General features: G+C 51.5%; 2 protein-coding genes across 2 annotated transcripts; one reads left to right on the top strand and one right to left on the bottom strand.

Annotated features, from left to right (window-relative positions):
• Nucleotides 1-12,732: 12,732 nt before the first annotated feature.
• Nucleotides 12,733-14,808, bottom strand: LOC137467446 (serine/threonine-protein kinase pim-1-like; the record flags this gene model as incomplete). The annotated part of the gene is made up of 5 exons (XM_068178947.1): nt 12,733-12,797; nt 13,039-13,215; nt 13,830-14,196; nt 14,401-14,451; nt 14,701-14,808. Coding segments are annotated over 5 exons (768 nt in total), but the record flags the coding sequence as incomplete, so codon positions are not given.
• A 3,287-nt stretch (nt 14,809-18,095) lies between these two features.
• LOC137467451 (serine/threonine-protein kinase pim-1-like) lies at nt 18,096-57,528 on the top strand (the record flags this gene model as incomplete). Its single annotated transcript, XM_068178950.1, has 4 exons — nt 18,096-18,119; nt 56,699-56,794; nt 56,933-56,983; nt 57,178-57,528. Coding segments are annotated over exons 1-4 (522 nt in total), but the record flags the coding sequence as incomplete, so codon positions are not given.
• Between the last annotated feature and the right edge of the window lie 13,291 nt (nt 57,529-70,819).

Consider the following 70,819-nt stretch of genomic DNA (forward strand, 5'->3'; position numbering starts at 1 on the left):
TAGACAGATCCTATGAAGGGCAATTTCCTCACAAGGAATTGCAAAAACCTAACTGCTATGAATAAATCATCAGAAAAACTAGATATTGGCTGTTCAAAAGGAATCTGAGTCTTCGGATCCTTTACCAAACTAAATGGTAACCACCCCTAAAATATGTGACAACCAATTAAGAAACTAAAGCCTTCACTTTTAGTTATTGTCTATTTAAATCACAATACAAAATCAAAATTCCTGTGCCTAGAGAAGAATAAAACACTATTAAGGTAGTTTTCAAAACTTATATAATACCTTTCATACATTCAACTTAAAATATAACAGTAACTAGTACATACATCATGGAGTCATTGTAAAGAAAATGTGTGCCTACTATTTCTGCTGGGGAAACTGATGCTAAATGTACTCACTAGATATTCTAGGAGGAATTGAAGTGAAAAAAAGAAGTGGAATTAGATAGTAACAGCTAATTATCAGTGTCACTATCTTAAACATGACATGCTTCTTTCTACCCAGTCAAATGGGCTACATGACACAGCAGACTACTTTTAAGAAGCAAGCACAAGTTTGCTGATGAACTTTATAAAGTGCAACAAATATCTTGAAGATAATCAAGCATGAGGAGTTGACCACCTCCACACAGTACTGCAAAGCAAAACAACAATGACTACTGAAAATTCTATTTCCCTTATCTGCCTAGCTGGGGTATGTGACTTGCATTAATGGCACGGGGAATAATGTACTTGCACTCAGACCCTGGACTGACTGATGTCAAATGAAGTTCAACCATTCATATTAATGGGGATCAGCATTTGTCCGAGGGAATGGAAGCCTCTCGGACCTCAGGGTCATGAATTGACAAGCTATCGAACATTTTCTCTCTAGTGCTGACCATCCTCCATCCCCACTGAGCTCAGCTGTCTGGACTCTTAGTCCCGCTCCAGCTGCTTTGTGCTCCTCCTGAGGCACAGAAAGAGCTCATTACAGATTCTTTCTGTGTAATGTGCAATGAGGGCTGAGGTCTCACAACTCCCTTTCTAGGAAATGCAGAATAGTCACATTTCTCCGGACCCCAAGATAAACAGAGACATACATGCAAACTGTGAGTTTTGTTATTCTGGAGATCTGTAATTGACTAAGCCAGATGGTGACAGAAGTGCCATTAATGCCAAAAAAAAAAAAACCAAAGCAAAAAAAATAAACAAAAAAAAAAAAAACCAAAACAAAAAAAACCCAAACCCAAACCACTGAAAATATCTCCTCAAAAGAACAAAGATGACTAATAACTTGTACCAAGAAAATGACTGTTGAATTGCTATTGTCTCACACCACTAATACACTGGCAGGATGCAAAAAGCAGTTTTTCTTACAGATAGATTTTCTGGAAAAATACCTTCTCGCAGAACTTATTCCTGAATGGTTTCAGGATATCTATAAACTCATGGGTTGTAGTCAATCTAATGATCAGCAAGCAGTAACTTCAGACAGCTGATAAAAGTCTGTAGCTGATATTACCCAGTAAAACATTAAAACATGCAAAAGAAACCACTGCAGCAGAGTTTTGGTCTTCTTAATATCAAGTAGAGCAATTCTGGGAGTAAGGACAGTTATAATTTTCACCATCATCATTAATCCTAATAAAATTAAGAAGGGCAATAGTAACAATGATAACCGTAACTTTTTTCCTAAACATTTTTGGCAACAAAAAGTCTGCCAGATGCAAATTTAAATTTTATGGATGATAAGAAAGTCAGCTGTTTCTAGTGACTTTTACAAGTTATAACCCAGCTCTGGTAGTCAGGACATGCAGAGTGAGTGAATTCAAAAAGCCCACTCAAGCCCTGGCATCTCTGTTTCTTTAGAGGCACCTCAACCACACTCTTGTTTTTCAGAGGAGTTTGTGCAGACATTAAAAACCATAAAGCAATAAAAAGAAAAGAATTCAGCATGCAAGGCCAACCCCAATGAAGGATGAGACAAATGAAAAAAACAAGATTAAAGTAAGTGCATAAAAAATTTCAGTATCATGAGACACTAAACTGACCCATGAACTATAACTTGACCATGTCTCCTTTAATTGTTCCACATAAGGATCTGCTTTCTGAAAAAGAAGAATATCTTTAGCAGACATAGTGCTACAGCCGTTTTTTCCTTTATCAATAGTATATGCGTACTGTAGTGCAAGTTACGGAACTTAAGTTCTACCACAGAAAGAAGCATGTAGGATGTAGGAGACAGACAGCTAGACCAGAAAATGCCTTCTATATGTACCTGGTGAACTACCAGTAGAAGTCACCACAAAACAATGACGATCTATTCCTGACGGTAATATAAGGTGAAATATAAAAGCTAAAAAGGCAAGACTGCAAACTTAGGCAGTCAGTAACTGAGAAAGTATTCACATTTGATATTCTTTCAGCATTAAAGTGGTCTCTCATTTTTCTTTCCTTAGCAATATGGATCACAAAACATATTACTAATTTTCTACATTTAAGCAGTTCTGGGTTTTCTCCACCTTCAACATTAATTTCCTGTTCCAGAAAAATCCTCTCACACAACAACTTGTTACTTAAATAAGAATATAAAAATGTTTGTAATGGCAAAACTAAAGGCTCATCCAGTCTAGTGGTCTCTTTTCAACAGCAAGAAGAATAAATATAGAACATTTATATACGATATTTCCCTACCCTTAGTGCCCCCCCTCCTCTCCATCTATTTTCAGCTCAGGAGATTTCCTGAGCCTATTGTGGCCTGTCTATTTTGCAACCCCCAAGTAGATATCACTTTCAAGTACTTGTCCAGCATCCCTCTGAGCCCTTGTAAAATTCTTGCATCTGCAACACCATCTGGCAAACAAGTTTATATGTCTGCTACCCAGGGTGTGAAGAACCACTTCCAATACCAATAGTGCAATGTGATAATGTATTAATTTCCCCTCATACACCACCACCTTCATAACATTAGCCAGAAAGTAGCTCCCATTGGGCAATAAAAAAAGGAAAATTCGGATTTAGTTTGATGCTCATCCAACTGTTTCAACATTAGCTGCATGACACATGCTACCTCATTATTTATTTTGTATAATTGTCTCACGGAGTGAGTGGGAAATTAAGTGAAAATTGGTCAAGAGAAAGTTAAGAAGGTGATAGTAGTCATCAGTTCTAATGAGTGTTTGCTGCCAAAGAGAAATATCTTGCTATGGTCACTGCACAAGACGAGATATTTCACAACTAAATCTTTGGTGAGAATCCAGGATCAGCTTTGAACAAACTAAGTTCAATTCAACAGAGTAAGCATTTGCCAAGGCTGGCAAACATGGGCCAAAATCAGAGCTGAGATCAGTGAAAGACAAACCCTTCAGTTTCACAGCCATCAGTGGCTCAGGATTGGTAGCAGAAGGGTTCCCACACATGAACTGGTGAGTACCTGCAGGCAGGTAGGATGGAAAAGGCATCCCAGCACCCAGCAGCTGGGGAGATCTGTCACATCTCTCCTTGACAAGGCCCTTTGCCTCTCTCACGCTGCAGTAAAATTCACTTTTAGTTTACTGAAATGACCAGGATTTCTCATATTCACAACTTTTACTCTAATAAAGGCAGCATGGAGGTGAAGCGTTTTACTTTTGCACCAGTTGATAATGTATCTTTAAAATCTGCTTTCAAAATTACTGAATAATTTAAGAAATGTGCTTTAAGATTTATGTTATAAACTGACTATGAGGAAGTAAGAGTTATAAGCTCTCTTAATCTTCAGGTTTCAAGGTGTGAGTGATGTAAGAAACATCATCTTGCAATACAGAACAGTAAAATTGTGAAGATTTATGCCTTCCGTTGAAACATCTGGTCTTACCCGCCCTTGGTGCCAGAATGGCAGACTGGATGAGCTGCTTGTTTATTCCAGCCAGGCATTTCCCTGACTCCTGGACTTTATGTTAAGGCATGATGAACATCTTACTCCCACTGGAGAATTTTTGCTCTCATGAAGTCAATAGGTCAGAACTTTTGAAATTTACAGCTCGTGAAAGGGATTCCTCCTTTGAGTTTGTTAGATTCTAGTGCATCAGTAGACAAATATAAATACTTAAAACAATTGTACTTTATGTACTCCATACTTGTGCTTCATACAGGCATAGGCATTAATTTAAAGGCCTGTCAGAATACAGCTTCATTAGCAACAGAGTGAATCATGAGGGGTAGGAAATATCCAAAAGGATTGCATCTCACAGAACTACAACAGTAAGCCCTATCAAAAAGTTCCTTTTGTTTTACAACCACAATAAACTTTTCAATTCAGTATTATAAACTGTAATTATCCTGGAGGATCAAACTAGTTGTATTTACTTACTTAGAATTCAGAATAATTTCATTCTTTTTACTACATCTATCAAAAGTCAAATTTTGAGTTAGCAGTGGATCACGATAATGTAAAGGCATTTCTGTTACTGCCTAATGAGTTTCAGAATTGTTTCAAAAAATACACACATTCAAAAGTTCCATAACTTCATCAAAAACTCACATTGAAGCAATGATGAAAAGCATTCAATTTTCCGAAAAAAAGTCTCCACTAGGTTTTAAAACAGAAAAGTTATACTGCCTTTTTCAATTACAGCTACTTGTAAGATTTTCCAGAGGTAGCTACAGTTTGGCTTTGACCCTACTATTGCAAAGTGCCAGAAATACCAAATTATAGCAGGGAAAATGTTGTGTCTGCACACATGTATGTGTTTGTCTACAGTCTGCATGAGCAACTGAAAAACATCCAACATAGACACACAGCAAATCGCGTAATTAAAACTTACTGTTATGCAGAAGAAAATGATCATTTAAGTAGAAAATAATGGAAGGACAGCAGAGATTTCTCAGTACTAAACCATAATGCTTCATTTAATGAGTAATCCCTGGAGCATATCGATGTTTACCTCGCTCTGGGCAAGCTCAAGTGCACAGACAGACAATTACAATGCTTCAGCTGATGTATGATACCTTGTTAGGCTGCTGTAATGCAGTGACATTCTTTCATGGCCTTACAGAGTGCATTTCTGTATTTGCTTCCATGTCAATACAACCTTTGTCTTTGCAAGATTAAATGGCTGCATGTTCAAAGTTAGAATGCCTGAATCTGAATACACAAAGCCCTGGAAACTTAAAAGCTGGAAACCCTGTCTGCAATCTCTCTGACTTTGGCAGGTACATTGTCTGCATCCACTCTGCCTTCAGAAAAATAAAATATTAGTAAATTTTTTAAAAAGGACAAGATTTTGCAATAGGAAAATCACAATACAATTTGGTTGCATTGCATCTTACATGAATAATTGCTGGACAGCAGACTTATTTACAGCATCCATTGAATACAATTTTTAAAAAATTAATATGTAGATACAGGCTGGAGATTAAGAGTAAATGCTGGCCAATGGCTTCAGAAAGACTCCAGGTTTTGCCTTGGGAGAATGGCAAAAGGAGAAAATATATTGCTAAAGCCTCTCTTCCCACCTCTTTTATACTGCTGCCTCTTGTCAGAATGTAGGATGCAAAGTTCTGAGACTGGTATTTGGCAAAAGCACAGCTTAAATTATTAAAAAAAAAAAAAGAGGGAAAAGAAAATCTAATGAAACTGCTTTGGTCAATCACACAGAGCTATTGAACACCTCCTTAATGTTGTTAGTCTTCACTTCTCCATGAATTTTGTGAAAGCTGAAGGCAGTACTTCAAACTATTAATCTTCTATGCTTTTAGACTCTATATACAAATCTTATTTTTCTAGTCCATATTACCGGACAAGGAAAGTTAAAATACAGAGATTATAAACTCTACTGCTTGGTCATATGGGGAACTCTAGAACCTCAGAAATGCCCACACTTCTGTATTTCTTTCTATGTATTTGATCCAAAATTCTGGCTATCAATGTGAAAGGAATTTTAAAGTTCTTCTATTAATAACAATCTAAAGATAGAAAAGATTCACGATTCACAAAAAAGTAACCCACGCACACTCAGATACACACACAGTATAGATGGCTGTGCTTTGTTCCACAAGAAACTCTTGTGATTCACAGCACCTGAGTATGAGTTTCCAGGTTTCCATGAACTTACTTCTTAAATATTAAAAACATAATGCATTTAAGAAATTTCTTCCTTTTTTTTTTTTTTTTTTTTTTTAATGAAGCCAAATGTAGCAATCAATGGTCATCTATGTTCTGGTTGGTATATTTCACACAAGAGACCCTTGATAATAAACCATGGCTGAAATATCAAAATTCCTTCAAATACTTACCTCTGTTAATGGTAACTACAGCTGCACTCAAAATCTGCTGCCCTTGATATCACTTACATTCCCACAGGAATATAAATCTCCATGTTTCAAAAAAGGTATTCATCTCAGGGCTCTGGAGAAACACACAGCTTTTTTGTTTGATGCTGCCTGATAGTATTATTGGGTTAACATGATGAAATAGACTCTTTTTTTTCCATGAAGCTTATCTAGTCTCACATTATTAATCTGAAAACAGGCCAAAAGAAAAAACAGGAAGAGAGATACAAAAAATTCAGAGCTCAAATATGGTCATTTGGGCCACTGCAGATCTTCAATAGAAGCAATTTAGGACGAGACATGGGAATACAGAAAAAGAAACACAATGAAGAGAGACTACTGAAGGCTGTTTCCTATCTGTTAGAAATCAAAGAGGATCAGAGCAAAAATGAAATTGTCTTGTAGCTGAGGTAATAATGCACCTAATGATCTTGAAATGAAATGTTTAAAAAGCTGCATTTCTACCTTTCATTTTAAAAGATGTGCATTTTAATCCCATGAGTAATCCAACAATGATAATTGCAAAACTGTAACATATAATTAAATTCAAACCCAAGATCTATTCCACCCTTGAATCGAAATTATTCCTTTCATCATAGTAAAGGCCTGTTGTTTTTAAAACCTAGTGTCTATATTTATTTCATTTAATTCATAAGCCCCTAGTTATTACTGTAATTTTACTCATACGCTGGTTATCTAATGTGTAATGCTATAGCTGTTTGAAGTGTATTTTCCAAAACCAGAACAGAACTAAGACCCAGAGACACATCACTACCTCTTGCAGAAATGTCACTCATGCTATGAATAAAGCATAAGCTTAGAAAAACATCATTACCCACCAAACAAATAGCATTTACTCAACCAAACCCATGTGTCTGGAGCTGCGCTCCCGAGCTAATTGGAGGCAGATTCTTGTGCCATGCCACAGGACGCAACAGCTGAGAAACCCCTCGAGCTGGTCATGGAGAGCTCAGCACGCTGTGCAAGGGGAATTGCCAAACTCTGGGACAGGAGGCAGGGCCAGAAATCCCAGAAAGCAGGGTGTGGATATTCTCAGTTCAGTCAGAGAGAAAAAGAGAAGGTTTTCTAACCAGGCGAGAGCCTGGGAGACAGCTGGGAAAGAATGTAAATAATTCTCTAATCTATCTTGTTGTTCACATTGTTTATAGATAGGTTCTGCCACCGTGCGTCATTCACTGCACACCAGTGGTGTGAGATGTTTTTACTCTAAGACCAATGAAATCAGTCCGCACGATGTTCTCTATAAATGGAGCGGTGCATTTGAAATAGATCGGAGTTCATTCTCTTTGCCTTTGATTTGGAGTCATTTTCGTTCCCGTCCTGCTCTACAGTGACAAGTGAGCAGATGCAAAGATAACCTTTGGTTGGAAGGTTCATCCAGAGGCCACCTTTGGCTCAGGGCCTCACTCAGGGCTGTTGTCCAGGCCTTGGCACTTCAGGGACGTGGTTTAGTGCTGGGCTCGACACTGCTGGGTGACCGGCTGGACTGGGTGAGCTCAGAGGTCTTTTCCAACAGAAAGGATTCTGTGATTCCATGATTCCATCTGCTGCATTCAGCCAGGTCCATGTTAGCAGCATTCATTTGCTCACAAAGTCTCCTCAGGCCCAGCTCTTGAGGCCTGAGGCTTCAGCTCCTTCAGCTCCTGGCGCTCAGCTGCTCGTGCTGAACGAGACACTCGGAGAGAAGAGCACAGTCCATCCAATTCCTTCTGGGACACGGAGAGGGGAGGCTGTGCAAATAGGAGCAGTGTTTGGTGTGGCCTCCTCTCTGCCCTGCACGCCTTTCAGTGCTTTGAAGCAGCCAAGAGCTTTCTCCAAGAGTGCAATGGAGCAGCTGTTCCTGCTGCCGGGTCTGGCTCTCTCCAGTCTCTGACCTTGCCTGCTTTTGTCCCTCTTGCTGTGCCCTCTGCTCCCCCAGGGCTCGGTGGCTGCTGCCCAGGACTGTGGGACTGGCACAGATCCCGTGGTGGAGACCCTCCTTTCTGTGCCCTTGGAGCTGCCTGGGCACAGCAGCCTTTTCCATCTGGAAGCTCCCCATGGACAGGGAGTCCCCAGCCCCACTCCTTGCACAAGCTCCAGGAGCCCAGGGCTGCCATCTCAAGTCCCTGCTGGCCCTGGGGGCTCCCAGGTGGGCACAAGTGGGGCAGCACAGCCAGCAGGGAGCCTGTGAGTCTCTTCCAGTCCTGTCTGCTCTGAGTTTGGGCCTTGGAGCCTCAGGTGGCCAAAGGCAGCTGCTGCTGGTCCCTGTGTGTGCCCGTGTTCAGCGGTGCTGCTCCATCAGTCTGTGCCCAGCCACGGGGAAAAGCCTCAGCCCTGCAGGGCCAGGAGCTGCCGGGCTCTGCCTGAGCAGCTCAGCCAGAGGGAAGGGAGCTGCTCCCCACGGGAACCAGGAGCAAAGGGCTGGAGCACCTCGCTCTGGGGCAGAGCCCAACTTCTGTGAGGGAGTAACAGAGTTATTCACGTGCACTGGTGTGTCAGCACTGCAGGTGCTGTGCCTGCAAACACATTCGGGATGTGCAAAAGAATTCTGCAACTCTTGGCTGGATCAGGATGTCAGCAGTGCTGAACTCCAGCTTAGTCCAAAGCAAACACTTGACACCTCTTCTCATATCTGCTAGATTTTTTACCGCAGGGTATCCAGAGAAAATTAAACAGAGGAGTAAATATTTTCATTGTTTATCAGAAATGTATCTTATTTTGCTGTAAATCTTATTTTTGCTGAAAAATCTGATTTTTGCTGAAAAATCTTACCTATTTTACATGATGTGTTATCTACTTAAAAAGAAATAGAAAAAAATTTTAAAAATGAGAAAAATATGAAAGAGAAAACAAAAAGAAACAAATGTGTAATGAAATCTTCTGTAACTTTGTATTTAAGAGGTAACTGATCTTTTTAAAAGGAGAACTCATTTACTTTGTGCCTGTTCTGATGGCCTGGATCCATCTTACTGACTGACCCCAGCATTCTTTTTTTAAAGACACTGGGTTTTGTTTCCAATATTAAGATTTATTTTTTTAAATTGTTGTTGCAGCAATAGGAGGATGAGAGATGGATTGTGCACGACTGTGTCTTGAGAACAAAAACATTGCAGTTTGAAACTTGGACCTAAAGTAATTAAAATGAAACTTAGAAATCCCAGTGCATTGTGTGACAGCAGCTTTTCCTATAGGATGTGCAGCATCACAAAGACTTCATCAGTGGGGTTGGGAGTGCTTGGAGCTTTGTCCTGTGCCACTCTGGGATGCCATGAACCAGGACTTCACCTGCCACCAGCCCAGGTCACTCTCTGCCACCGCAGCTCCTTGGACCTTGTGTCCCCAAAGCAGACACAAAGTGTTTCTGCTGCTCCCCCTTTGCACAAACCCACAGAGAGCTGGGATTTTTCCAAGTCTCGTCTCTCCATTGGGCCATATTCCCAAAGAACCAGCAGCACATCCTGATGAATACGGCAAGTTACGTGGATGGTTGTCAGCTCCACTTCCTGCCTAGAAATCCTGAAACTGCTTCTAAATGCTGCTCCTTCAGCTCCTGGACACCTTCTCACACAGAGCTGGGAAAAAAAATCCCCTGGCCACCAGATAAAAGGTGAGTTATGCCAAAGTTAGAGTACTGTGGGAAATCTCTGTCCCTCCCTGTCCTTTAAATGTATCTGTACATGGGGGTGTGCCTGGATGTGTCTTGTGCACAAAGGAAGGAGTGTGCAAGCAACGGACTGACACTTTCAGTGTCCATGCTATTCCATACCCATGGGTACAGAGACATTATGGAAACCCTGGCACAGACAGGGCCTTCTGTCCATGGGTAGAGACATCCTAGAGCCCCTGGCACACACAGAGCCTTCTGTCCATGGGTACAGAGACATCCAAGAGCCCCTGGCACACACAGAGCCTTCTGTCCATGGGTACAGAGACATCCAAGAGCCCCTGGCACACACAGGCCTGGCACACACAAGCCTGGCAACACAGGTTGCTTTCCCCACAGGCTGCAGGAGATGAGAACACAACATTTGCCAACACTGACTGAAAGCCACAGCTCCGGGTGCTCCCCGTGAACCCCAGCTCTGGGACCACTGTCTGCCATAAGCTTCAGGGGGTGCAGTGGGAGCCCGGCTGGGCTCTGCCCTGGGGCCATCCTGCAGGGACAGCTGCAAACAGGGAGCATTCCCTTGCCACAAAGAGCCAAGCCATGGCTGCAGGGCAGCTGCTCCAGCCCGGAGTGCACTGCTGAGTGCTGTGCTCTGGGGCTGGGGCTCCCCGCACAGGGGACTGGACTGGTGTGCCACAGGAGACAGAGAAGCTGCAGCTTCAGCATAACTGAGGTGGGTGCGTGGGCTGGGCAGAGTGGGGAGGCTCAAGGGGATTCACAGAGCTCATCCTGCTGCAAGGACGAGGAAAAGGGAGTGGGAACTCAGCAGTGAGGAGAGCTGAGGGCTGGAGAGCAGCTCTGAATGACACTAAAATCCCACTGGACCTCTGAGACATTGCTGCTCCTCAGCCAGTGACAGGATGAGTCCCTAAGCCTGGGGCTCGGCCTTCCTCATGGTGAGGGGCACCAAGGAAGGCAACAGTGTGATGGAGACTGCCATGGGCTGGGAACTCACTGGGGGACAAGAGGGAGCAGTTGGGAAGTAAAAGGCAGGTGGGGGAGAGAACAGTTCAGAGAAGGGCTGAGCTACAGCTTGAGCAAGCTGCAAAATGTCATTTGGGGTCATCCCAGATTGATTTCATTTCAGAAGCTATTGAACAAGTTTAATTTTTGGGTGGTGTCATGTTTGCCCTTGAAGGTGTACACTCTGCAAACTTGAGCTGTGTTGCTGAAATGCTCAAGCAGGTCTGTGCTGCAGGTCACCCCATTTCTTCTTTGGCTGATTGCGGCCCGGTGCTGAGCTCCAGCAGAGCCCTGGCAGAGCCCAGAGCAGCCTCAGCACCCGCAGAGCCCGGCTGCAAGGAGAGAAACCAGAAAGCGCCCGTCAGCTGAAGGCTCCTGTCCCCTTGTCCCAGCCGCCCGCGGTGCCCAGGCCATGCTGGCCGTGCCCAGAGCTGTGCCCAGAGCTGCCCATCCCTGCTGCCTGTGGAAGCAGAGCAGGAGGGCAGGACATGTGCCCAGCCTGCAGCCAGCCACGGCACATCCAGCCCTCAGCAGCTGCCCAGAGCAGGATGCTCCTGTGCTCGCTGCCATCTCCCCAAAGCTCTGATCCCACCATGCCAAGCAGACCGGACCCACCTCACGCCATCCCCCGCTGGAAGAAAAGCTGGTCCCAAACGATGTCCTCATCCTTCTCCCAGGCACGGCCAATCCATGCCACAGCTGCTCCCAAGCACTTCCCCATCCAGACTGGACCCCACCTCGAACGCTTCCTCTAGAAAAACACACAACAAATTATTGAAAATAGATTACAGACAAAAAGGGGAACAAGAAAAAAGGTCAAAAATCTTATCTCTGTCAGGGGCTTAAGGAAGGCCCAACCCCTGCAGGCCAGGGAAAAACCCACCCACAGGTGAGGGAAGGCCAGGCTTTCTCCCTTCCCCCCTGCACTGCCCTCCAAAATAACGGTGATCCCAAAGCAAACAGGGGCAGTGGAGCAGCCCAAGCCCTTCCTTGCCTGCAAAGCAAAGCAGCCCCTGCACAGGTTCTGGAGTCCCACCTCTGCTCCCACCATGGGGGTTTGTTTGTGTCGGGCTGGCTGCCCCAGCCCCAGCCCCAGCCCGGGGCACGGTGGGTGCTGGGGCTGTTGGCAGGGCCAGGAGCCCACTCCCATTTCATCAGCACCCCAGCCCATCCCCCCAGCCCTGCCAAAAGCAGCCTGGCAGCCGACTGAAGGATCAGCTGCATCCTCCCCAGCAAAGGGGGAACCTTTGGTTCCCGGCCAGGCTGTGCAATGCCCAAATCTGGGAGCATCCCCCTGCGTGTGGACTCACCTGCAAATTCCCTGTGGAGCCTGGCTTTGGAGAAGGCGCCAGAATCAAAGTCCATCATCCTCAGCTGCCGGTGACCAGGTGGAGGAAGAGGTTGTCATTTTTGATGTCGTCCTCACTGTCCCCAGCAGCAGCAGCCCCACCTGGTACAGCTTCTCCAGGGCCGCCTCCTCCTTCCCTGAGGTGAGCCCAGGCTGTCAAGGTTCTGCCCAGGGCCCCAGCTGTCAGGGAACCAGGACAAGCAAAACCAGCTCAGATGGTGGCCACCAGTGCTGGGCAGAGCAGCTCAGCTCCAGCACAAGGGCTGCGTGTTCCCATCTGATGACCCCTGGGCAGTGACACAGGCAGGACAAAACCAGTCTGGTTGGCTTTGCCACTGATTGCCAGGACAAGTGTGGAGCTGTTACCTGCCAGGCCCCTGGATCCAACTGTGCACGTTGATCTCTCCCATCTTCTAGGGCAGAAGACCACCCTGCACCCATGGATCACGGAAAAGCTCTTCTAAGGATGGCCTGTCCAAGGGCTGCATGGACAAACACCTCTTAATGAGATCCTGGCACTCTGGGGAAACAAACCAGAAATCACCAGTCAGTTGGAGAAGTTGCCCCCCTGTTCCCATGCCCAGGCCATGCTGGGTGTGCCCAGAGCTGGGCCTAAACTTCCCCATGGATTCTGTGTTTGGAGGAGAGCAGGAGAGCAGGACATGTGCCACCTCCTCAGCAGCTGCCAGAGAGGGATGCTCACGAGCTGCTGCTGTCTCCCAGCACTGGTATTGCCCCCATGGCCAGAGATGAGGACCCACCTTGAGAGAGCCGTCGTGGGAACAAGATCCGCCCCCAGATGATCTCCTGGCCCCTCCTGAACGGGTGCTTCCCCATGACCAGGTGGTACAGCAGGAGGCCCAGGGACCAGATCGTCGCTGCCTCGCCGTGGTAGCGTTGGTGGTGGATCCACTCTGGTGGGCTGTAGGACAGGGTTCCTGTGGAACACAGACAGAGTTCATCAGGGGGACGCTGCTGCTCCCAGAGCCTGGCCCCAGCACCCCATGGCATGTGGGGGCTGCCCCAGTGGCACACAGGGTGACTGCTGCCCTCTCACCAGCAACTGGGACTTGTGGACAGACTTGGGGCTGGAAAAGAAGCTACTGGTGTTGGAAGAGGGCAGCAGAAATCCTGGGAAGGCCCAACCATGACACACAAAAGCAAAACACACCCAATGGTGGAGAAAGCCCGCTCTACTCCCCGCCTGCACGCCCCCCCAAAAATGTTAACCAGTCAAGGCAAACAATGGGAGCAGAGCAGTCCAAGCCCTTCTCGCCTGCACACCAAACCATCCAGGGCACAGGGTCAGACCCCCCTCTCTGCTACCCCCACTGGGGTTTTTGTCAGGCTGGCTGCCCCAGCTCCAGCCTTAGCCCAGGCCACAGTGGGTGCTGAAGGCTGTCGGCAGGGCTGGAGCTGGCCCCCCTCACACCCCCACCCAAATCAGCTTGGCTCCAGCATTAATCCCATCCTGGCTGCAATAGGGGGAGCCCTGGGGCTGCACCCCGGCTGGGCCATGAGATGCCCAGGAGCATCCCCAGGCAGAGCTCACCTGCAAACTGGGTGTAGGCTGTGTCTTGGAGGAAGGCGCCACAGCCAAAGTCAATCAGTTTCAGCTGCCCGGTGGCCAGGTCGAGCAGGATGTTCTCAGGCTTGATGTCCCTGTGCAGGACCCCGCAGCTGGTGCAGTGCCGCACGGCCTCCAGCACCTGGCGGAACAGCCCCCGCGCCTCCTCCTCCGGCAGGAACCTCCGCTCCGCCAGGAAACCCGACAGCTCCTGGCACCGCTCCGGACGCTCCAGCACCAGCACGACGCTGTCAGGGAGCTCAAGCCACTCCAGGAGCTGAATGACACCAGTGCAGCCAGAGGACACCTTGTCCAGCAGCACGACCTCCAGGGGTGCGCTGGTGCCGTCGGGCTGCGGGAGGAACGCGATGCCGTCAGTGGGGCTGAGGCCGTGCCAGGGCTGGGGAACCCCTCAGCCAGCCCGGGATGCTCTGCATGCCCCGCTCAGCCCATGCCCGCTCTCCCTGCAGGGCTCCTGGCGGCTCCCACCCTGCCGGGCCCCGGCTCCTCGCCACCCGGCACGGCCCGGCTTCTGCCGCTGGCCCCGCTCACTCACCAGCTCGCCCCAGTGCCGGACGCGGTTCCGTGGCACCCTTTTGATGGCCACCTGCAAGCCAAGAGCAGCAGCAGGCTGAGCTCGCCACCCGCCCTGCCCTGCCCCATCCTCCTCCTCCCCCTCCTCCTCCCCCTCCTCCTCCTCCTCCTCCTCCTTCCCCTCCACCCGTCCTCCTCATCCTCCTTCCCTTCCTGCTTCTCCCCCTCATCCTTCCCTCCCCCTCCTCCTCCTCCACCTCCTCCTCCTCCTCCTCCTCCTCCGCCCCCTCCTCCTGCGCCCGCCGCCTGCCCCGCCGCTCACCGGGGCGCCGTCCGAGAGCCGCGTGGCTGCGAAGACGCTGCCGAAGCCGCCGCTGCCCAGCAGCGAACCCAGCCGGTACCGCTCCTGCAGGGCCTCCTCCTGCGCCTTCCCTGCGGGCGGGACGGGGCTGTCAGCGCTCGGCCCGGGGCCAGGAGCGGCCCCCGAGCGCCCCCCGAGCGCCCCGGGCCGGCCCTCCCCAGGCGTTCTGTCCCTGGAACGGGACAGCGGCGGCTCGGGGCCGACGGCCGCGCTGCCGAGCGGCGGAGCTCGGGCCGGGGAAGCCGCAGCGGGGGCGGCGGGAGCGGCCGCGCCGCGTGTGTCCTCCGCGGGGCCCGGGAGGAGCCGGGGCCGGGGCCGGGACTGGAGCCCACGTCGGGGCCGGGGCCGGGCTCGGGCCAGGCGGAGCCAGAGGGCGGCGGTGCCGCCCGAGCCCCAGGCACTGATGCCCGCCCAGCAGCGCCATCGCCAGCACGACCAGAGCCGGGCGGAGGCGAGACCCCGGCGGGACGGCCGGGGACGGGGACGGGAACGGGAACCGGGGCGGGGACGGGGCCGGTGACGGGCTGGGGACATGGCCCAGGCCAGCAGGGGAGAGGGAGACTGGGAGAGGAGGGGACACCGTGAAAGGGAGAGCAGGAGAGGGTGCGGGACAGCGGGAGAGGGAGAGGAGATGCGAGTGGGACTCGATAGAGTATCTGGTTTCTCTGCTGCCGCTGCTGCCGCTGCTGCTGCTGCTGCTGCCGCTACTGCTGCTGCAACTGAAGCTCCGGGGCCGTTTGTCCCCGTGTCCGTTTTTCCGTTGCCCGCTCGCTCCCGCGCCCAGCCCCCCGCTCCCCGGGGGCAGCCCCTGAGCCTGTCCAAACACGGGAACTTTGCCCTGGTCAGCCCAGACCCAGAGTCTGGACTCCTGCACGGGGGAACAGGAATCCCCTTGAGCGCTGCCATGCATTGTCCCCGCTGAGGATCAAACACTATTGGGGCACATTCCCTGAATGCAGAATTTGTACCTGACCCAGGCACTGCATTTACATCTCCAGCAATGATTAAATAAAAAAAAAACCACAAAAAAAAAAAAAAAAAAAAAAAAAAAAAAAAAAAACACCAAAAAAACAAACGGGGAAGTCAAACTGTGTGTAGCTCATGGTATTTTAGATTGTCTGAAATTCGCCAAGTCATAGATCTTAGAGATGAGATCTATTTGGATTAAGGGGATGGAGCAGTAGTGCAAGATGGAAAAGAGGAGCATAAAAATAAACAGAGAAAAACATCTTCAGTTGTTTCTTGCCATTTTCATTTCATTTCTTAAAAGCTGTTTCAGTTTTCCCAGAATCTTCTCCACACTCCTGTTTGCTCTTTCCAGGAACCTTTCCTGGAGAACGAGGTGCAGCTTCTGTCACAAGATGTGCCACCAGCTGCAGCTTCTCTAGGCTTTCCACACCTTGTGTGCAGCTCAACTCTTGCAGCACAGCAGGAGAAATGTTTGAAGAACTTGACAGCTTGTTCTTTCTTTTCCTTGTGGGCTGGGCAGTTGTGCCATTGGTAAGGTTTTCATTGTTACTGTTCTGCCCTAAGAAACCATGACGGGCTACCAGGAATTGTCAGGGAATGCAAGCCTGACTGAATGCAGAGAAAGAATCTGCAGAGCCTGCATCCAGAAATGGAGAGCTGTGTGATAATCATTGCAACATCCCCATGGGCATCTTGAACGTGATCTAGAAGATGAAAATGCTCTGACAGAGGGAGTTTGTTTCTGAGTTCAGTGTAGAGGATTCCACATCTAGTGCATTGGTTCATAAATCAAGAGTTCAATCAGTTCATGGAAAGCACCAGAACAAGCACCAGGACTGGGACACACTGGGAGCCACTGGAAATGTGCTGGGGGTAACTGGGACCACGCTGGGGGCAACTGGGGACAAGGGTGAGTTACTGGGGCCCTGCTGGGAGAGACTGGGATCGTACTGGGAGTGACTGGGACTATTTTAGGGGCAACTGGGAGAACTGGGAACTCACTGGATGGCTCTGGGAACATCGGGGACAGTGCTGGGGGCAAATTGTATCATAATGGGGAAGAACTGGGAGCAACTGGGCTACTGCTGGGAGCAGCCCCAGGCCCCGGGAGCCCTGCACCCCTTTCCCGGCCATGCCGCCTCTCCAGCCCCCAGAGCCCCCTTCTCCTTCACCCAGAGACACCCTGGACCCCTATTCCTGCCTTTCCCAGTGTCCAGACCCTCCTTTACTCAACACCGAGGACACCCGGGACCCCTATTCCCAGCCAGCCCGGGTTTTCCCACCTTTTGCTGGGAATGGGGACACCGGGGACCCTTGGAGTCCCCTTTCCTGACGATAGTGACACAATTAAGCTCGCCCAAACTCCTCCTGGATCTCCCCTAAGCCCCCAGTGGGGATTCCTGGGAGTTCCCCTGTGTTCCCCCTTTCCCAGGACTTTGGGGGTCCCCCCGACCTGTCCGTGCACCCCCAGATTTCTTCCACAGCCCCCTGTGATGGTGGGGGTGGGGGCCGAGTGCTGGTGCCCCCCTGCCTGCAGCAGATCCAGCGGTGAGGGGAGTTTGGGGGGGTCCCTGAGCATTTGGGGTCCCCCGGGTCCCCCAGGATCTCCCAGGACACGCGGACGCTGCCTGTGCGCAGTGAGAAGGTTCATTCCCGGCTTGGGGTCCCAGCTCTGTCACCGGCATTGCCCAGGAAGCCCCAAACCTTCCTGGGAACCCCCAAACCTCCAGGACACCCCAACCTCCCCGGGACCCCAAAACCATCCCTGGGCCCTCCAAAAATTCCTCAAGACCGCAAAAACCCCACACAGACACCCCCCAAACCCTTCCAGGACATCCAAATTCCCACAAGACCTCCCAGCACACCCCAGACCCCCCTGAGAAGGTTCGTACCTGGCAGGGGGTCCCCATCTCTGTCACCGGCAGGTACCCCAAACCAGCCTTGGGTTCCCACTGGGATTGCCCAATCCCCCCCTTTGGGAATCCTGAAAACCCCCCTGGGAACCCCCCAAAAATCCATCGGAACCCGAAAAACCCTGGAGATATACAAAACCCCCCCAGGAATCCATCATGAAATTTATACCCAGCACGGGGTCCCCATCACCATCATCGGCATCACCCGGGTACCCCCAGATACTCTCGGGACTCCCAAACCCTCCTGGGATCCCCAAACCCTCCCAGGTACCCCTAAATCCTCCCAGGACTCCCAACCCTCCCCGGGCTCCGCTGCCGGAATCAGCGGGAGTGGTGTTGGCCTCTTCAGGGGAGTTAGAGTGGGACCCGACCAGAGCGGGGGCCCTTAAACCCCAAAAATCCACCCTGGGGGGCAAAACATCCCCTACAGCGGCTTGGAGTGAGTCCCCCAGAAAAATGTCACTTAAAACCGTCATGATCGCCCCTGAAAAGGGGCTTGTGGGGCTGCGACCCCAGAAGCACCTGAAAATGGGGAGGAAAAAACACCCTTGGAGTAGTGAGGTCCCCCCAAAAATCCCTAAAAAGAGAAAAACTCCTCTTCAGAGGGGCCTGAAGACCCTTCAGGGCCCTCGAGGAGGGACAAGATCCCCTCCTCTGCTGGGGCCTCTCTGAGCCGGGAGCTCTCCCGTTGGCGGCTGCCCTCGGGGGAGCCCCGAACGACGGCGGCTCCTGGGCTGAGCCCCCCTCAGCCGGGGCTGTGGAGGGAACTGGGGGGGCTGGGACGGGGCCTGGGGGTCCTGGGGTGACCTGGGGGAGCCTCAGTGGGTCCCACCTCCCCCTGTGCCCCCTCTCCCACCCCCTTCCCATTGTTCCTCCCAAACCTCTGCTCCCCGCCGCTGGGTTTGGGGATGCTGCTACAAACACTCTGACCCACAGGGTGTCAGGTCGTGTTCTGACTCTGTCAGCAGTTTGGTTTTTTTGTTTGTTTGTATTATTGCAGTTATCTTTTGAATTTTCCTAGTAAAGAACTGTTATCCCTATTCCCATATCTTTGCCTGAGAGCCTTTTGATTTCAAAATTATAATAATTTGGAGGGAGGGGGTTTACATTTTCCATTTCCAGGAAGGCTCCTGCCTTCCTTAGCAGACACCTGTCTTTTCAAACCAAGACAGATTTTGGTGCCCAACCTGCAGCACGAGGGCATCGAGAGGAAAAGGGAATAACAGTTCTTGAGTAATCTAATTTTTGTGTGCTGCTCTGGAAACCTCGTTAAGCGACACCATGTGGTCCAGCTTACCCTGGTTTGGGTAGCAGCACATGGTTGTGGCTGTGCCAGCTCCCCCACCGACCTCCAGCCCTGGGAACTTGGAGCAAGCGGAAACCACAACTTTGCAAATGCTACCTGTGCCTGAAGCAAATGGAAAGAGAACTGGGGTGTGAAAAATAAAGCTTGTTTATTTTCAGAAAAACAGCAATGAAAACACAGAACACATTTACATTGTAAGAATATTTGTAACAACAACTATCTATGGAACGTATATACCTAAGAACATATCCAACAAAAGTCTATGAAACGTATTTACAGAAGACAAAAAGAAGCCCTAAAACCTATAGCCTAAAGACAACAACAAACTCTACAACGTATGTACAAAAGGGTGGCATCTCTGTCCAGGATCTCCATCATCCCTGAGGGAAAGCAAGAGGCACAGTCACTTAAATCAGGCAGAGAGGGCTCTTCCATGTGCCCCCAGGCTGGCCCAGCAAGCGCAGCACAGGCTGGGGATGGCCACCAGAACCCAAGGCACCGGGTCCCACATCCCTGAGCAGGGACCACCCAGCCCAGTCCCAGCCTGGCAGCAGGGGACCCGCTCTGCCTGTGGGGACCACATGCCTGTCCTGCTGCTGGTATTGCTCTTCATCCCAAGATCATGGCCTCTTCCTCATCTTTCTCATCAATGTCCATGTCCTCAAGGTACTCTTCCATTTCCACGTCCATCTCCTCTTCCACATCTACCTCCATCTCTTCCTCTCCAGTCTCTTCTCCATCCACTTCCATCTCCTCCTCTGTATCAATCTCCATGTCCACCTCCATCTCTTCCTCTCCACTCTCTTCTCCATCCACTTCCATCTCCTCCTCTGTATCCATCTGCATGTCCACCTCCATCTCTTCCTCTCCACTCTCTTCTCCATCCACTTCCATCTCCTCCTCTGTATCAATCTCCATGTCCACCTCCATCGCATTGTCTCCACTCTCTTCTCCATCCACTTCCATGTCCTCCTCTCTATCAGCCTGCATGTCCACCTCCATCTCGTCCTCTCTCTCGGTGACAGCCTGCAGAGGTAGCAACACCTCAGAGTGGGGTCCCTGTCCCACCCCATCCCTACAGAACTCCAGCCCAGCCGGGCAGCTGGGGGGGGGTCCACCTCCATGGAATGGCACTGTACCTTCCTCAGGACAAATGTGAGCATCCTGCAGGGACGGATGACAAAATCCAGGCAACAGAGAGCTTTCAGGACTGATGGGAGTATCAGGGCGCAGGTGAGAAGAAGGGTGACAGGGAGCATGGTGAAGGGTGAGCGGGCACGAGGGCTGGCACAGGGTGGGCTGACACAAGGGCCAGTGGTTGTGTTGTGCTCTTTGCTGGACGCTGGAAGTTCCTGCTGGAACATCACACCTGTGACATCACAGTGGATCTAAAGAGCATCTTGTTCCGAGCTGAGCAATCTTCCCCAGCCCATGCTGCTCACAGCCCTGTTGCCAAGGATGGGGCATCCACAGCCTGGGCCAGTGCCTCAGCAGCCTCCGTGTAAAAGAGCAGCTCCCTCAGATCCAACTTCAATCAGCCTCCTGCAGTTGAAAGCCATCCCCCCTTGTCCTGTTGCCACGGGCCCGGCTGAACACTGTCCCCGTCTTTCCTGTGGGACCCTTCCAGTCCTGCAGAGCTGCAGGGAGGCCTCCCCAGTGTCTCCTCTTTCCAGGCTGAGCATCCCCAGCCCCACTTGGACGGCAGTCAGGTAGATCAGGGGGAGTCAAGGCTGAAGTCAAACAGCATCAGGAACTGAGAGGTGGAAGCTTTAGGCCCAGGTTTGCCTCTATAATAACAGTGGAGGGGAAGATGGTGGGACACTGGCTCTGTTCTAACCGGTGAATATTTTCTTTTTTTGTTTTTTTCCTTCTTTTCTGTCATGCTGATGCAGGTGTTGCTGTTTGCAAGGAAGCTTGGCACAATGTCCATTGTCTTCTCCATTTGTGAAACACCGAGCAGAGTCTGGGCAGGCTGATGATGCAGAGCAAAACCTGCAAATACACCGGTGATCCTGAGCCTGGAGGATGCAGCTAAACCCGGCCAAAAATAATTTCTGGAAAGTCAAGCCTGGTTTACATTTTCTTGAGTTTGGCTATTCCTGAACCGGGGAAGGGGGTTTAAGGGGAGGTGATACCACAGGGGTTCCCCTCCCCCGTTTTTGGGGGGTCTCCCATGGTGCCCCCTCCCCAAAAAGCTCCGCGGGCCCCCTGAAGTGGCTCCTGTTCCACCAGCTGGTGCCCCCTGATCCAGGACTGCCCCCGGTGAGTCTGGGGGCTCTGGGGGGATTCTGGGGGGATTTTGGCAGCATTTTTGGGCATTGGGGGACTTTGTTGGTAACTTAGGGGGAATTACTGGATTTTGGAGAGAATTACTGGCTTTGGGGGGTTATGGGACTTTGCAGGGTTTTGTGGAATTGAGGATTTCGATGATTTTTTTAGGGTTTTCTGGGGTTTTTTTGGGGGGGTTTACTGAAATTTTTGGGAGTTTTTTTTAATTTTGGTGGGTTCCACTGGGATTTTGTGGGATTCTTTGGTGTTTTGGAGGTTTTTATTGGGATTTTGGGGGGATTTTGGGGGGTTTTAGTGGAATTTTGGGGGGCTTTGGAGTTGTCCCAGGGTGTGGGGAAGGGCTGAGAGGCACCAACATCTGGTTTAAACCCCTGAAAGTCCCAATAAACCCCATGAAATCGCAATTAAATTTCACAAATTCCCATTAGAACACCCTCGAATCCCAATAAAAGCCCACAAAATCCCAATTAAACCCCACAAATCCCCCCAAAAATGTCTCCAAAACCACATGAAGCCCCACAGAATCCTCAGGAGACCCAAAGAAATCTTGGCAACACCCAAAAAAACCCACAAAACCCCCCGCAAAATCCCCGCTAAAATTCCTAACAAACCCAAATCCCCAAAGAATCCCACTAAATGCCCCCACAATTCCAATAAAATGCCTCCAAATCCCCTAAAAATCCCAATAAAACCCAGAAATAATTCCAGAGGATCCCACAAAATCCCCACAAAATCCCAGTAAAACCTTCCAAAAGTCAAAAGAAAACAGAAAAAATTTCAATTAGCTCCAAATACCCCCAGGAAAACAACTTCCCCCTCAAAGCACCAATAAAACCCCTCAAAACCAAACTCCCCAAAATTCCCCAACTGCCTCCAAACCCAGTAATTCTCCCCAAAAACCCCAACAATTCCCTGTAAACTCCCAACACAATTCCCCAAAGCCCAAAAAAGCCCCAAATGCCCAAACCCCTCCCGAGCCCTCCCTGGTCCCTCCCGGTCCCGCCCAGGCCCGTCCGGGGCCGCGGCCAAAACTGCCCGGAGCGGACGCGGAGGTCCCGGAGCGACCCCGGAGCCGATCCCGGGCTCGGCCTCGGGCTCGGCCCCTTTGGGGGATTTTGGGCCGAAGCGGGCAGGTTTAGGGTGGGCTTCAGATCCCTTGCGGGGATCCCGAGCCTTTTTGGGTGGATTTTCAGCCCCTGTGGCTGATTTGAGGCCGAATCGGGTGGGGTTTAGGGGGGATTTCAGACCCCTTTGGGTGATTTTAGGTCCATATGGGTGAATCTTAATCTTGTGTGCATGATTTTAGGTCCCTTTTTTGTGATTTAGGGTCCATTTAAGTAGTTTTTTTTTGCTTCTTTGGGCAATTTTAGGTCAAACCAAGCCATTAAGGTGATTTTAGGCCAAAGCAGGTACTTTCAGGGTGGATTTTAGCTGCATTTGAGGGATTTAAGGGTGATTTTAAGCCATTTCATGTGTCTTTTAAAACATTTGTGGCAATTTTAGACCCCATTGTTTGGATTTTAGAGCCCTTTGGATACTTTTAATACCATTTGGCTGATGTCAGGCCGAACCATGTGGATGTAGGTTGCATTTGATGCCCTTTTGGGTGATTTTAAACCAAACCGGGCTTTTTTAGGACAGCGCGTCCCCTTGGCCCCGCTCCTTTCCCCTCACGGTTCAGGATCCCGGAGCGGGGGAGGAGGAGGGAGGGAGGAAGAGGCGCAGCGGCAGCAGGGAGCAGCCGGAGGAGAGGAGAGAAGGAATCGCGTGGCCCTGGCGCTGCCTGAGCTCGCAGCACCCCGGGAGCATCGCCCCCATCCTGCAGGTGCCCGGGGAGGGGGAGCTCGGCCCAAATATCCTGGGGCTGCCTGGGTTTGGGGTTTTTTGCAGGGGATATTTGGAGCTGGCAGGGCTCCAGAGATCAGCCGTGGCGGGCCTTAGGGGGACATCATGGGGTCTTGAGTTCGGGAGCGGCTACACCCGGTATGAGACCAGTCACTCCCAGTATGAGCCTGGTTAAGGTCTTTCAGCTCCTGCCAAAGGTCTGACAGCTCCTAGTGAAGGTCTGACAGCTTCTGCTGAAGGTGTGACACTTCCTGGTGAAGGTCTGACAGCTCCTGTGAAGGTGTGACAGCTCCTAGTGAAGGTCTGACAGCTCCTGGTGAAGTTATGAAACCTCCTAGTGAAGGTTGGACAGCTTCTGGTAAAAATCTGACAGCTCCTGCTGGAGGTCTGACAGCTCTTGCTGAAGCTGTGACAGCTCCTTCTGAAGGTGTGACGGCTCATCCTGGTGGTCTGACAGCTCCTGGTGAAGGTCTGACAGCTCCTACTGAAGGTCTGACAGCTCCTGCTGAAGGTCTGACAGCTCTTTCTGAAGGTGTGACAGCTCCTGGTGAAAGACTGAAAGCTCCTCTTGGAGGTCTGGCAGCTTCTGGTGAAGGTGTGACAGCTCCTGGTGAAGGTCTGACAGCTCCTCCTAAATTCTGACCATTCCTGCCAAAGGTCTGACAACTCCTGCTGAAGGTCTGACAGCTCCTACTGAAGGTCTGACAGCTCCTGCTGAATTTGTGACAGCTCCTAGTGAAGGTGTGACAGCTCCTGGTTAAGGTGTGACAGGTCCTGCTGAAAGTGTGACAGCTCCTTCTGAAGGTCTGGCAGCTTCTGGTGAAGGTGTGACAGCTCCTGGTGAAGTTCTGACGGCTCCTGGTGAACATGTGAAAACTCCTGGTGAAGGTCTGACAGCTCCTGGTGAAAGTGTGACATCTCCAGGTGAATGTTTGACAGCTCCTGCTGAAGGTGTGACAGCTCCTGGTGAAAGTGTGACATCTCCAGGTGAATGTTTGACAGCTCCTGCTGAAGGTGTGACAGCTCCTGCTGGAGGTCTGACAGCTCCTTCTGATAATCTGACAGCTCCTGCTGAAGGTGTGACAGCTCCTGGTGAAGGTGGGACAACTCCTAGTGAGGTTGAGACAGCTCCTGCCGAAGTTCTGACAGCTCCTGCTGTCGGTCTGACAGGTCTTGTTTAGGTCTGATAGCTCCTCCTGAAGGTCAGAGAGCTCCTGGTGAAGGTGTGATAGCTTCTGGTGAAGGTCTGACATCTCCTGGTGAAGGTGTGACAGCTCCTGCTGGAGGTGTGACAGGTCTTGGTGAAGGTCTGACAGCTCCTGCTGAAGCTGTGACAGCTCCAGGTGAAGGTGTGACAGCTCCTAGTGAAGGTCTGACAGCTCCTGCTGAAGGTCGGAGAGCTCCTTTGAAGGTTTGACAGCTCCTGGTGAATGTCTGACAGCTTCTGGTGAAGGTCTGACAGCTCTCAGAGCGTCAAATTTACGTGGCTAGAGGGTGGTGTGCAGAAAGGAGACAGAGGAGTCCTGTAAAAGTCCCTTGATTGGCATAAAGGGAGAGCGTGCATCAGGCGTGTGTCCAACGCAGTCTCCCAATCACTTGGATCAAGTAGCCTTCTTTTCTTCTTTCCCAGCTGCATTTTCTTTCATTCCCTTTCCCCCTTGGCTGAGCTACTTGGAAGGTACTCGGGACTTCCCGATCTGCCCATCATGTCCCCCTCATTACGTGCCCTCTATAAAACACACGATCCACGATCATTTCAACTAGCTAAATCAATTGATATTTTTAGTGAGTTTTACTGATTGACATGGACTGCTCCTCAGCCAAGGCCATGCTAAACTCCTGAACTTAGGGAAGAAGAACAAAGACTTTATAGGGTTGTGAGAGACGAGGTGACATTTTGCTGAAGCCAAAAGATTATTCAGCTAAAGAATGAAAGCTGTTGGTTCTATGTGTTGTTGTTTGTGGTTTGGATATGTTCTGGTTGGTTTGTTGGGTGTTGCTGGAGAGGGGCGGGGTTGAAGCCCTGACTAAAAAGGAATTCAGATGATGGGGGAGTAGACAGAAAAGCAGGTGGTCAGGAGAGAATGGAAGTGCCCCAGTACCGAGCCAATGGGAAAGGGGACAGGGACTGCCCCAGCCGGGAAATGCCCGAAAATTTTCCACTTTGTTGGAAGGTGTGTGTGTTCTGCTCTCGGGAGGGACATGCAAATTCAGCTCGGCTGAATCGGTATGAATGAACAGTTGTTGCCCTCATTTTTAAAAGTGTTACGTTTTCTTTTATAGTTCTTTTGAAAGTTTTAAAGTTCTCATAAAACTTCCTTAGCCTTCTGATAATGTTTACATATTTCTACTAAAGTTCTCATGCACTGTTCATGTAAATAACGATTGTTTTACATTCTTCTTTGTGGGAGGAGAAAATTAATAGACTGTTAGTTTGACCAGTGTGGTTACAGAAGTGGCAATTTCATCCTCCAATCTACTGCCACTTTTAGAATTCTACATATTGCAAAGTCAGAAATAAAATTAACTCTTTTTCTCTCTTGAACTCATCAAGCTTCTGTGTACTCCTTTGGTGCCAAATAGCAACAAAGTTTCTTTTTGCTTTGAAGACTTTGTCCCCATTTAATTGTGTCAAAAAGCCTGTTCATTTCTAACAGGATTATAAATATTAAGTTCTTCACCCAGGGCAGATTTAAAGCCCAAACTCCCATGTCACGTCCCCCAGACTTCCGGAACATCGCCAGAGCTCCCCCAAACCCTCCTGTCAGCCCCTGGAAACGCCCCAGAGACCTCCCAACCCCTGTTTCAACCCCGCAGCTGTCTGTAACTCCCCCAAAGACCCCACCCCAGCTGCCCATAACTTCCCCAAAGCCCCCCCAAGCCCCATATCACATTCCCTGACCTCAAACAAACCCTTATTCTCCCCCCTGCCCCCTGCAATTTCACTCACACACGGCCATGGCCTGAGGGGACACGCTGGTGGTCTTCAGGTGGGAGCTGGCCAGGGCATCCTGACCAAAGACCTGCGGAGCTTCAGCCTTTGCAGGGGAGGCTGGCAGCAGCTGCACCCCCAAAACAGCCCCTGCAGCCCCCTCAGCCATGCAGCTGCACTGCTGGATGACTGGCTCTACGTGTCTGGAGGTGCAGGGGGGGCTCGGGGCATCCTAGGGTGGGCTGGTGGGATTTTCAAGAGGCTACAGGGCCAAGGGGCCTGGAGGATCTGGAAGTGCTGGGGGAATTTGGGGAAAGGGGAGGTTGGAGGGTTTTGGGGAGCTGTGTCATGACTGGCTCCATGTGTTTGGAAGTGGGAAGGGGTATCAGGGGGTCCGGGGCAATTTCTCGGGGGGCTTTGCAGGGACTATAGTGGCTGGAGGAGCTTCAGGGCATCTTGGGGGTGTGGGAGCATTTTGGAATGAGAGGGGATACGGGAGGGCTGGGGGGCAACGTGTTCTATGTCTTTAGAAGTGGGGAGGGGACTGGGGGCTGATTTTGGAGCCTCCACTGATTACTGGGTGCCCCCCTCCAGCAAAGGGCCAAGGCTGTTTTCTCCTCCCATCTGGGAGGGGGGGTGAGCTTTGAGGATCCCATCTTCAGTCGGGGGGGTCCCTTTGTCACTGAAACTGTGTGAAAATGAAACATCTCCAACAGCAAATTCAGGGTTAGAGAATCAAAGGCGTTACTTTATACTGGTCAGGACGTGCAACAGAAATCATTGCATCTACACATTGCCCGGGTGTGCAGCCAGCAACACACGGGCAGGAGGACACAGATGGCGCTTCCTGGCTGGGAGAGGACTTGTGGCCATCTCCAGGCACTGGTCTGACAGGGATCCCCGCAGCTCCAGCCCTGCACAGCCACTCTGTCGCCAGCACAAAGGCTTCAGCAGAACCAGCAAAGGCCAAGGGGCTACTTTTCCCTTCCCCACTGCTGGCCTGGGCCGCTTGCTGAGCACAAGGACCCGTTTTCCCCTCTACCCCTGTGCTCTGCAGACCCTGGGCAGCAAATGAAAGATCCTGGGAGTCTGTCTATTACAACATATCCTACATTTATATGCTAAGGAAAAAGGAAAATAAGGAAAGAACAATGTTGAACAAATGAAACATTGCTTCTGGCTCAGGTGGCCCCAGCAGACAGAGCTTCTGGGATCAGCTCTCTGCAGAGCTCCAGCAGTGCAGCCAGCCGAGCCCTGAGAGACGAGGCCGTGTCCTCCATGCCCTGTGGAGCTGATCACGCAGGCTGTCGAAGATGGAAGATCGAGCTCTCTCTACTGCCTGGAGGACGTACAGTGTTTGAATTGCCAGGCTTCCGACGGCGACGCTGATGTCATCTGCCATGCCTTCAAGGGCTGAAAGAGAGAGGAACAGAGCCATGGTCAGTTCCCGGATCTGAGGGGACCCGAGGAGACCCCCGTTCCAGGGCCGTGCCAGCCGGCTCTAGCCATGGCCAGCAGGGAGCAGGGACCAACAGGATCAGCCCGAAGCTGCTGGCCACGAATCCCCCAGGTGGCCCTGACGTCTCTGTGTGCTCTGCCCACACCGCCCCTCGTCCGCACAGGGAGCAGAGCCCTCGGCAGCCGGGGCAGGGCTTGCAGCTCCCCCGCCAGCCCCCGCTGACAGCCCGCTGCCCTCACTCACCCTCACAGATGAGCTGGAGCTCTTCCTTCTTCCCCCTGAGGTGCTGCCCGGCCATCCCTGTGAACACAGAGCCTGTCACGGCCCAGCGGCACAGCTCCCTGCCAGCGGCGCTGCCAGCCCTGTGGCCACACGGCCTCCTGGCCCGGCAGGGCTCAGCCCGGGCCCTTGCCGCACGCTGCCGGCCCAGGGCACGGCTGCGAGAGGGCGGCAGCAGCGCCGAGGCCAGGCGGGGCTCCACGGCGCCGGGCCCGGATGGCGCTGCCGGGGCAGCAGCCGGGGCTGGGGCCGAGCTGCGGCGGGGCGGGGAGGGAAGGGGAGCCCGGGCTCACGGCTCACCGATGAACCTGATGGCCTCCTCTCGCAGGGACTGCTGCGGGCTGTCCAGGTACTGCAGGGCCCGGCGCAGGTGCTCGGCCGCTCGGCTCCTGTCGTCGGCCAGCTGCAGAGAGCGGCAGGAGGGAAGGGTTGGCGCGGGCTCAGCCCCTGTGCCGGGCGCTCCCTGCGCCCAGCCCCGGCCTCCCCTGCCCGCACAGCCCTGAGGCGCGGCCAGCAGCCGCGGGCGCCGGGCTCTGGAGGGGGCAGAGGGGCGGCTGCTGCCCCGGGAGCCGCGGCGCCGCCCCGCCCCGCGGCCCCGCCGGGCCGGGGCTCCATCGGCCCCGGCTCGGGCCCACGGGAGCCTGGAGAAGAGGCCGCGCAGCCTCTGGGTGCAGCAGCGGGCAGGGGCACAGCTGCCAGCCCACACACTGAGCACCGCGCTCAGGGGGCTTCTCCAGCCTGAGGCTGGCACTTCCAGGCCGTCCTTACCAGGCACTCGGTGAACTTCCACAGCTTCTTGTTCTTCACCAGTTTTTGAAGATCCCTCCTCTTCAGGAACTCAGCCACACAAAGCAGCGTTTCCTGAGAAACCTGGAGAGCAGCAGAGATGCGGAGATGGCCCCACAGCCCAGGGCGCAGGACCTGTGTCCCTGTGCCAAGGCCTGGAGGAGGCTGCAGCCCACGAGGCGCTAGGGCAGGAGGCAGCTGAGCCCCCTCCCAGGGGGACAGCAGCAGCCCATGAGTCCTCACCTGTGCCACATGCTGATTCTCATCATGGCAGTGGAAGAAGAGTGGCAGCAGGCTCTGGCACACGTGTGTCTTCAGGGCCTTCTCTTCCTTTTCCAGTGGAAGAGACACCAATGTTTGGAAGAGCAGTATGGAGAGCAGCTGCACATGGCTATTGTCCTGTATGAAAGGAAGAAAAAAAGACCTCAGCATCGGTTGCACGGGGCTCAGCTTGGCTCAGGCCTGCAAATCCACAGGGCACAAAGTGTCCAGGCAGCAGTCAGTGGCCGTGGCTGGGGGCAGCGAGCCTTACGTGGTCAAAGAGTGGCAGGAGCGCCTCAACCAGCTGCAGTGCGATGGGGCTGGGTATCAGCATGGCCTTGTCCCAGAAGATAAAGCTGAGGAGCCTGACTGTCATGCTGACTATCTCTCCATCTGCGTCCCACAGGAGCTCCACAAGACTTTCAGTCAGGCTCCACATTTTTTCACTCTGTGCGGAATACAAGTTTGTGAAACGCCATCCTGCTGCCGCAGGGCCTAGAGGCCAAAGGGCTGTTCCGAAGCACTTGGGCAGTTGAACCAGGAGGCAGGAGAGCTGGGAGCAGCTGCCCCAGCGCCCAAAGCCCAGCCAAGCCCAAGCGACTGCATTCCCAAGCGCAGCCTCAGCCGCTGCCCCCTTCTCACCATCAAGGGATCATCGATGAGCACAAGAAGGGCCCTGAGCGCCAGGCGACGCCTCTCCCTGCACTCGCTCCGCAGGTGCCTTGACAAGATTTGCAGGATTCTCTTAGCACCACGTTCACTCAAGTTCAGACACTCAAGAACCTGAAAGGCACAGGGCAGTGACAGGGGACCTGGCCGGCAAGAGCCCGGAACAGCACAGGGCTGGGCCCAGGCAGCAGCGCAGGGCGCGGGCACCGTCCCAGGCAGCTGCGGCTACGAGAGGGCAGAGAGCTGGGAGGCAGCTGAGCGAGGCAGCGCTGGCCATCAGGCTCACCTCCACAAGGAACGCCAGGGCGGGCAGTTCCCAGCGTGGCTCCTGTGTGCTGAGCAGCCGGAGCAGGTCGCGAGCGATCCTTGAGCACAAGGGGATGGAGACACAGGACATCTCCCTGGCAGGAGAAAAAGAAACCAAGACTTTGGGCCGGGGGACAAACCTCTCCCAGGACTGACTCACAGAGGTCTGGCCTTTCCCCAGCATCCTGTAAGGGCCCTGGGCTATTTGGGAGGTGGCTCCTTGTGGGCACCCTCCTCTCCCAGCCTTTTCCAGTCGGCTTGGCTGTTCCTCGGTGACAAGGCCCTCTGGCCCACGACCACGGGGACTGTGTGGGGCACCCTGGGCACTGAGCACAAATGTCAGAGGCAGTGGGGAGAAGGGGGTCTCACCTGGCCAGCAGACCCACGGCATAGTGGTGGGTGTCAGCACACAGCAGCGTGTCCCAGCCACACTTGCGTTCTATTGCCACCACCACATCCTCGTGCTGCATTTGGCAGAGCAGGGACTTCAGGGTCCGCACTGCAAACCTGCATGCAGAGCAAAGCCCAGGTCACGCTGGGAGCACTGGCTCCTGCCCTGGGCACCTGGCAGGGACAGGAGGACTGGCATGGAGCACCTGCTGGGGTTGGTGGCAAGGCCGTATTGCTGCTGGCATCCCTTCCAGAAGGTATCGACCTCCGCTGGCACATCCAACGTGCTGAAGAACACTTGAAAGAGCAGATGCACAAAGAGGCGGGGGAAATACACGGTCACTACATGTGGGACACAGGGCATCTGGAGGATCTTCCACATCACCACAGTTGCCTGCAAAGGACAGAGCAGCCCGAGACAGTGCTCAGTGCCGAGGTGTCCGTGTGGCAGGGCCCGAGCATGGGAGGGAGAGGCCCGGAGAGACACAGGGGGAGCACCGGGCCTGGTGGCCCTGAAGCTGCCCCGAGGCCAGGTTTCAGCCCAGCGCCTGAGGCAGGGAGATGCAGTGGGGGAAGGAGGATGCAGAGCTGCTGGACAGGTGGCCTTGGGGCCAGCAAAGGCCAGTGTCAGAAACTCACAGCCAGGACAAAGACACCCGTTTTGTCCCCATCAGAGGTGCACGTGCTGTGCTCTGGCCAGCTCCCCAGCACATCGAGGAGTATCAGCTGCACCGGCTCCGCAGTCCTGGGCGAGCACATGATGCTCTTCCACATGGTCAAAGCAGCTCTGTGGGGTCAGAGCTCTGTCTCAGAGGAGTCTGGGACACAGCACCGTGGCCTGGGCGGCAGCGGGGAGCTGAGCTGGCTGCCAGCCCTGCCTCTGCCCACTGCCCCTCGCCAGCAGCACCCAGACAGCCCAGCCCTGTGGGGACAGGTCCCTGAGGGCCAGCGAGGAAGCATGGCAGAAGGCTCGGGGGCTGACGTGCCAGGGCTGGCAAAGGGAGCAGCCAGAGGGCCCTGGAACTCTCTGTTGGTCAGACACCTGGGACAGGCTGTATAGGCTGATGGGCTGGGGAGCCCTGAGCCCTCTGGGCAGGTGGGCCCCATACCTGTCACAGGATGGGGCCACACGCAGGAGCGTCATTACTACGTCAGCAGGCTGCTCTTTGGTGAGATCCAGCAGGGCCCTGTTCAGCCTGTGCTCAGCAAACTGATTGGCCATGAGCCACTGGTGGATGTACCTCACCATGGCAGGCACCTGGAGAAGGCACGGGGAGACTTGGAAAGCTGCCAGAGGGAGGAATGTCCCCAGCTTCCCCAGAGAAGTGCTTCCCTTGCCACCCCACTGCCATGGCCCTCAAAGCCAGGGATGTTCCACAGAATGCTCCAAGCGCGGTGCTCGGCTGAGCAGTGACAGCAGGCCCAGCCCAGGTGGGGATGGCTGCAGGTACCTGCGCTGTTCTGCGGAAGAGGCCACGGGTGCGTTCCTGCTCTTGTGTGCGCTGCACGGCTGCATCTGGCAAAGAGCGAGCGCAGCCTGAGCTGAGGGGCTGCGGGCGAGGCCGGAGAACACAGCCCAGCCCTGCGCTCCCCAGGTAGGAACAGCCCCGGGATGTCCCAAGGGATGGAGCACGGCTCTGGGGTGTCTGTCCTGGCCCCTATTCCGTCCTGTCCATGGGCATGTCCCCAGGGGATGGGATGGGATGGGATGGGATGGGATGGGATGGGATGGGATGGGATGGGATGGGATGGGATGCAATGGGATGCAATGGGATGCAATAGGATGCAATGGGATGGGATGTGGCCAAGCTGGCTGCAGCCACCAGCCCTGCAGCCCAGCAGCCCAGCTCTGCCACTCACCCTCCTGCAGAGGCTTGAACCGCACCACCTCTTCAGTCTCCTGTGCTGGGCCAGCTCCAGGGCCTTCTTCCTCTTCCTCCACCCAGGCCAGCTTGGGCACTCTCGGGGATCTCTGCTCCATGTCAGTGACTGGATTTGTGACGACTCACAGGAGAGATGTCTCAGAAATCTCCGAGTCAGCAAGGCCTGCAGTCGTGCCTGGAAGGCACCTTCAAGAGAGAAGCCTCAGGAAGGCTACAGGACAGCAAGTCCTGCACTCTGGTCTCGAGGGCTCCTTGCCACAAGGACAGGAGACTCCTGTCAAGGATTGTGGTCTGGCCTCGAGGGCACTGGTGGCAGGGATGGGAGATGCCTCTGGGGCACCAAGTCCCACGGTCTGCCCTCGAGGACACCTGCAGAAGAGAAGCCTTGGGAAGGCCACGGGTCACCAAGTCCTGTGGTCTGGCCTCGAGGTCAGCTGCAGGAATAGCACCTCGGAAAAGCTCTGGGTCAGACACGAACAAGTGTGCTGTGCGGGGGCTCCTCACGGCACCGCTCTGTCCCGTCCTGTCCCGTCGCGTGCTCCGAGCACTGTGGTGTGGCCTTGTCACCACCAGCTCCTATGTCACCCCGTGTCACAAAGGGCCCTTGGACACGCTGTCCCGTTCCATGCCACGGTGACCATGCTGCACCATGTCACAAAGGGCCCCTGCACACACTGCCCCCTGCCCTGGGACCACCCCCAGCCCACCCAAAGTGGCTCAGGTTGGAAGGAATCCCTCACCCCAAGTGTCTAAGACACCCCGACAGGATCTTTAGGAACGGCTCAAACCATCAGCAAACGCTGCCCTGCTCTGCGGGCTCAGGGCAGCAGAAGGAGGCCCCAGGGCTGCCGACGCAGCTGCGCTGGGAAGGGCATGGGGCCTTCCACAGAAGCTGGCACGGCCTCCTTGGGACACGTCCTGGCTGGTGGCCATCCTAAGCGTGGCCGTGTGACACAGACGAGGAACGTGTGGGCCAGGGCAGGAATGCTGCTCTGACCCCTTGCGCCCGGGGAGCGCTGACATCAGCAGATGTGGCAGGGTCCCTGCCCAAGCAGACCTGCCACCCCCGAGCCCTGGCAGCACCAGTGCCTGTCTCCTGCCCCAGAGACCTGTGCCCGTGGGGGGCTTCTGTGCCAGAGGGAGCCAAAGCCCACGTGCATTGGGGGCTGCGCTCCTGCCTGCAGGGGCTGTTGGCAGGAGCACCTGGAGCAACTGCTGGCAACACTTGGGTCTCTGTCAGAAGCTCTTACTCCATGCTGAAATTATCTTCTCATTGAAGTTATTGCCTTCAGCACAAAACCACCTCAGCGGCGAAGGCACAGAAGAATCTGGCAAGTAAGAATCCTCAGTTCAGGAATGCTTTACTTCCCATTGCTCGACTCAAGTAGTTCCAAAAAGTTGCAAACTTCCCAAATTAATTGGGATGGCCTGAGGAGGTGAAGATTTGTAATTTTGCTTCCCATCTCAAAGCAGCAACTCATTTGCCTTAACTTCATCCACTGAGGGTCACTTTACAGAACATAACACTACACAAAAAAAGGGCAAAAAACAAGGGCCATGCTTTGGTTTTCTAGGAAGGGATGATAATATCCTAATTCTCTTAAGGAATAAAAGCTCTCAAGAAATGAGAGTCCACTCAGTGGTACAAAAGTAGCCCAAAGAAATGAGTAGATTACAAAAGGGCTAATCCTCCCCCTGGTACAGATTTCTAAGTGGCCAGTAAAGTACAGCTCTCCCCTCTTGTTCCCTGCAGGAGAATCAGGACCATGAAGAGGAAAAGTCACAGATATTCTTTCTGCCCTCCCTAACCAAAGCTGTGCCAAAGCACAGATGCTGCCTTCAAACTGACTCAAATTCCAGCCTAGACCTCTCACCTTCCAGACAACTCCTTCTCCAACACCCCCCCAACACCAACCCCCCCAGACTCCCACACAGAAGCCCTCAACACCCCACCAGGAGCCCCAGCTGTCCCCGTCCCTCCGCAGAGCTTTCCCACCCTCCAGCAGACGCCCTGGTTCCCTGCAGGTGCCGTGGGATGGCACTCAGGAGGATCTGCTCCAAGGCCTTCCCCTGGAGCACGCTCAGGCTGCCAGGCCTATGGATCCTGGATCATCCTTCCCACCGAGCCTTCCCGTGCGCGGCTGTTCCATTTGCACCTTTGCGCTCAGCTCGGACTTCTCCACTTCACCAGGAGTGCTGGGAAAGGATGGAGAGCAGCCGGGCAAGCTCTTTCTCCAGCTCCCTCTTTACCCTTGGGGAGGGAGAACATTCCACAGGAAAGCAACTGGTGCCACAAGGAGCGGGTGGCCTCAGGCACCTTTGGGGATGAAACAAGGCCTTTGTTTGACATAAGTAAGCACAAGCAATGCACATGAGTAAACAAGTAATTAGCACAGACATACCTAAGTACTTAGCACCAGTTAGCATAAGAAGAACCTGGTGGCCTAACTTGACATGAGAGTGACCTGACAAAAAGCTTTAGACACAGTCTACCAGAAGAACTAAGGGCAAGTGTGGAATCAGCCCTGTGCAGGGAAGCTGTGATGAAGACTTTGTGCTGCTTTGGGGCATCGAGACCGCTCCTGGCCAGCGCCTGGAAATCAGCTTCAAGTTTGGGAATCTGACACCATGTATTTCTAACCCCCTGCCTATCAAATCACCACAGCCGTGTAAAGAAGGACGGTATGTTTGATACATTCCTACATCAACCCACTTAAATTTATATGTGGCAGAGAAACATTTTAGTGGGTGCAGACCCCTGCCCTCCCGCCAGGTCAATAAAAGGGCTTTTGGTAGACCATACATTTGGCTGCCGATTTGTTTGAACGAGGGAGACCCCTCAGGACTGCTGTATCCTGAGGGAACACCATTGGCCTTGGCCTGTAGGCACCTGCACAAGCTTAAAATCAGCTGCCTCAGCTTCCAGGACCTCTCTTGGCCAGCATCCTGACGTGGATGCAGGACTGCTGTGAGGCACTGCTGGGACCCAGCGGGACAGGACCGGCTGTCTCGTGTCCACGCAGCACCCCTCACACAGCCAGGGCCATCCCAAAACCAGACAAACACTCACTTGTCAGCAGAGGGGAGCAAGGAGCACTGGGCTCCTCTCAGGGTATCTCAGCTGGGCTGGCTCCACAACATGCCCCCACTCTCAGGCCTGCTGATGCCCAGCTGCCAGAAATGCCTACCTTGTTCTCTCCAGGATGTACAGGGAGAGCCAATGAGCAGGACGCCTTGGGAGGCAAACCTTCCCAGCCTTTTCTGAGGCCAGGGACACACCAAGATCAGCCAAGACTCTCCACGCTGCCTGGCCCACACAGCCCAGCTCTGTGCTGGCTCTGGGCCACAGCAGCTTCCACTAAGCAAGAGGCAAATGCACATTGCCAAGAGTTGAAACACAGCAGACAGGGAAGAGGTAAAAAGTGTGTGTGTAAAGGCCTTTTAATTCACAGCTCTCAGAGAGAGCTCTGGGGCTCACGGCTGGACAGAGATGCTCCTGCTCATGCCTCTGTCCAAAGGGGGAACACACCCTGCTGCAGGTGCTTGGGTTGGTCTCTGCAGGTCCAGGCAGATGCCAAACCCGCTCTTCACAGCCTTCTCCCTTCCCTTGCCACTCTGCCACAGAGAGCCAAAGGGGGACCCTTGCACCTACCTCACTGGGAGCTCCCTGGGAAGCACTTTCCTTGAGAAGCAAGCCCTTTTCCTCCAAAGGCATTTCCCCAAATGAAGCTTTCTTGGGCAACACCAACACACTCTTAAGAAAAGCTGGAAAGGCTTAATGACTTCAGGTCCTTTCAGGACAGGCACTCCAGTTATAGCTCATATTCTCCCAAGTGTGTTTCCAGGTGGAGGTTCAGAGGGGCAGCCCCAGGCCCTCTACAAACACAAGCTGCCTGCTGCCTCTTCACCTGCCTCAACTCCTGCCTGCGGTCATGGCACCAAAACCAGGCTGTTCCAGCCAGAGCCCAGAGCCCTGTTCCCGCAGGAAGCTGTTGCCAGCACCTTCCAGGACTCTCCGCTGTGCATGCAGAGCTTTTCATGCCCGCTCCCAACAGGCTTTGGAAGGCAGAGCACAACCTGGCTGGCTCTGCCACCAGCACAGCCCAAACACTGGTGGAGGAAGAAGTAGCAGGGGTTGTTTTGCGGCCATGCCCAAGAGAAACTGGAAGGGTGCCCTCCCTCTGGTCTCACTTGGTTGGGTTTCTGACTGGCTCTGAGCCTGGGGCTGCCATTGCTCAGTTGTGGGGACCAGAACCACACCCGGGATCCCGGCACTGCCTGACCGTGCTCCGGGCACTCTGTGCAGAGATAAACAGTGTGTATCAAGCTTAAAAGGGGCCTTGACCAAAAGGGCTGCTGGTAAGCTGCTCAGAGACATCTGGTGCACAGCTCAGTCCCTGTGTGAGTAAAGGTTTGGGGCTTGCAAGCAGTCGCCAACCAAGCATGGCCGGAGGGAGGGGGAAGGGTCCATTTGCCAATAGAGCGGCAGGAGGAAGGGATATTTACTGTTCAATTCTGTGACCACTAGTGATCCTGGGGGTGGGTCAAGTGAATCTGGACCTTAATGCTGTGATTCTACTTACTGCTATTGTGCGCTTGTGGTGTCTGGACATTGTGGTTAATGTAGGTGGGTTTTTGTGATTGTGTGAGTGAGTGCCTTTGTGGGCTCAGTTATACAAAGGAGGGGGCGAGTGAGTGAGTGTACCCATGGTGCGGGGCGGGGAGGCTCTGCCCACTAGTGAGGCGGCCAAGTGAGGCCCAGGGTGCCGGCTGGGAGGCTGTGGGGGCAGATAGCGTCCCACGGGGAGGCAGCTGGGGAGAAGCAGAGCAAGCAAAGAAGTGTGGGTGAGGACACGTGGCATGTTTGAATGTGTTTGTGTAGATTGTGCATGTTTTAACTGTGGCTAGACGAACTGAGAGGATTCCACTGCCTCAGTGGTTCGGGTTTGACCCCTGGGAGTTTGTAAATCCAGTGAATCACTGGATAGATAAAGGGGATGAATGGGTTTATTTAGAGGGACTTTATTGGACCTCAGCTAATGGTAACATAAAGGTAATTTACATCGTTTCTCTAGATTGGAAGCAACCCACTGTGGAGAATTTAGAAATTCACGAAGGAGTAAGTGGAATAGCCTGCCTTTGTGGGCAATTCTTGGGAGCCTTGGGCACCTCGAGAGACTGGCACCCTCCATGGGCACTATTGCAGTGCGGAGTTTGTGAGAAGCGTTGGTATTGCTGTTCAGCAGGCGGCGGGGCATATGCTCTGAGTGTGGATGGATGTTTCCTAATTGAGCCCATTTTGAACCTCAGATTTTAAAGCTTGTGTGTGGAAAATCACATCTGGTACCTGTAACCTGGGGTTGCACGTGGGAGGAGAATTGGGAAAGGACTGTGAGGCTTTGTGAAGAGAGTTTTGGGTGGAAGTGAGAAGGAGAAGGAGATAATGGGAACGCACCAGAGCAAAGAAGTTACCCCGAGCTAGCTCTTTAGGGTGTATCTTAACCCACTGGAAAGAAGTCACCAGTAGGGGGGGATTGGAGAACAAGATTTAATCCAACACTGCATGCGGTGGTGGCCATTATACAGGCTGGAAGATTGAGCCAAGTGGCCACCGGCAGGAACTTTAGATTGTAATACCTTGTTGCAGTTAATGCGGTTTTTAAGACAGGAAGGAAGTAGGATGAGGTCTCTTATGCTGATATGTTTCTTGCCTTACGAAATCATCTGGAATGGGAGAGGCACTGTGGGCTCAGGGCTCCCTCAGACCCACTGGTGTTAGCCCTTGAGAAGGAAAACAAAGGAAATAGAGGGCAAATTAAGCAATGTTGCTCAGCGTGCAGCATAGGACAGCCATGTACCAAATCAGATAAGGTCTACCGTGCTGCAGCTCAAGAACAAGATACAATAGATTTGCTGAAAGTGCCTCCTAGGAGACGGGAGGATGAGGATGAGGATGAGGATGAGGATGAGGATGAGGATGAGGATGAGGATGAGGTGGACTTTCCAAAAAAAGAGGATGCAGGCTTGGAAGGGACATCTACTCAAACCCACTCCCCTCCTGGCAGTCCGGTTTTGTCCAGAACCAGGAGACAAGCAGTGTTACAGGCCGCTCTGCGAGAGGCAGTGGGACCAGAAGGAGGGAGACTGATGGTTAAAGTACCATTCTCCACCCCTGATCTAGAGGCGTGGGAAAGGATTGCTAAAAATTACCACAGCAACCTGACACTTATTGCGAAGCATTTACAATATGTTATCAAACAACACAACCCAGATTGGAGAGACACCCAGGTATTACTGGATACTTTCACTGAAACAGAAAAGCAGCTGATCCTGAGAACAGCAGGGGCTTTGGCAGAGGATCACCGTAAAAGCCAGTGATTGGATGTAAGAGAATTTTTCCCTCTCCAAGGGATCCTAAATGGGATCCAAATATATCGGCAGAGTTTCAGAAATTAGCAGATTATCAAGATTGGATAGCACTGGGAGTGGAGAGAGCTATCCCAAACACCAAAAAATGGTCTGTCCTGTATTCTATTAAGCAGGGGCCTTCCGAGACTCCATCTGAGTTTCTAGAGTGTCTAAGTGATGCTATGCATCGCCATGCATCATTAGACCTGGGGTCTGAGATAGGAATTGTGGTACGGAGAATCACAAATGGGACATCTCGCCATGATCAATATGATCAAGTGAAGCCAATTTTATTGTACAGAGGCCTGTATTTAGAATCAGTTCTGCTGTGCAAGAGTCTCTATCTAATACATGATTGGTTAATCCTAGCTGTTTATGCGTCTAAAATTAAATGCTGGTTGGATCACCCGATTCTTCATGCGTCTTGCTTTGGTTGTCTGGCCCACCCTGAGTTCTCTTTTTTATTTTGCTGACAACTTTGCGGATTCCTCTGACTTCTTCTTTTCCTGTCGTCAAGGATTCACTGACCCCGTTTCTAGAACTGGTTCCTTTGTTACCAGAAGGCTGGACTGTGCATCTGCTGAATGTGTCCATTGTCCTGCAAAAAATCCTCAACAGGGGATGTTCTATTAGTTCCAGAAGCAGGGTGAAATCTATTAGGGTGGGATTTACAGGTGCAGTTAGACATTGGAGTACTGCCAGAGGAAGGAAAAATGGTGGTTAAACTTCTCCAATTAACAGAAGAGAATGAGGACAAAATTCATGAGATGGTGCGGGCAAAACCAAAAAATCAAGGTAAATTGAACATGAAACCTGTAGTAATAAAAACAGTTGATGAGAACCATCCAGTTCAGGTATGACAATACCCACTCTCCCTGGAAGGGAGACAAGGACTGCAGCTGGCCACCCAGGACCTACTTGAGTAGGGTGCCTTAGAACCATGTATGTCCCCCATAATACACCTGTTTTACCAGTAAAGAAGTCTGATGGGACTTACAAGCTTGTCCAAGATTTAAGAGAAGTTAACAAAAGAACAGTGAATCAGTACCCAGTAGTGCCTAAGCCCTATACACTACTGAGTAATATCCCCCCAGCACACCAGTGGTTTAGTGTGACAGACCTAAAAGATGCCTTTTGGGCATGTCCACTGGCAGGAGAAAGTAGGGATATGTTTGCCTCTGAATGGGAGGACCCCGATTCAGGGAGAAAGCAACAGCTTCGGTGGACTAGGTTACCACAAGGGTTTTCCAAATCCCCAAACCAAACAATTCTCCATCAAACCTGAGATAAAGATCATCCAGTATGGAGACGATTTGCTTCTCTCAGGACGGGAAGAAAACAAAGTTCGAGAATCCACCATAGCATTGTTAAGTTTTCTGGGGAACCAAGGACTTTGAGTATCAAAAGGGAAACTCCAATTTGTAGAGAGGGAAGTAAAATGCCTAGGACGTGTGATTTGTCAAGGGAGCCAGTGGCTGAACCCTCAGAGAATTGCAGGGATTGCCTCACTCCCACGGCCAAAATCTAAGAGAGAAGTCAGAGGGCTTTTAGGCCTGTTGGGATAGTGTAGGCTATGGATTGAAGGATACATGCAGGCCATCAGGTTCTTGTTTGAAAAGTTAATAGAAGAAGAGATAAGGTGGGAAGAAGACGACAAGCAAATTTTGAAGCTTTAAAGAAAAAATCAGTCAGTGCAGCAGCACTGAGTCTTCCTGCCTTAGACAAACCCTTCTATCTGTTTGTGGATATAGAAAAAGGGGCAGCACATGGAGTGTTAGCCCAGGACCGGGGAGGATCCAGGAAACCAGTGGCCTGTTTATCAAAACTGCAAGACCCTGCCAGCTGGGGGTGGCCAACCTGCATTCAGGCGGTGGCAGCGAGCGCCCTACTCGTAGAAGAAAGCAAAAAATTAACCTCTGGGGGAAAATTGAAAATATATACCACTCACTCAGTAAGGAGTATCCTCAGCTAAAAGGCTGAGAAATGGCTCACTGATTCCCAAGTGCTAAAATATGAAGCCATCCTAATAGACAATGGATAATTAGAGTTAATTGTGAGTAACCAACTGAACCCTGCCCAGTTTTTAGATGGAAATCCAGGTGAGGAATTAATATATAATTGCCTAGAGGTTATAAATTATCAAACTAAAGAGAGGACCTAACACATCAACCATTCCAAGGAGAGAAATGATTGTACATTGATGGATTTCCACAGGTAATCTGGGGACAATGGGTATCAGGATACATTATAGTAGATGAAGAGTTAGTGGCCCTAGAAAAAGGAAAGTTACCTTCCAACTGGTCAGCCCAAGCATGTGAGTTGTATGCCCTAAAGCAAACTCTGGAAATATTAGCACAGAAAAGAGGAACAATATATACAGACTCAAAATATGCTTTTGGAGTAGTGCATACCTATGGGAAAATCTGGGAAGAGTGTGGGCTATTAAATTCAATGGGGAAAGGAACTAAAAACTTATTTTAGAAGTGATAGAAACCTTACAAATACCAGAAGAAGTGGCAGTAGTATATGTTAAAGGACATAAAAAAGGGGTGACTCAAGAAGAACAGTGGAACCATTTAGCAGATTTAGATGCTAAGAATTCAGCCAAATCAGGGTCAGAAAAACTAATGATAGCATTAACCCCTATGGGAGAAATAGAAGAAGTTCCCGTATTCAGTGAGACAGAAGAGAAAGAATTCCTTAGAATAGGAGCTAAGAATGATAACAAAGGGAAGTGGAGATTAGCAGATGGGAGACAAATGTTGAATAAACTCCTTGCCAGGAAAATGTTAGAAGGCATACATGGAACAACACATTGGGGTACACAAGCGCTAAGTGATCAATTTCTAAGGGACTGGGGCTGCATTGGAATTTTTTTGGGATAGCTAAGCAAGTAACTGAAAGGTGTGTGATATGCCAACAAGTGAGTCAGAAAATCATGAGGAAAACACCCAGAGGAGGGCAAGAACTAGCCTTAAGACCCTGTCAAAACATCCAAGTAGACTTTACCGAGCTTCCCCATGTACAACGGTGGAAGTTTTTACTAGTGATAGTAGGCAACTTGACTCACTGGGTAGAGGCGGTACCCACGGTTAAAGCCAATGCCAATGTTGTGAGTAAAACACTTCTAGAATCAATCATTCCCCAATATGGGATGGTGAACAGGATTGATTCAGACCAAGGAACTCATTTCACCTCTAAAATATTGCAAAAAGTTGTTCAAACCCTGGGAGTAAATGGGAATTACATACTCCATGGCATCCACAGAGTTCTGGTCACACTGAGAGGATGAATCAAACTCTTAAAAGAGCTCTAGTTGAGCTGATGACTGAAACCCACGTCATAGATAAAATGTCTCCCTTTGTCCTTATTAAAAATTAGAAACCAACCCTGGTCAGATCTGGGGGTGTCACCCTATGAAATGACATTTGGTTACCCTTTTTGACCTCACCCCAGAGCATTGCCATCTATGAGGAAGGGGAAGCCAATGCCAAGAAATATGTTATGTCTATAGGAGAAACCTTACAAGGGCTAAGACATAAAGAGGCAATTCCTCAAACTAACACCCTGGATTTCAGAATCCATAATGTTAATTCTGGGGATTGGATCAAGTAATGATCAAGTCATGGAGAGATCAACCTCTAACTCCTCAGTGGGAAGGTCCCTTTCAGGCACTGTTCATCACTGAATCAGCCGTGTGAACTGCAGAGTGGGGATGGACTCATGCCAACAGATGGACTCATGCCAACAGTTAAAGGCCCGGTAGAAGAACCCAAAGAGTGAACTACAACATCCAGACTGGGTGAAACGAGATTGACTCTTAAGCAGAGACTGAAAGACAACCAGAAAGACACCAAGATGCCCAAAGTCAAGCTTCCACCAACCAGTTTGAGGACTGTCTTCCTGTGTTAATGGGTGAGAATTATCAGCATCTGTTGATGGGAAGTACACAAGGGTCTGTAAAAGGTGATGGGACAGCTTCTTTAAGAAAATAAGACAAAGGAAGCAGGGCAAGACCCCTTTGTTCACTACCAAGAAGACCCCATAGCCCTGCTGTGGGTAGCAACCCCGTAGGCATGGTAAGGTAGGGACAAAAGGCCATACTGGACATCTGTAATTCCCCAACTGTCTTTGAATACAAAAGGGACTGGAGGGCGAGACCGAGCTGGCCTCTGGACCCCTAAGATACAATGACTATGGATCGCAACCACATAGGCACGGTAGATGGGAGTCAGAGCCATACTGGACCTCTGTAAGGCCCTTTTGTCCATTCCAAATAAGTGTGTCTAAGGAAAACCTGAGATTTTTCTCCTGTTCCCACTGTCCTTGCCCACATCAACAGCTGCTAGTATGACTCATTCAAGAGAGAGAGAATTTTTTTAATGTAATTGTTCAAGCAAAATGACTTATAGAAAAAGAAAAGGGGGTTTGTTATAGATGGGTAATCCTATTGTTGACTCTCACAATTAAGGGGTGAATATTAAGTATATGTTAAGAGAAGTTGTGTAGGTGTATAGTTATCTTTCCCCTCCCTCTTGCATTGTTATCACGGGATGCCCTCAGTAGTCAAGGCATTTGGGAGGGTCGGCTTGTTGCTATGGCAGCGCCTGACCTCCAATCAAGCTGTAAGAAAGTGATCTCCACCACTGGACAGTGAAGAAGAAGTGGATTGACAAGACTTTGGGAGGGGCTAGAGGTATAAAAGATAGAGCATCCATTTTGTAGATGAGCACAGGGTGACTGAATGCTTTGCTTCTGGCACTGTATTTATTCTTTATTCACTCTTCTGTTGTATTTTGATAAGGTCGTAATAAACCATTTACATTTGTGAAAGTGAAAATAGTTTCTCACATGGGGTTAGGGAATGTGGGGCAAGGTGTCCACACTGGGTCAGACCTCAAGTTAAACTTCTCTGACCTGGCCAGACCTCTTTAGGAGCGGCCCTACATCAATATCAATCACAGAATGCTGCAATCACCTCTTCTCTAATGAGAACAGTAATAAAAGACACTCTTTAAAATAGGAATACATATTTCTTAGAAGCTCTTTGAAATATTTCTCCATAACTGTATAAGGAAACCTTCTTAATGAACTACATTAGAGCAGAGGGAAATCAAGGCAGAGCCATGGTTTGTCAGAAGTTGCTTGATCCTAATGAGCCCTGTGGTGCATTTGGAGCTGAGCCCTGGAACCTCAAGGCCTGAGAGGAGATTGCACAAACCTTTCCAGGAGTCAAAGTCAGAGGAAAAACCCAAAATGTCTCAAAGCATTAATGGGTGCCACTGAGGTCCATCCCAAACACAGGCTCCTCATGGACTCCTTGGAGGAGAGAACTGGAGGCCAGGATGGTAAAAAAAAAAATCTCAGAAACTCAGTGTGGAAAGGAAAATCCAAAGTACCTTAAACTCCTTGAGTATCTCAAAACATCAATGAGCCCCACTGAGTGTCAGTACAAAGCTCTCAAGGGACACGTTAAAGCAGATAATTGGGGCCATGATTGCACAAACCTCTCACAGAGTCTGGATCAAAAGGGAAACACCAAGTACCTTAAAAGAACTGAAGTACCTTGAAGCATTAATGAGCTCCACTGAGTGTTGTTCCTGACAAAGCCTCTCCAGGGACTAATTACAGCAGATAATTGGAGGCCATGATTGCACAAAGCTCTCAGAGACTCCAAGGCAAAAGCCAAAGCCAAAGTGCTTTGAAAAACCTGCAGTCCCTGGGAGCATGAAGGAGCCCCCAGGGCCATTCCTGAGCAAGGCTCCCCAGGGACTCCTTCCAGCAGATCCTTGAGGCCACTGGGATGTGGGCTAGGGGGGGATGCTGAGGGCAGGAAAAGGGGGTGACAGTGCCCAGCCTGGCTGGGGCTGTGCCAGGAGGCCCCAGCCTCAGGACAAGGTGTCTCCTCACGGCCCTTGGTGGCACGGCCCTTGGTGGCACAGATGCTGCTGTGCCCCAGGGCACCAACACTTGGCTTCTCTTTGTCCCCACCTGTCATCAGTGCCTCCAGTTCTCTGCTCTGCCTGGGGCCTGGGGACACTTTCTCAGTCGTGTCCCTCAGTGGAACCCATTAAAAGTCAAAGAAACTTTGGAGTTGGATTCTGTCTTGGAGTTCTGGAGAGGTTTCTGCAGCTCCCTCTCAGGGCCTGATGTTCAGGGCCTGAGCACAAAGCCCCAGAGGGTCATTAAAGTCCTTGTGCTGTGTCTGTGCTGCTGAGCTGGGCCGGGCTCCTGGCACAGAGGGTGATCCTGGTAACCAAGGAGAGCTTCAAAAGCACATTTCTCTGGATGAGCAGCTCTGCTCCCAGCCCAGCAGGGCTGGGGCACTGCCTGCAGCCAGCCCGGGCACAGCACAGAGGCACAGAGAGCTTCCATCAGTCAGGGCTGGGAAGGTGCTGAGAAGTGCCTGGGGCAGAATCAGTGCCAGCCCTTGGCACAGGAACCTCTGGCTGCAGGACAATGCAGCTGCAGCTCCTGGAGTGATCTCCTACAGCTGGAACATCCCAATGCCCACAGACCCTGTGAGTACATTCTCTGATCATCTCTTATGCAGAGCAGCCAGGGGTGCCCAGGGCTGTCCTGCAAAGCAGGGTCCTGCAGCTCAGGGCGCTGTGCTGGGCCAGGGACTCTGCTGCCTGCCAGGGACAGCTCTCAGCCGGCCCGGGGAGCTGCTCCCAGCGCTGGGGGACAAAATGTGGGTGGAAGGAGACAGCTGGAAAGGCTGGAAAGTGTTCTTCTTGTGTGGTGAGGATTCTGTATTGCTCAGGATTGCTCCCAGCATGACATTTACCTCCAGAACATTTCCAAGCATATTAAACAGGGAGCACAGCCAGTCATGGGCTACAAAATGGGAAAATCCTGCATTTTTAGTGTACTGATCTGTGTTGCCTGTATGGGAAATTGCACATAGATATTCATTTCTCAGTTCACCATGAGAAATATAAAAAAAATTGTCTCAGATCTGAATAAACCAGGCAGTGACAGAAACGAGCACAGGGCCCCTTAGAGGCAGCATCAGTGTTGCTTTTCCAGCCTCCTCAGGGTTGCTCTAACATTGCCATCAGAGCCTGCAGAGCCAGAGCTGCCCCTGGGCAGTGCCTGAGCTGGGAGGGGTCTGCAGGGCAGAGCTGAGCCCCCAGGGCTGGGCTGGGCTCTGGCAGCACTGGCAGGGCCCAGCCCTGGGCACAGGGGAGCAGCTGCTGGCAGGGCCAGCTCCAGGCAGCAGAGCCCTGGGCAGGCAGGGGGGGGAAGTGCCCCCAAGCTGTGCTGGGATATTTAAAGTCCTCTCCAAACCCAACTATTCCATGATTACTTTTATTACAGAACCCCATGTGCAGCCACAGCCAATGTCCAACAGCAGCTCCAACAGCCACTTCCTCCTGCTGGCACAGGCAGACGCGCGGCAGCTGCAGCTCCTGCATTTCTGCCTCTTCCTGGGCCTCTCCCTGGCTGCCCTCCTGGGCAACGGCCTCATCATCAGCGCCGTAGCCTGCGGCCACCACCTGCACTCGCCCATGTTCTTCTTCCTGCTCAACCTGGCCCTCAGCGACCTGGGCTCCATCTGCACCACTGTCCCCAAAGCCATGCACAATTCCCTCTGGGACACCAGCACCATCTCCTACATGGCATGTGCTGCACAGCTTTTTCTGATTATCTTCTTCCTTGGGACAGAGTTTTCCCTCCTGACCATCATGTGCTATGACCACTATGTGTCCATCTGCAAACTCCTGCACTACGGGACCCTCCTGGGCAGCAGAGCTTGTGCCCACATGGCAGCAGCTGCCTGGGCCAGTGCCTTTCTCAATTCGCTGCTGCACACGGCCAATACATTTTCCCTGCCCCTGTGCCATGGCACTGCCCTGGGCCAGGTCTTCTGTGAAATCCCCCAGATCCTCAAGCTCTCCTGCTCCAAATCCTACTTCAGGGAACTTTGGCTCATTGTGGTTAGTGGCTGTTTAGCTTTTGGCTGTTTTGTGTTCATTGTTTTCTCCTATGTGCAGATCTTAAGGGCCGTGCTGAGGATCCCCTCTGAGCAGGGACGGCACAAAGCTTTTTCCACCTGCCTCCCTCACCTGGCTGTGGTCTCCCTGTTCCTCACGACTGCCACATTTGCTCACCTGAAGCCCCCCTCCATCTCCTCACCATCCCTAGATCTGGCCTTGTCAGTTCTGTACTCGGTGGTGCCTCCAGCCCTGAACCCCCTCATCTACAGCCTGAGGAACCAGGAGCTCAAGTTTGCAGTGAGGAGACTGATGACTGGATGCTTTCAGGAACATTAAACTGCTGGCCAATTTCTGCAAATCACTTGTAATAAAAGTTATCTTTGATGCTTCTTGTTGGTTTCATTTTGGAGGTTCTTTTTCTTTGTTTTACATTTTAATGTTGTCCACAAAGAAATGTCCTTGTTTGTGCCATTTCTCATTTTGTTTCTCTCCACCTTCCCTGTGGCCACAGACTGTGTCAATGAGGGGCTGTGCTCTTGGTGGATTTAAAGGAACTAAAGGGTCTGCCAGCAGAATTTTCAGCAGAGATGCCCTTTTGTTGCCTTCTCTGGAGCTGCAGCAGCAATGTCTGTGTGCAGAGCGGGGGACAGAGTGGCTGGACAGCAGCCAGGCAGAAAGGGACCTGCAGGGACTGATGGACAGCAGGCTGGACATGAGCCAGCAGCGTGCCCAGGTGGCCAAGAAGGCCATTGGCTCCTGGCCTGGATCAGGAATGGTGTGGCCAGCAGGACCAGGGCAGTGATTCTTCCCCTGTGCTCGGCACTCGTTGGGCAGCATCTCGAGTGCCGTGTCCTGGCACTTGGACTTGTTAAACCTCACCTTGCTGGATTTGGGCCCTGGATCCAGCCTGTCCAGGTCCCTGTGCAGAGCCCTCCTCCCCTCCAGCAGATCAACACTCACAGGCAGCTTGTCATCTGCAAATTTCCTGATGGTGGACTCAGTCCCCTCATCCAGATCATGAATGCAGACATTTAAATCCAAGCTGGCTGGCTCTGACCCCTCGGCCATCCTGTGGGTGCCCTGTGATGGCACTCAGGGTGATCTGTTCCATAACCTTGCCAGGCACCAAGGTCAGGCTGACAGGCCTGGAGTTCCCCAGATCCTCCTTCCAGTTTTTCTTGGGGATGGGCTCACACTGGCTCCTCCAGTACTCTGGGACCTCCCTGCTGAGCCAGGACTGATGGTAAATGATGGAGAACAGCTTGGCGAGTTCATCCACCAGCTCCCTCATCCCCCTAGGATGGATCCCATCTGATCCCATACACCTGTGAGCATCTGAGTGTCTCAGCAGGTCCCCAACTGCTCCCTCCTGGACTACAGGGGGCTGTTCTGCTCCCTGTGCCTATCTACCAGCTCAGGAGATTTCTTGTCCTGAGGACAACCTATCCTAATATTGAAAATTGATACAAACAAGGTGTTAAGTTACTCAGTCTTTTCTTTGTCTTTACTTACTATATTCTCCACTGCATCCAATAAAGATGTTCTCCTTATCCCAGATTTTGCTATTAATTTATTTACAGAAACCTTTTCAATTTTTTTTCACAGAAGTGGCCAACTTAAGCAGTAGTTGAGTTTCACCTCTCAACTTTTCTTTCTCCATGACCTAATAACATCCTTTAACACTTCCAAAGTTGCCTGACATTCTGTCCAAAGTTAATGCACCCTCTATTTTTCCTTTGATTCCCACAGAAGCTCCATGGGCAGTCAGGGCAGTCATTTTCCTCACCAGCTCATCTTTTGCTACACTGGCACAGGCTGCTCCTTCCCCTGTAAGATTACTTCCTTGAAATGTGTCCATCCTCCCAGGACGCCTTTGTTTTAAAGGGCTGTTTCCCTTAAAAAAATCAGTACCTTATTCGGTACTCCCCAAATCTGCATCCTAAATAGGCCAAAGTCTGCCCTTCCTAATTTCAGTGTGGAAGTTTTGTTGCTACCCCTCCTTCTTTCACAAAACATTGAAATCTTGATTATTTCATGGTCACTGTGCCCCAGGCAGCCTCCGACCCCCACATCTGCCACCAGCGCTTCTCTGTTTGTGAGCAGCAGGAGACAGAGCTTTCCTTGGGAGTGGAGTGTTTCCAAAAATTCAGTAAAACAGAAAACTCCTTAACCCCAATGCAGCATTAAGAAGCAGCATTCTTTATTCAGCCGGATGCACGGGGGATAGCTCCTCCCAAAGCCGAGCGTGCTGAGTACAGGAAAGTTTCTGTTCATATTCTGTATTTTGCACACATATTCATTGATTGTCCTGGACTAAACACACATCTGATAATCATTCCCCCAGAATCATTAACGTATTTCCCCTCCCCTTTTGCATGCTCTCTTCTGTTCTGGGGGTCTCTCTGGTGGTCCCTGGTGGTCGTGGACCCCAGTGTTCCAGTGGGCCTGGCTGAGCTGGCAGGACACTGAGGCTGGTGAACTTCCAGTTCCCCTTCTGACACAATGAGCATTGTGTGGTTTCCATAGGCCTGGGGTTTTGGAGAACAAGCTCCGGTGTTAACTCACCTGGTGTAGATAATTTATCATCTGGTAACATGAGGTCACAGAGTTATGTGAGGTCATCGAGCAGCTACAGCATCATAGACTGCCTCTGTGACATCCCAGAGCCTGCTGTGACATCATAGGGCAGAGGTCTGATATCCCAGAGCAGGCTGTGACATCACAGAGGGGCTGTGTGACATCCCAGGAGGGCTCTGTGACGTCACTGGGGTGGTCACTCCGCCCCAGCTCCCCCTCACAGTTTCTCCCAACAAGTCCAATGCTGTTCATGCCCAGCGGGGTCCCTTATCCCCTGGTATCCCCCCGGTCCACCTGGAGCCACAGCCCCCACCAAAGGACATTCCACAGGATCCCCCCCAGAGCCTGACATGGGGAAAAGGGGCCAGGGCTGTGTGACCAGGACATCAAGGACGTGGATTATCCAGGTCCCTGTGGCCTGGGTTGGGTTCCCCAGGGCAGGAAAGATGTCTGGCAGCTGGAGCAGGGTTAGGGAAGGGCCTCCAAGGTAGGGCTGGAGCCCTTGGGCTTTGAGCAGAGGCTGAGGGAGCTGGGTTTGTCCAGCCCAGAGCAGGGAAGGCTGAGGGGCTCCTCATCCCAGCCTGGCAGCGCCAGCAAGGAGGGGATGGAGAACACAGAGCCAGGCTCTTCACCCTAAGACAGCTTTGTGGCTGCCCCGGCTTTGGGATGGGCCCTGGGCCTGGAGCAGGAGCAGCTCTGGAGGGCCCCAAGGCCGGGGCTCTTGTGCTGGCCTGGGCAGATGGGATGGCAGCAGGGGCTGCAGAGCTCTCAGCACCTCAGCCCGAGGGGAGCAGGGCACCCAGGGAGCCTCCTTTGGCCTTGGCCAAGCCCCTTCCCCCATGGCTGGGGCTGAGTCCTGGCTGAGCTGCAGCTGCTGCTGTGCCCGGGCCAGGGGCTGAGGCCGTGGGGCCAGTGGCCAGAGCAGCCTGGGCTGAGCAGAGCTGTGGGGCCAGAGCCGGCTGGGCTGTGCTGGGGAGAGGCCCTTGGTGCTGCACAGAGCTCAGGGCAGCTGGCAGAGCTTGCAGGGAGCTGGGCTGGGCTCAGAGAGCCTGGCACAGGAACCATCAGTGTCCATCCCAGCCTGGCTGAGCGTGCAGGGCAGGACTCAGCCCAGGCCTTGTGGGGCAGGGCCAGCGCCTGTGCAAGGCATGGAAAACAGGCAAGTGTCTGAGAGAGGAGGCTGCTCTGTGCCCTTGGGGGCATGGACACAGCAGGGAGGGGGCCCAGGACATTTGTCTCCGCCCGCCTCTGTCCCCAGCCCTTGGCAGCCCTGGCTGCTGAGCCCAGCTTTGCCCTGGGCTGAGTTTGGCTGTGGCCCAGCTCCATCCTCCTGCGGGGCTCAGGGCCTGTTCCCGGCCATGGCCAGCCCTGGCCGGCCTCTCTGCTGGCCCAGAGGCCGGCAGAGCCCGGGGCAGGGCTGTCTGTGCAGCCCCACAGGTGCCACGGGCTCTGCAGGAGCTGGCAGAGGCTGCCCAGCAGGGAGGCCATGGGGCACAGAGCCCCAAGGCTGCTGTGGGCACCACGGCACAGGGGCCGTTCCCAGCCGCAATGCTCCTGTCCTGGGCTGGACCTGCACAGGGGCTGTGGCACCATGGCCGGGCCAGCACAGGGTCACAAAGGGGCCACGCAGCCGCTGCCGGGGCTGGCAGCAAGGCCAGGACCAGACAAGGAATTGCTGAGCATGGCCTGCGCTGGCCAGGGCTGACTGTGCCAAAGGCAGAGCTCAGCTGCCCTTGGTGGCTGCAGGAACACTCAGGAGCCCAAAGAGCCTCCATGGCTGTGCTGGAGACCAAGGCCGGAGCAGGGAAATGCAGGGCTGCTGCGCCATGGGGAGGGCATTGAATTCCAGCACACACCTCAGCTCTCTGATGATCCCGGCACCATGCTGGGCCCTGTTTCAGACTGGAGCAGAGCAGATGTTGATGGCACAGGAGCCCTGCGGGGCTGGCAGGGACCTGCAGCTTGCAAGGTGCTCTGCTCTCCCTCAGCTCCACTCTGAGAGATCCAATCCCAGTTTGGCACCTCAGGGCACAAGTGGCACTGCCTGTCCATGGGCACACAGCTGATATCTGCCTGGAAAGGGGCACAGGTTTAAATTCTTGTACATTTCATAATATACAAGGACATTTTTATTATCTGGGTCACTTGAGTACTTTTAAGAAATACCAAAGTCTTCCCTCCAGGAACAGGAATTTCCTGGAAGTGTATTGATGGGAGAAGGAGAAGAAATACTGATCTTCCCCTTTACTTGAGTCACCAATATTGTTTATTACATCATCTCTCTCTTCCTTCAGGTATTTCCACCTCTTCTGTTGAAATGGCCATGTCTAAGGACATCTCTTCACTAGACCAGCTGGATCTATGTCCTTCCTGTTACTCCCAGATTTCCTCCTCCAGATGCTCTCTGGTCACGCAAGGGCCTCTCAACTGACTGGTTACATGCTTTGAGCTTCAGGGAGTTGCCCAGTCTTTAAGAAGTTCAAAAATAAATATCACATTAATCAACACCTTACTTATATTAATATCTGTCACAGTATTGCCTTTTCTTATGTCTCTGTCTAAAACTGTTCCTGTATGGAAATCCCTTGGGGATGGGGGACATGTCAGATGCTGCTGGGACATCACAGAGAGCTGAGGGAAGAGCTGTGATGGTTATTAAACTGTTCAAATGTTCAACTTGTGTTTGTTGGCAAGAAACCTTTCTGTGCTTCTGAGTGTCACCATCCCTGAGCCCAAAGGACACAAACCTGATGAGTTGTGGTTCCCTGCAGGGGCCCTTGGACCTTGGCTCTGCCCAGGAGAGCTCTTCATCCACTTTCCCGCTTTTCCTCCCTCTAGGCATGGAAGGAGCTCGTGCCTTCAGTGTGTGACTCGTGTGTGCAAAGAGCAAATCTGGGCAGAATTGGGGCAGGGAGGGTTTGGGGGGACCTTGGGAACTGTGCTGGGCACAGAAGGTGTTTTCCATTGCTCTGAGACTGTCTGCTGTGCAAAGTGGATTTAATATCCAGCAGAGGAATGAGTTTTGCATTTGATGGAGCTGTGCCTTCCCTTGGCTTTGCTGACTGACAAGAAATGAACATCCCTCTGGGTCTGGGGCAGCTCCTTCTCCAAGGAAAGCAGGTGGGAGTTGGAGCCAAGGAGCTGAAACTTTGGCAAAAGGTTTAATAAGACATTCAATGAACACAAAACACTTCTCAAAGCTGTATATTGGTCCATTCAACTTCACAAACTCTAAGCCATCTGAGTTTTAAGTTGCTCAACATTTTCAAGAAGTCAGAAATAAAAGAACGAGAGACAGAAATAGAGAATGATGAAAAAGATTTGGAGAAGCACACACAGAGCTACCAACTCCTGGATTCCAGCACTGTTCAGATCGGAATTCCAAGAGGAGGTAGGGTCAAGATGTGTGCTCGCCTTGTGCTCAGCCTTAAATATCCCTTGTTCTTCCTGGGCCCTTCCCCCAGGTGGGACTTGGGGTCATTTGGTCACTCAGGAGCTGGGCTGGGGGCTCCAGAGGTGGCTGTGGAGCATTGCCTGTGCTGTGCCAGGGACTGGCAGACACTGCTGGGCTGGGATAGAGGCCCTGGGGGGATTGGGGTTCCAGGGCAGGGCAGGGCTGGGGTTCCAGGGCAGGGCAAGGCTGGACCTGCCCCTTCCTCCCCCACACACAAAATGTTTCCAGCCCACAATCTCCTCCAGTCTGTCACAACTGGCAGTGTTGGAGGTGAAATCCCAGTTGTGGCCACGGGCATCTGCAGGAAGAAGGACAGTTCTTTTCCATAGGAATGAAAGCCCCAGTTCTCGGTTTATTTCTGATTTAATTGCCTGGATTCTGTTTGGTTTTGTTGTTGCTTTGTTTCCTTTTTTGTGCCTGAAGTGTCCAGTCAAGAGCAGAGTGACTCTTGCCAAGGAACTTTGTGGTGCTGTTGCTCAATATTAAATCTGGTTTTTGCTGCTCCCTTGCTGGGGATTTTTCAGCGCTCTCAAGCCCTCGTTGGCAACAGGGTGAAGGAGCCCTGGGCCAGGCTCTGGCCCTGGGAGACACGGGGACGCTGCCGGGGGGTCCCTGTCCCCTGTCCCGCCCCCCATGGCCCTGTGTCAGGCTCTGGGCTCGATCTCGTGGAACATCCTCTGGGGGAGGCTGCGGCGCCGGGGGCGGGGGGACCCGGGGGGACAGGGGACCCCGCTGTGCACGAGCAGCGTTGGACTTCTCTGGGGGAAATGGGAGGGGGGGCTGGGGCAGAGTCACCTCCCCAGTGACCTCACACAGCCCCTGTGATGTCACACAGCCCCTGTGATGTCACACAGCCCCTGGTATGTCACAACCCACTCTTGGATGCCACATAGCTCCCTTGTGATGTCATAGGCCCAACTCTGCGATGTCACCCTGTGATGTCACAAAGCTGTGCTGTTACAGAAGATTCTGTGATGTCAGAAATTCACCCTGTACTATGACGTCACAAAGTCATCCTGTGACATCACAGTCTGTTCCATGATGTCATAGCCTGCTCTATGATGTCACACAGCCAACTCGGTGATGTCACAACCCACACTCTGATGTCACAGAGCCACTCTCTACATGACGGCAGAGTCTGCCCTATGGCCTCACACTATGATGTCACACCCTGCTGTGTGATGTCACAAGCCCCTCAGTGATGTCACAAAACCCTCCCTGTGATGTCATACTGCCACTCAGTGATGTCACAGCACACACTTTGACCTCACTGCCCGCTCTATGATGTCATACAGCCATGCCATGATGTCACAGCCTGCTCTCTGATGTCACACTGTCCCCTCTATCATGCCAGAGCTGCTTGATGACCTCACACAACACGCTCTGTGATGTCATAGCCCAGTCTGTGACCTCACACAACCCACACTGTGCTGTCACACAGCCCCCCTCTGACATCACAGCTGCTCTGTGCCTCCGTGACACAGCCACAGAGGCGCTGCTGTGACACAGCCCCCTCTGGGACACCCCACAGCCCCTGCCAGTGCTGAGCCCCTGTGAGCTCTGTCTGCGCCCTGCTCGTGTCCCTGCGATTCCCTGGCAGTGCCCCAGCCCTGCTGGGCTGTGCACCGGAGCTGCTCCTGGCCACAGCTGTCTCTCTGCAGCGCTGCCCTTGCCAGGAGCTGCCTCTGGGCCAGGAGCCTGGCCCAGCTCAGCAGCACAGACACAGCACCAGGACGTTAATGACCCTCTGGGGCTTTGGTGCTCTTTGCATCAGACCCAGACCTCAGAGTGTGCTCAAAGAACTTCTCAAGAACTCAAAGTCAGATTCAAAGTCCAGACTTTCTTTAACTTTTAATGGGTCCCACTGAGGGACACAACTCATGTGAAAGTGTCCCCGGGTTCCAGTTAGAGCAGAACACTGGAGGCAGTGATGACAGCTGGGGACAAACAAGGCAAAGGTGTCTCTGGTGCTGAGCAAACCTGGATATCACCATGGTGTCCTTGGACCTGCATTGTCACACTGACCCACGGTTCCATGAGGTTCCCCAGTGTCACCATGGTCACTGTCAGAGGCTGGATGAGATCAGTGTCCCGAGACACCTTGGGTTGAGCTGTCAATCAGTCCCACAGCTGGGACAGCGCTAACCCGGCTCTGAACGCCCGAGCAATCACAAATCCCAGCTGGGGGGAGGCCCACGAAGGCCCAGGGGCTTAAAACCAAGGAGCACAAGGTCAGCCCCTGCTATGGACTCTGCCTTCTCCTGGGGCTTGTGTCTCACCCACACTGGAACCCCAGGAGCTGGGAGCCACATGTGTATCTTTCTGTGGAGCTTCTGTCTCTCTGTCTCTCTGTCTCTTTCCTCTCCTTCTAATGCTCTTTCTATGGAACATTTTTGGGTCCCTGAACAACTGAAGTGTTTAAGGCTGAGAGGTCCAGCTTGTTCTGGTGCTTTCCATGAACTGATTGAACTCTTGATTTATGAACCAATGCACTAGATGTGGAATCCTCTACACTGAACTCAGAAACAAACGCCCTCTGTCAGAGCATTTTCATCTTCTAGATCACTTCCAAGATGCCCATGGCGATGTTGCAATGATTATCACACAGCTCTCCATTTCTGGATGCAGGCTCTGCAGATTCTTTCTCTGCATTCAGTCAGGCTTGCATTCCCTGACAATTCCTGGTAGCCCGTCATGGTTTCTTAGGGCAGAACAGTAACAATGAAAACCTTACCAATGGCACAACTGCCCAGCCCACAAGGAAAAGAAAGAACAAGCTGTCAAGTTCTTCAAACATTTCTCCTGCTGTGCTGCAAGAGTTGAGCTGCACACAAGGTGTGGAAAGCCTAGAGAAGCTGCAGTTGGTGCCACATCTTGTGACAGAAGCTGCACCTCGTTCTCCAGGAAAGGTTCCTGGAAAGAGCAAACAGGAGTGTGGAGAAGATTCTGGGAAAACTGAAACAGCTTTTAAGAAATGAAATGAAAATGGAAAGAAACAACTGAAGATGTTTTTCTCTGTTTATTTTTATGCTCCTCTTTTCCATCTTGCACTACTGCTCCATCCCCTTAATCCAAATAGATCTCATCTCTAAGATCCATGACTTGGCGAATTTTAGACACTCTAATATACCATGAGCTACACACAGTTTGCCTTCCCCGTTTGTTTTTTTGGGTTTTTTTTTGTGTTGTTTTTTATTTTTTTTTAATCACTGCTGGAGATGTAAATGCAGTGCCTGGGTCAGATACAAATTCTGCATTCAGGGAATGTGCCCCGATAGGGTTTGATCCTCAGCGGGGACAATGCATGGCAGCGACCGAGGGGATTCCTGTTCCCCTGTGTAGGAGTCCAGACTCTGGGTCTGGGCTGACCAGGGCAAAGTTCCCGTGTTTGGACAGGCTCAGGGGCTGCCCCCGGGGAGCGGGGGGCTGGGCGCGGGGGCGAGCAGGCAACGGAAAAACGGACACGGGGACAAACGGCCCCGGAGCTTCAGTTGCAGCGGCAGCAGCGGCGGCGGCAGTCGCAGCAGCAGCAGCAGCGAAAGCAGCAGCGAAAGCAGCAGCGAAAGCAGCAAAACCAGTCACTTTGAGGACTCCCTCGCCCGCTGTCCCGCACCCTCTCCCGCTCTCCCTTTCCCGGTGTCCCCTCCTCTCCCAGTCCCCCTCTCCCCTTGCCGGGCCATGTCCCCAGCCCGCCCCCGGCCCCGGGCGGGGCGGCCCCGTCCCCGCCCCGGTTCCCGGCCCCGGCCCCGGCCCCGGCCCCGTCCCGGTTCCCGGCCCCGGCCCCGTCCCCGTCCCCGCCCCGGTTCTGGGTCCCGTCCCCGTCCCCGGCCCCGGCCCTGTCCCCGTCCCGGTTCCCGGTCCCGTCCCCGTCCCCGGCCGTCCCGCCGGGGTCTCGCCTCCGCCCGGCTCTGGTCGTGCTGGCGGTGGCGCTGCTGGGCGGGCATCAGTGCCTGGAGCTCGGGCGGCACCGCCGCCCTCTGGCTCCGCCTGGCCCGAGCCCGGCCCCGGCCCCGACGTGGGCTCCAGTCCCGGCCCCGGCCCCGGCTCCTCCCGGGCCCCGCGGAGGACACACGCGGCGCGGCCGCTCCCGCCGCCCCCGCTGCGGCTTCCCCGGCCCGAGCTCCGCCGCTCGGCAGCGCGGCCGTCGGCCCCGAGCCGCCGCTGTCCCGTTCCAGGGACAGAACGCCTGGGGAGGGCCGGCCCGGGGCGCTCGGGGAGCGCTCGGGGGCCGCTCCTGGCCCCGGGCCGAGCGCTGACAGCCCCGTCCCGCCCGCAGGGAAGGCGCAGGAGGAGGCCCTGCAGGAGCGGTACCGGCTGGGTTCGCTGCTGGGCAGCGGCGGCTTCGGCAGCGTCTTCGCAGCCACGCGGCTCTCGGACGGCGCCCCGGTGAGCGGCGGGGCCGGCGGCGGGCGCAGGAGGAGGGGGCGGAGGAGGAGGAGGAGGAGGAGGTGGAGGAGGAGGAGGGGGATGGGGCTGCGCAGGGCAGGCGGGCGAGCTCAACTCGCTGCTCTCCCTTGCTCGCAGGTGGCCATCAAAAGGGTGCCACGGAACCGCGTCCGGCACTGGGGCGAGCTGGTGAGTGAGCGGGGCCAGCGGCAGAAGCTGGGCAGGGATGAGCCGAGGCCCGGCAGGGTGGAAGCCACCAGGACACCTCGAGGGAGAGCGGGCGTAGGGCCAGCGCAGGGCGCAGAGCATCCCGGGCTGGGTGAGGGGTTCCCGACCCCCGGCACGGCATCAGCCCCACTGATGGCATCGCGCTCCTCCCGCAGCCCGACGGCACCAGCGCACCCCTGGAGGTCGTGCTGCTGGACAAGGTCTCCACTGGCTTTCCCGGTGTCGTCCAGCTGCTGGAATGGCTTGAGCTCCCCAACGACATCGTGATGGTGCTGGAACGCCCAGAGCACTCTCAGGACCTGCACCATTTCATTCGGGAACGGGTGGTCCTGTCCGAGGAGTTGGCGCGGGATCTGTTCCGCCAGGTGCTGGAGGCCGTGCGGCACTGCACCAGCTGCGGGGTCCTGCACAGGGACATCAAGCCCAAGAACATCCTGGTTGACCTGGCCACCGGGCAGGCCAAATTGATTGACTTTGGCTGTGGCACCTACCTGCAGGACACAGCCTACACTCGCTTTGCAGGTGAGCCCACGCAGGGGTGTGCTCTCAGTCCCGGCATCTCATGGCCCAACACCACACAGCCCAAGCTGGGTGTGGCAGCGGGGATTCTCCCTTTTGCTGCCCTTCATGGCACTGAGATTTCAGCTGAGCTGCTTTTGAGCAGGGCTGGGTGGGGAGCCAGCTTCCAGCCCTGCTGGCAGCCTTTGCCCACCACTCTGGGCAGGACTGAGGCTAGGGCTGGGCAGCCAGCCCAACAAAAACACCCATGGGTGGGGTAGCAGAGAGGGGTGGCCAGAACCTGTGTCCCAGCCGGTTTGGGGTGCAGGTGAGAAAGGGCTTGGACTGCTCCACTCACCTGGTTTCTTTTGGCTTCATAATGGTTTTTGGGGCAGTGCAGGCAGGGAGGATGAGGGCATGGTTTTCCCAAACACTGAGTGGGATTTTCCTCCTCATGGTCGGGCCTTGCCAGGGCTTCCACTGCTCTCTTCCAACCCCAGTGGCTTCTTTTCCATCCCTGAGTCTGTACACAAGTCCCAGGTGCTGGCGAGAGGGCAGCGGTCACCCCGTGTGCCACTGGGGCAGCCCCCAGACACCCAGGGATGCTGGGGCCAGGCTCAGGGAGCAGCAGCGTCCCCCTGATGAACCCCATCTGTATTCCATAAGAACACGGTCATACAGCCCCCCGGAATGGACCCAGTTTGGCTGGTACTACGGCAAGCCAGCTACCATCTGGTCCCTGGGCATCCTGCTGCACCAGATGGTCTGCGGGGAGCACCCTTTCAGGAGGGGCTGGAACATCAGCTGTGACCATGAGCTCTCGCTGCCAGGACGGCTCTCTCAAGGTGGATCCTCATCTCTGGCCACGGGGGCAATACCAGTGCTGGGAGACAGCAGCAGCTCGTGAGCATCCCTCTCTGGCAGCTGCTGAGGAGGTGGCACATGTCCTGCTCTCCTGCTCTCCTCCAAAACAGGGAATTGATGGGGAAGTTTAGGCCCAGCTCTGAGCACATCCAGCATGGCCTGGGCACGGGAATAGTGGGGCAAAGCCAACAGGAGCCTTCTCCAACTGACCGGTGGTTTCTGGTTTCTCTGTCCAGAGTGCCAAGATCTGATCAGGAGGTGTTTATCCATGCTGCACTCGGACAGGCCCTCATTAGAAGAGCTGTTCCGTGATCCCTGGCTGCAGGATATTGATCTGCCCTAGAAGAAGGGAGAGAGCCACAGGCACACTTTGATGCAAGGCCCTGGTAAGTTACAGCTCCACACATGCCTTGGCAATCAGAAGCAAAGGAACGCAGACATTTTGTCCTGCCTGTGTCACTGCCCAGGGGTCATCAGATGGGAACACGCAGCCCTTGTGCTGGAGCTGAGCTGCTCTGCCCAGCACTGCTGGCCACCATCCGAACTGGTTTTGCTTGTCCTGGTTCCCTGACAGCTGGGGCCCTGGGCAGAACCCTGACAGCCTGGGCTCACCCCAGGGAAGGAGAAGAAGCCCCTGGAGAAGCTGTACCAGGTGGGGCTGTTGCTGCTGGGGACAGTGAGGACGACATCAAGGATGACAACCTCTTCCTCCACCTGGTCACCGGCAGCTGAGGATGATGGACTTTGATTCTGACACCTTCTCCAAAGCCAGGCTCCACAGGGAATTTGCCGGTGAGTCCACACGCAGGGGGATGCTCCCAGATTTGGGCATTGCACAGCCTGGCCGGGAACCAAAGGTTCCCCCATTGCTGGGGCGGATGCAGCTGATCCTTCAGTCAGCTGCCAGGCTGCTTTTGGCAGGGCTGGGGGGATGGGCTGGGGTGGTGATGAAATGGGAGTGGGCTCCTGGCCCTGCCAACAGCCCCCGCACCCACCGTGCCCCGGGCTGGGGCTGGGGCTGGGGCAGCCAGCCCGACACAAAGAAACCCCCATGGTGGGAGCAGAGGTGGGACTCCAGAACCTGTGCAGGGGCTGCTTTGCTTTGCAGGCAAGGAAGGGCTTGGGCTGCTCCACTGCCCCTGTTTGCTTTGGGATCACCGTTATTTTGGGGGGCAGTGCAGGGGGGAAGGGAGACAGCCTGGGCTTCCCTCACCTGTGGGTGGGTTTTTTCCCTGGCATGCAGGGGTTGGGCCTTCCTTAATCCCCTGACAGAGATAAGATTTTTGACCTTTTTTCTTGTTCCCCTTTTTGTCTGTAATCTATTTTCAATAATTTGTTGTGTGTTTTTCTAGAGGAAGCGTTCCAGGTGGGGTCCAGTCTGAATGGGGAAGTGCTTGGGAGCAGCTGTGGCGTGGGTGGGCCGTGCCCTTGGAGAAGGATGAGGACATCGTTTGGGACCAGCTTTTCTTCCAGCGGGGGATGGCGTGAGGTGGGTCCGGTCTGCTTGGCATGGTGGGATCAGAGCTTTGGGGAGATGGCAGCGAGCACAGGAGCATCCTGCTCTGGGCAGCTGCTGAGGGCTGGATGTGCCGTGGCCGGCTGCAGGCTGGGCACATGTCCTGCCCTCCTGCTCTGCTCCCACAGGCAGCAGGGATGGGCAGCTCTGGGCACAGCTCTGGGCACGGCCAGCATGGCCTGGGCACTGCGGGCGGCTGGGACAAGGGGACAGGAGCCTTCAGCTGATGGGCGATTTCTGGTTTCTCTCCTTGCAGCCGGGCTCTGCAGGTGCTGAGGCTGCTCTGGGCTGTGCCAGGGCTCTGCTGGAGCTCAGCACCGGGCCGCAATCAGCCAAAGAAGAAATGGGGTGACCTGCAGCACAGACCTGCTTGAGCATTTCAGCAACACAGCTCAAGTTTGCAGAGTGTACACCTCCAAGGGCAAACATGCCACCACCCAAAAATTAAACTTGTTCAATAGCTTCTGAAATGAAATCAATCTGGGATGACCCCAAATGACATTTTGCAGCTTGCTCAAGCTGTAGCTCAGCCCTTCTCTGAACTGTTCTCTCCCCCACCTGCCTTTTACTTCCCAACTGCTCCCTCTTGTCCCCCAGTGAGTTCCCAGCCCATGGCAGTCTCCATCACACTGTTGCCTTCCTTGGTGCCCCTCACCATGAGGAAGGCCGAGCCCCAGGCTTAGGGACTCATCCTGTCACTGGCTGAGGAGCAGCAATGTCTCAGAGCTCCAGTGGGATTTTAGTGTCATTCAGAGCTCCTCTTCTGCCCTCAGCTGTCCTCACTGCTGAGTTCCCACTCCCTTTTCCTCGTCCTTGCAGCAGGATGAGCTCTGTGAATCCCCTTGAGCCTCCCCACTCTGCCCAGCCCACGCACCCACCTCAGTTATGCTGAAGCTGCAGCTTCTCTGTCTCCTGTGGCACACCAGTCCAGTCCCCTGTGCGGGGAGCCCCAGCCCCAGAGCACAGCACTCAGCAGTGCACTCCGGGCTGGAGCAGCTGCCCTGCAGCCATGGCTTGGCTCTTTGTGGCAAGGGAATGCTCCCTGTTTGCAGCTGTCCCTGCAGGATGGCCCCAGGGCAGAGCCCAGCCGGGCTCCCACTGCAGCCCCTGAAGCATGGGGCAGACAGTGGTCCCAGAGCTGGGGTTCACGGGGAGCACCCGGAGCTGTGGCTTTCAGTCAGTGTTGGCAAATGTTGTGTTCTCATCTCCTGCAGCCTGTGGGGAAAGCAGCCTGTGCTGCCAGGCCTGTGTGTGCCAGGGGCTCTTGGATGTCTCTGTAGCCATGGACAGAAGGCTCTGTGTGTGCCAGGGGCTCTTGGATGTCTCTGTATCCAGGGACAGAAGGCTCTGTGTGTGCCAGGGGCTCTAAGATGTCTCTACCCATGGACAGAAGGCCCTGTCTGTGCCAGGGTTTCCATAATGTCTCTGTACCCATGGGTATGGAATAGCATGGACACTGAAAGTGTCAGTCCCGTTGCTTGCACGCTCCTTCCTTTGTGCACAAGACACATCCAGGCACACCCCCATGTACAGATACATTAAAAGGACAGGGAGGGACAGAGATTTCCCACAGTACTCTAACTTTGGCATAACTCACCTTTTATCTGGTGGCCAGGGGATTTTTTTTCCCAGCTCTGTGTGAGAAGGTGTCCAGGAGCTGAAGCAGCAGCATTTAGAAGCAGTTTCAGGATTTCTAGGCAGGAAGTGGAGCTGACAACCATCCACGTAACTTGCCGTATTCATCAGGATGTGCTGCTGGTTCTTTGGGAATATGGCCCAATGGAGAGACGAGACTTGGAAAAATCCCAGCTCTCTGTGGGTTTGTTCAAAGGGGGAGCAGCAGAAACACTTTGTGTCTGCTTTGGGGACACAAGGTCCAAGGAGCTGCGGTGGCAGAGGGTGACCTGGGCTGGTGGCAGGTGAAGTCCTGGTTCATGGCATCCCAGAGTGGCACAGGACAAAGCTCCAAGCACTCCCAACCCCACTGATGAAGTCTTTGTGATGCTGCACATCCTATAGGAAAAGCTGCTGTCACACAATGCACTGGGATTTCTAAGTTTCATTTTAATTACTTTAGGTCCAAGTTTCAAACTGCAATGTTTTTGTTCTCAAGACACAGTCGTGCACAATCCATCTCTCATCCTCCTATTGCTGCAACACCAATTTAAAAAAATAAATCTTAATATTGGAAACAAAACCCAATGTCTTTAAAAAAAGAATGCTGGGGTCAGTCAGTAAGATGGATCCGGGCCATCAGAACAGGCACAAAGTAAATGAGTTCTCCTTTTAAAAAGATCAGTTACCTCTTAAATCCAAAGTTACAGAAGATTTCATTACACATTTGTTTCTTTTTGTTTTCTCTTTCATATTTTTCTCATTTTTAAAATTTTTTTCTATTTCTTTTTAAGTAGATAACACATCATGTAAAATAGGTAAGATTTTTCAGCAAAAATCAGATTTTTCAGCAAAAATAAGATTTACAGCAAAATAAGATACATTTCTGATAAACAATGAAAATATTTACTCCTCTGTTTACTTTTCTCTGGATACCCTGAGGTAAAAAATCTAGCAGATATGAGAAGAGGTGTCAAGTGTTTGCTTTGGACTAAGCTGGAGTTCAGCACTGCTGACATCCTGATCCAGCCAAGAGTTGCAGAATTCTTTTGCACATCCCGAATGTGTTTGCAGGCACAGCACCTGCAGTGCTGACACACCAGTGCACGTGAATAACTCTGTTACTCCCTCACAGAAGTTGGGCTCTGCCCCAGAGCGAGGTGCTCCAGCCCTTTGCTCCTGGTTCCCGTGGGGAGCAGCTCCCTTCCCTCTGGCTGAGCTGCTCAGGCAGAGCCCGGCAGCTCCTGGCCCTGCAGGGCTGAGGCTTTTCCCCGTTGCTGGGCACAGACTGATGGAGCAGCACCGCTGAACACGGGCACACACAGGGACCAGCAGCAGCTGCCTTTGGCCACCTGAGGCTCCAAGGCCCAAACTCAGAGCAGACAGGACTGGAAGAGACTCACAGGCTCCCTGCTGGCTGTGCTGCCCCACTTGTGCCCACCTGGGAGCCCCCAGGGCCAGCAGGGACTTGAGATGGCAGCCCTGGGCTCCTGGAGCTTGTGCAAGGAGTGGGGCTGGGGACTCCCTGTCCATGGGGAGCTTCCAGATGGAAAAGGCTGCTGTGCCCAGGCAGCTCCAAGGGCACAGAAAGGAGGGTCTCCACCACGGGATCTGTGCCAGTCCCACAGTCCTGGGCAGCAGCCACCGAGCCCTGGGGGAGCAGAGGGCACAGCAAGAGGGACAAAAGCAGGCAAGGTCAGAGACTGGAGAGAGCCAGACCCGGCAGCAGGAACAGCTGCTCCATTGCACTCTTGGAGAAAGCTCTTGGCTGCTTCAAAGCACTGAAAGGCGTGCAGGGCAGAGAGGAGGCCACACCAAACACTGCTCCTGTTTGCACAGCCTCCCCTCTCCGTGTCCCAGAAGGAATTGGATGGACTGTGCTCTTCTCTCCGAGTGTCTCGTTCAGCACGAGCAGCTGAGCGCCAGGAGCTGAAGGAGCTGAAGCCTCAGGCCTCAAGAGCTGGGCCTGAGGAGACTTTGTGAGCAAATGAATGCTGCTAACATGGACCTGGCTGAATGCAGCAGATGGAATCATGGAATCACAGAATCCTTTCTGTTGGAAAAGACCTCTGAGCTCACCCAGTCCAGCCGGTCACCCAGCAGTGTCGAGCCCAGCACTAAACCACGTCCCTGAAGTGCCAAGGCCTGGACAACAGCCCTGAGTGAGGCCCTGAGCCAAAGGTGGCCTCTGGATGAACCTTCCAACCAAAGGTTATCTTTGCATCTGCTCACTTGTCACTGTAGAGCAGGACGGGAACGAAAATGACTCCAAATCAAAGGCAAAGAGAATGAACTCCGATCTATTTCAAATGCACCGCTCCATTTATAGAGAACATCGTGCGGACTGATTTCATTGGTCTTAGAGTAAAAACATCTCACACCACTGGTGTGCAGTGAATGACGCACGGTGGCAGAACCTATCTATAAACAATGTGAACAACAAGATAGATTAGAGAATTATTTACATTCTTTCCCAGCTGTCTCCCAGGCTCTCGCCTGGTTAGAAAACCTTCTCTTTTTCTCTCTGACTGAACTGAGAATATCCACACCCTGCTTTCTGGGATTTCTGGCCCTGCCTCCTGTCCCAGAGTTTGGCAATTCCCCTTGCACAGCGTGCTGAGCTCTCCATGACCAGCTCGAGAGGTTTCTCAGCTGTTGCGTCCTGTGGCACGGCACAAGAATCTGCCTCCAATTAGCTCGGGAGCGCAGCTCCAGACACATGGGTTTGGTTGAGTAAATGCTATTTGTTTGGTGGGTAAAGATGTTTTTCTAAGCTTATGCTTTATTCATAGCATGAGTGACATTTCTGCAAGAGGTAGTGATGTGTCTCTGGGTCTTAGTTCTGTTCTGGTTTTGGAAAATACACTTCAAACAGCTATAGCATTACACATTAGATAACCGGCGTATGAGTAAAATTACAGTAATAACTAGGGGCTTATGAATTAAATGAAATAAATATAGACACTAGGTTTTAAAAACAACAGGCCTTTACTATGATGAAAGGAATAATTTCGATTCAAGGGTGGAATAGATCTTGGGTTTGAATTTAATTATATGTTACAGTTTTGCAATTATCATTGTTGGATTACTCATGGGATTAAAATGCACATCTTTTAAAATGAAAGGTAGAAATATAGCTTTTTAAACATTTCATTTCAAGATCATTAGGTACATTATTACCTCAGCTACAAGACAATTTCATTTTTGCTCTGATCCTCTTTGATTTCTAACAGATAGGAAACAGCCTTCAGTAGTCTCTCTTCATTGTGTTTCTTTTTCTGTATTCCCATGTCTCATCCTAAATTGCTTCTATTGAAGATCTGCAGTGGCCCAAATGACCATATTTGAGCTCTGAATTTGTTGTATCTCTCTTCCTGTTTTTTCTTTTGGCCTGTTTTCAGATTAATAATGTGAGACTAGATAAGCTTCATGGAAAAAAAAGAGTCTATTTCATCATGTTAACCCAATAATACTATCAGGCAGCATCAAACTAAAAAGCTGTGTGTTTCTCCAGAGCCCTGAGATGAATACCTTTTTTGAAACATGGAGATTTATATTCCTGTGGGAATGTAAGTGATATCAAGGGCAGCAGATTTTGAGTGCAGCTGTTTTTACCATTAACAGAGGTAAGTATTTGAAGGAATTTTGATATTTCAGCCATGGTTTATTATCAAGGGTCTCTTGTGTGAAATATGCCAACCAGAACATAGATGACCATTGATTGCTACATTTGGCTTCATTAAAAAAAAAAAAAAAAAGGAAGAAATTTCTTAAATGCATTATGTTTTTAATATTTAAGAAGTAAGTTCATGGAAACCTGGAAACTCATACTCAGGTGCTGTGAATCACAAGAGTTTCTTGTGGAACAAAGCACAGCCATCTATACTGTGTGTGTATCTGAGTGTGCGTGGGTTACTTTTTTGTGAATCGTGAATCTTTTCTATCTTTAGATTGTTATTAATAGAAGAACTTTAAAATTCCTTTCACATTGATAGCCAGAATTTTGGATCAAATACATAGAAAGAAATACAGAAGTGTGGGCATTTCTGAGGTTCTAGAGTTCCCCATATGACCAAGCAGTAGAGTTTATAATCTCTGTATTTTAACTTTCCTTGTCCGGTAATATGGACTAGAAAAATAAGATTTGTATATAGAGTCTAAAAGCATAGAAGATTAATAGTTTGAAGTACTGCCTTCAGCTTTCACAAAATTCATGAAGAAGTGAAGACTAACAACATTAAGGAGGTGTTCAATAGCTGTGTGTGATTGACCAAAGCAGTTTCATTAGATTTTCTTTTCCCTCTTTTTTTTTTTTTTTTTTTTTTTTAATAATTTAAGCTGTGCTTTTGCCAAATACCAGTCTCAGAACTTTGCACCCTACATTCTGACAAGAGGCAGCAGTATAAAAGAGGTGGGAAGAGAGGCTTTAGCAATATATTTTCTCCTTTTGCCATTCTCCCAAGGCAAAACCTGGAGTCTTTCTGAAGCCATTGGCCAGCATTTACTCTTTATCTCCAGCCTGTATCTACATATTAATTTTTTAAAAATTGTATTCAATGGATCATGTAAATAAGTCTGCTGTCCAGCAATTATTCATGTAAGATGCAATTCAACCAAATTGTATTGTGATTTTCCTATTGCAAAATCTTGTCCTTTTTAAAAAATTTACTTATATTTTATTTTTCTGAAGGCAGAGTGGATGCAGACAATGTACCTGCCAAAGTCAGAGAGATTGCAGACAGGGTTTCCAGCTTTTAAGTTTCCAGGGCTTTGTGTATTCAGATTCAGGCATTCTAACTTTGAACATGCAGCCATTTAATCTTGCAAAGACAAAGGTTGTATTGGCATGGAAGCAAATACAGAAATGCACTCTGTAAGGCCATGAAAGAATGTCACTGCATTACAGCAGCCTAACAAGGTATCATACATCAGCTGAAGCATTGTAATTGTCTGTGTATGCACTTGAGCTTGCCCAGAGCGAGGTAAACATCCATATGCTCCAGGGATTACTCATTAAATGAAGCATTATGGTTTAGTACTGAGAAATCTCTGCTGTCCTTCCATTATTTTCTACTTAAATGATCATTTTCTTCTGCATAACAGTAAGTTTTAATTACGCGATTTGCTGTGTGTGTATGTTGGATGTTTTTCAGTTGCTCATGCAGACTGTAGACAAACACATACATGTGTGCAGACACAACATTTTCCCTGCTATAATTTGGTATTTCTGGCACTTTGCAATAGTAGGGTCAAAGCCAAACTGTAGCTACCTCTGGAAAATCTTACAAGTAGCTGTAATTGAAAAAGGCAGTATAACTTTTGTGTTTTAAAACCTAGTGGAGACTTTTTTTCGGAAAATGGAATTCTTTTCATCATTGCTTCAAGGGCGGGTAAGACCAGATGTTTCAACGGAAGGCATAAATCTTCACAATTTTACTGTTCTGTATTGCAAGATGATGTTTCTTACATCACTCACACCTTGAAACCTGAAGATTAAGAGAGCTTATAACTCTTACTTCTTCATAGTCAGTTTATAACATAAATCTTAAAGCACATTTCTTAAATTATTCAGTAATTTTGAAAGCAGATTTTAAAGATACATTATCAACTGGTGCAAAAGTAAAACGTTTCACCTCCATGCTGCCTTTATTAGAGTAAAAGTTGTGAATATGAGAAATCCTGGTCATTTCAGTAAACTAAAAGTGACTTTTACTGCAGTGTGAGAGAGGCAAAGGGCCTTGTCAAGGAGAGATGTGACAGATCTCCCCAGCTGCTGGGTGCTGGGATGCCTTTTCCATCCTACCTGCCTGCAGGTACTCACCAGTTCATGTGTGGGAACCCTTCTGCTACCAATCCTGAGCCACTGATGGCTGTGAAACTGAAGGGTTTGTCTTTCACTGATCTCAGCTTTGATTTTGCCCCATGTTTGCCAGCCTTGGCAAATGCTTACTCTGTTGAATTGAACTTAGTTTGTTCAAAGCTGATCCTGGATTCTCACCAAAGATTTAGTTGTGAAATATCTTGTCTTGTGCAGTGACCATAGCAAGATATTTCTCTTTGGCAGCAAACACTCATTAGAACTGATGACTACTATCACCTTCTTAACTTTCTCTTGACCAATTTTCACTTAATTTCCCACTCACTCCGTGAGACAATTATACAAAATAAATAATGAGGTAGCATGTGTCATGCAGCTAATGTTGAAACAGTTGGATGAGCATCAAACTAAATCCGAATTTTCCTTTTTTTATTGCCCAATGGGAGCTACTTTCTGGCTAATGTTATGAAGGTGGTGGTGTATGAAGGGAAATTAATACATTATCACATTGCACTATTGGTATTGGAAGTGGTTCTTCACACCCTGGGTAGCAGACATATAAACTTGTTTGCCAGATGGTGTTGCAGATGCAAGAATTTTACAAGGGCTCAGAGGGATGCTGGACAAGTACTTGAAAGTGATATCCACTTGGGGGTTGCAAAATAGACAGGCCACAATAGGCTCAGGAAATCTCCTGAGCTGAAAATAGATGGAGAGGAGGGGGGGCACTAAGGGTAGGGAAATATCGTATATAAATGTTCTATATTTATTCTTCTTGCTGTTGAAAAGAGACCACTAGACTGGATGAGCCTTCAGTTTTGCCATTACAAACATTTTTATATTCTTATTTAAGTAACAAGTTGTTGTGTGAGAGGATTTTTCTGGAACAGGAAATTAATGTTGAAGGTGGAGAAAAACCAGAACTGCTTAAATGTAGAAAATTAGTAATATCTTTTGTGATCCATATTGCTAAGGAAAGAAAAATGAGAGACAACTTTAATGCTGAAAGAATATCAAATGTGAATACTTTCTCAGTTACTGACTGCCTAAGTTTGCAGTCTTGCCTTTTTAGCTTTTATATTTCACCTTATATTACCGTCAGGAATAGATCGTCATTGTTTTGTGGTGACTTCTACTGGTAGTTCAGCAGGTACATATAGAAGGCATTTTCTGGTCTAGCTGTCTGTCTCCTTCTGTGCTTCTTTCCTACATGCCTCTGTGCTCCTCCTACATGCTTCTTTCTGTGGTAGAACTTAAGTTCCGTAACTTGCACTACAGTACACATATACTATTGATAAAGGAAAAAACGGCTGTAGCACTATGTCTGCTAAAGATATTCTTCTTTTTCAGAAAGCAGATCCTTATATGGAACAATTAAAGGAGACATGGTCAAGTTATAGTTCATGGGTCAGTTTAGTGACTCATGATACTGAAATTTTTTATGCACTTACTTTAATCTTGTTGTTTTCATTTGTCTCATCCTTCATTGGGGTTGGCCTTGCATGCTGAATTCTTTTCTTTTTATTGCTTTATGGTTTTTAATGCCTGCACAAACTCCTCTGAAAAACAAGAGTGTGGTTGAGGTGCCTCTAAAGAAACAGAGATGCCAGGGCTTGAGTGGGCTTTTTGAATTCACTCACTCTGCATGTCCTGACTACCAGAGCTGGGTTATAACTTGTAAAAGTCACTAGAAACAGCTGACTTTCTTATCATCCATAAAATTTAAATTTGCATCTGGCAGACTTTTTGTTGCCAAAAAAGTTTAGGAAAAAAGTTACGGTTATCATTGTTACTATTGCCCTTCTTAATTTTATTAGGATTAATGATGATGGTGAAAATTATAACTGTCCTTACTCCCAGAATTGCTCTACTTGATATTAAGAAGGCCAAAACTCTGCTGCAGTGGTTTCTTTTGCCTGTTTTAATGTTTTACTGGGTAATATCAGCTACAGACTTTTATCAGCTGTCTGAAGTTACTGCTTGCTGATCATTAGATTGACTACAACCCATGAGTTTATAGATATCCTGAAACCATTCAAGAATAAGTTCTGCGAGAAGGTATTTTTCCAGAAAATCTATCTGTAAGAAAAATTGCTTTTTGCATCCTGCCAGTGTATTAGTGGTGTGAGACAATAGCAATTATACAGTCATTTTCTTGGTACAAGTTATTAGTCATCTTTGTTCTTTTGAGGAGATATTTTCAGTGGTTTGGGTTTGGGTTTTTTTTTTTTTTTTTTTTTGGCATTAATGGCACTTCTGTCACCATCTGGCTTAGTCAATTACAGATCTCCAGAATAACAAAACTCACAGTTTGCATGTATGTCTCTGTTTTTCTTGGGGTCCGGAGAAATGTGACTATTCTGCATTTCCTAGAAAGGGAGTTGTGAGACCTCAGCCCTCATTGCACATTACACAGAAAGAATCTGTAATGAGCTCTTTCTGTGCCTCAGGAGGGGCACAAAGCAGCTGGAGCGGGACTAAGAGTCCAGACAGCTGAGCTCAGTGGGGATGGAGGATGGTCAGCACTAGAGAGAAAATGTTCGATAGCTTGTCAATTCATGACCCTGAGGTCCGAGAGGCTTCCATTCCCTCGGACAAATGCTGATCCCCATTAATATGAATGGTTGAACTTCATTTGACATCAGTCAGTCCAGGGTCTGAGTGCAAGTACATTATTCCCCGTGCCATTAATGCAAGTCACATACCCCAGCTAGGCAGATAAGGGAAATAGAATTTTCAGTAGTCGTTGTTTTGCTTTGCAGTACTGTGTGGAGGTGGTCAACTCCTCATGCTTGATTATCTTCAAGATATTTGTTGCACTTTATAAAGTTCATCGGCAAACTTGTGCTTGCTTCTTAAAAGTAGTCTGCTGTGTCATGTAGCCCATTTGACTGGGTAGAAAGAAGCATGTCATGTTTAAGATAGTGACACTGATAATTAGCTGTTACTATCTAATTCCACTTCTTTTTTTCACTTCAATTCCTCCTAGAATATCTAGTGAGTACATTTAGCATCAGTTTCCCCAGCAGAAATAGTAGGCACACATTTTCTTTACAATGACTCAATGATGTATGTACTAGTTACTGTTATATTTTAAGTTGAATGTATGAAAGGTATTATATAAGTTTTGAAAACTACCTTAATAGTGTTTTATTCTTCTCTAGGCACAGGAATTTTGATTTTGTATTGTGATTTAAATAGACAATAACTAAAAATGAAGGCTTTAGTTTCTTAATTGGTTGTCACATATCTCATTTTAGGGGTGGTTACCATTTAGTTTGGTAAAGGATCTGAAGACTCAGATTCCTTTTGAACAGCCAATATCTAGTTTTTCTGATGATTTATTCATAGCAGTTAGGTTTTTGCAATTCCTTGTGAGGAAATTGCCCTTCACAGGATCTGTCTATGTAAGGTTGTTGTATAATGCATGCTCATTTGCTTAGTTGTATTTGTAAGCTCCAGCTGTGCCCATCACTTGCTAAATCTG

Source organism: Anomalospiza imberbis, unplaced genomic scaffold, assembly GCF_031753505.1.
Source record: "Anomalospiza imberbis isolate Cuckoo-Finch-1a 21T00152 unplaced genomic scaffold, ASM3175350v1 scaffold_64, whole genome shotgun sequence".
Taxonomy (NCBI): Eukaryota; Metazoa; Chordata; class Aves; order Passeriformes; family Viduidae; genus Anomalospiza; species Anomalospiza imberbis.